General features: G+C 37.2%; 2 protein-coding genes and 2 long non-coding RNA genes across 5 annotated transcripts; all 4 read left to right on the top strand.

The window, feature by feature from the left end:
- Nucleotides 1-22,060: 22,060 nt before the first annotated feature.
- On the top strand, nucleotides 22,061-26,337 carry LOC110801534 (uncharacterized). 2 transcript variants are annotated; one of them, XR_008921195.1, is made up of 5 exons: nucleotides 22,170-22,941; nucleotides 23,882-23,966; nucleotides 24,264-24,434; nucleotides 24,782-24,849; nucleotides 25,919-26,337. It is a non-coding gene; the product is annotated as an uncharacterized lncRNA (long non-coding RNA). The 2 variants fall into 2 exon arrangements; XR_008921194.1 differs by having other exon boundaries at nucleotides 22,061-22,941; nucleotides 24,264-24,849.
- A 2,593-nt stretch (nucleotides 26,338-28,930) lies between these two features.
- LOC130462102 (uncharacterized) lies at nucleotides 28,931-30,989 on the top strand. The gene is made up of 3 exons (XR_008922239.1): nucleotides 28,931-29,539; nucleotides 30,360-30,453; nucleotides 30,673-30,989. It is a non-coding gene; the product is annotated as an uncharacterized lncRNA (long non-coding RNA).
- Nucleotides 30,990-34,485: 3,496 nt separating this feature from the next.
- LOC130461708 (uncharacterized) lies at nucleotides 34,486-35,715 on the top strand. The gene has a single exon (XM_056829885.1). It carries the CDS (start codon nucleotides 34,486-34,488, stop codon nucleotides 35,713-35,715), a length of 1,230 nt encoding a protein of 409 aa, XP_056685863.1.
- A 20,874-nt stretch (nucleotides 35,716-56,589) lies between these two features.
- On the top strand, nucleotides 56,590-61,537 carry LOC130461956 (uncharacterized). The gene is made up of 6 exons (XM_056830271.1): nucleotides 56,590-58,248; nucleotides 58,328-58,507; nucleotides 58,600-58,704; nucleotides 60,850-60,919; nucleotides 61,029-61,127; nucleotides 61,229-61,537. The coding sequence occupies exons 1-6, from the start codon at nucleotides 58,079-58,081 to the stop codon at nucleotides 61,325-61,327; spliced, it is 723 nt and encodes a 240-aa protein (XP_056686249.1). The 5' UTR covers nucleotides 56,590-58,078; the 3' UTR covers nucleotides 61,328-61,537.
- The last annotated feature ends 10,552 nt before the right edge of the window (nucleotides 61,538-72,089 follow it).

The raw sequence follows: 72,089 nt of genomic DNA, 5'->3' as shown, positions 1-72,089 counted from the left end.
AACAAGAATAGCTAATATTTGATTTAACATCTTAAATTTACAAACTTTTGCGTTCGAAAAACTAAAACCTCCGAAAAGTCATAGTTAGGCTTCGAATTTGGGAATTCTGGGTTCGGCAGGGAAAAAAAATTGTCAAAATTTTAGAATGCCTTTTACATGCGGAATTGACACAAAAATCACTCGATTTGGATGAGTAACGAAGAAACTGCCGAAAAACTGCGTACATATAATTAAATAAACGCAATTTGCAATTAATTATCAATTACGAAAATTAATCACCCCTTTTAATTCGTTGCCAATTTGTAATATTTAACCATGTTTATGCTATTTAGATTATGAAAATAATAAGAGGCTCGTGATACCACTGTTAGGTTATGATTCATATGACAAAACATAAATCATGCGGAAAAACCATAAAGCTAGGAAAGCATATTATTTACACATAATCATTTAGCATAGTTTAGATGCATACACTTTGTTGCGTGCCCTCCCTAGCTGCACCCGAACCGAACAAGAACAAGTCTTTAGGACTCCAAGTGTCGTCCTTCCGTAGATAGTCCACAGCACGTCCTGATCCGCCTTAAGCTTGACCAACTAGAATCGCCCTTAAGGTAGCTTAGGAATTTCGGCTATTAGGTGCAAGTGTATGGCTGATTTTTTTTTCTTCAAAATCTTACCTTTAGAATACTTCAATTGTGTCTATAAATTATGACCCTAGGCACCTATTTATAGAGGTATGGAAAAGGAACTGGAATCCTACTAGGATACGAATTAATTAAACTATAATCCTAGTCGAACTCGTATTTAATTAATTTATCCTTTTAGGATTAGGAATTTAATTATATATCGAATCCTGATAGCTTTAGGATTCGTATATGAACACAAACACACTCACGCACGCACAGCAGCCCACGAGGGGCGCCATGCGCGCGCGTGCAGCCCGTGAGCACTCGCAGCCCATTGCCACGAGGCCCACACGCTGCCGTAGCCTTGGCGCGCGCTGGGCCTGCCTTGCGGTGGGCCTGGCGCAGCCTTGGCTGGTGCGTTGTGGCGCGCTGGCTTACTGGGCGATGGCCCGGCTTCGTGCTGGGCCTTCGTCTGGCAGGCCTCGTCCGATGCTAATTCGTACGATACGCTTCCGATTAAATTCCCGATTCCGGAATTTATTTCCGATACGAACAATATTTAATATTTCCGATTCCGGAATTAATTTCCGTTTGGAACAAATATTTAATATTTCCATTTCCGGAATTATTTTCCGATTCCGATAATATTTCCGATTCTGACAATATTTCCGTTTCCGGCAATATTTCCGATTCCGGTAATATTTTCATTTCCGATAATATTTTCCGACACGTACCATGTTTCCGTTTCCGGCAACATCTACGACTTGGATAATATTTATATTTCCGATACGATCCATATTTCCTTTTCCGGCAATATCATCGTTTCCGGAGTATTCATTTCTTGCTTGTGACGATCTCAGCTCCCACTGAAACCAAGATCCGTCGATTCCGAATATCCATAGATGGAGTATTTAATGCCATTAAATACTTGATCCGTTTACGTACTATTTGTGTGACCCTACGGGTTCAGTCAAGAGTAAGCTGTGGATTAATATCATTAATTCCACTTGAACTGAAGCGGCCTCTAGCTAGGCATTCAGCTCACTTGATCTCACTGAATTATTAACTTGTTAATTAATACTGAACCGCATTTATTAGACTTAATATTATATGCATACTTGGACCAAGGGCATTATTTCTTTCACTTGTTTCTAAGGTCGGGGCTGCTATGATTGGTCCGCGTTTAGGAAACTACTTAGGAGGGCTTCAGTTTGTAGTTGGGGTTCCAGGAGGTGGTGAGGCCATTCTCCATGCTGTCAATCGTTTGGTTGAGGCTCGTGGGGCCGATGTTGGCCTCTCTATGTTATTGGTGGATTTTCAGAACGCATTCAGTTTAGTTGATCGATCGGCTTTGTTGCGTGAGGTTCGGCTACATTGTCCTGCTCTTTCGCGTTGGGTTGAATTCTGCTACTCTTCTCCAGCGCGGCTGTATTATGGGGAGCATACCTTGTGGTCTTGTCAAGGTGTTCAGCAAGGGGATCCTCTCGGCCCTTTGCTTTTTTCTTTGGTTCTACATCCATTGGTGTGTCGAATCAGAGACTCTTTTGATCTATCTCTTCAGGCTTGGTACTTGGACGATGGCACTATCGTTGGTGACACTTTGGTGGTTGGAAAGGTCTTGGAGTTGATTTTGGAGGTGGGTCCTCATTTAGGTCTCCATGTTAATGTTGAGAAGACTAAGGTTTTCTGGCCTTCGGAGGACCCACGCAGTCGTCTAGAGGGTGTTTTTCCTACGGATATTGCTCGTCCTGCGCTTGGTGTTAAGTTGCTTGGTGGTCCAGTCAGTACGGATTCCTCTTTTTGTAAGGAGTTGGTTTCGCGACGTGTGTCGAAGACTGTTGTGTTGATGGATGATGTAGCTAAGCTTAATGATCCCCAGTGTGAGTTGTTGCTTCTACGTGCGTGCACTGGAGTTTCTAAACTCTACTTTGCTATGCGCACTTGTCCGCCTCATCTTTTTGAAGCGGCACAATTATCTTTTGATGTGGCTCTTCGGGCTTCTTTAGAGCGTATCGTGACTGCTTCGGGACTTGGGTTCGGTGACTGGCAATGGCGTCTTGCTACCTTGCCTTATTCTTATGGAGGATTGGGTGTTCATTCAGCTGGTGATGTTCGGAATTATGCTTTTCTTGCATTCCGTTTGCAGTCTTCTGGTTTGCAGGATTCGCTTCTTCGGCTTTCAGGTGTTGATGATCCGGGGTCGGCCTTTGATGATGCTCTTGGTCTTTTCAATAAGACCGTGGAGACCGACCTTATGAGTAGCCCTAGTGAGATCGCTGCCCCCACTCTCATGAAGAAATTGGCAGACATATATTTCACGAAAGTTACTGCTAATGCGGAATCCGCCTTCTCCTTATCTTCCCGTCATGTTGCCCTATGGAAATCACAGTAGGGGGATCACGCCTCAGCTTGGTTGCGGGCAGTCCCCATCTCGGGTTTAGGCCAGACTATGAACGGTAAGACTTATCGTTCGGTTCTTTGCTATCGGTTGGGTATTCCGTTGTTATCTGATTCGACGCCGTGTTCTGCTTGCTCTCGGCTTTTCGATGGGGACATTTATGGGGATCATGCCGTGTCTTGTGCTGGGATTGTGGGTATTAAACATCGACATAATGTTGTTCGTGATACCCTTTTGGATATTTGCTATCGGTCGGGGATTTCTGCTCGCAAGGAGGTTGATGTTGGGCTGACTAGTGAGAGTGATGGAGCTCTTCGTCCTGCAGATATATTGCTTTATTCTTGGGATGGAGGTGTAGATGTGTGTGTTGACTTGACTGGGTCTTCCCCTATGACGCAATCTGGGTTGTCATACTTCGTTCCTGGTCGGGTTGTGGCGGTTGTAGCGCAGAGGAAGCAGGATAAGTATGCGGCACGTTATAGGGCTTTGGGTTACAGTTTCTTTCCTTTTTCCTTCTCTTCTTTTGGGGAATTAGAGAAAGGGGCTGTTTCGTTGCTGAAGCGGGTCCAGATGTACTCCAGGGCTCAAGACATTGGGGCACGGGCAGCTGCCCACATTTTCAGCAGGAACGGGTTCGCCATAGCTAGAGGAGTGGGGGCCCAGATTGTATCTCGGCTCTCCTCCAACTTCTTGTAGTTTACTTGATCTTTGTAGCTTGTTAAGCTTGTAACGTTTTGGTGGTTTCCCATAATAATAATAGTAATAATAATAAAAAAATAAAAATAATAATAATAATAATAATAATAATAATAATATTATAATCTGATCTGATCTAAACTTATTTTTTCTGATCTGGTCTGATCTAAATTTATTTTTTCTGATCTGATGTGAACTTACTTTTTCTGATATGATTAAATCTGAAATAAGGTGAACAAAACAGGGCATAGTATATGATAATTGAGCTGATCGAGGGAGTCTTGTTTAAATTTTGAATAATATAATAATGAACGGATCGAGTATCATTAACATATACTACCCCATTTTAAAATGATCTTTATCGTTACTATTTGTACAAATATAAAGATAAAATATGAAAATTGTGTAAAATTAAATTAAAGGTGTGTGAATATAATAAAAAAAAAGGATAAAGTAAAACTCAATTTCACAAGACTAGCTAAAATAGACATGAAACTGATAAGTTAACTGAATTGGTAAGATAACAACTGAAACTAATAAATAGTAGCACTGATAAGGTAACTAATTATACATTGTTTGGGAAAAACTTATTTTTTAAGTGACTGGAAAATTAAAAATAACTATTGAGAATATATTATCAAACTGATATAAATATTTAATCTATAAATCAGGTCCATTTTACTTGTTGCATTACAAAAGAAGAGTAAAGTGTGTAGTAAAAAAATAGGGTGATGATAAAAGGTCGCAATCCTATCTATCGGATTCTAAATGATACATATGGTTGTCCCATAGACCATGCGTCATCAAAATATTTATACTATCAATGCAATAGTTTTACTATGAAAATATGTAAATAAGGTAGTCGATATAAATTAAGAAGGAAACTAATATTTCCCATAAAAATCATAAATATTTTTTTTTAAATAAAAAATTACATTATTCAATTTATAAAATTAATATTAAGATTTTCCTACATTTTCTGTAACATTTATAATAGATTATATGAGTTAAATATTTCATTTTTTCAATTTATATAATGACACATAAACATGTCATGTCATCATTGTGACACGGCTTAAAGATAGCAAATTACGACCTTTATTTTGAAAAAATTAAAAAAAAAAAAAAGAGTAAAGTGTTTATGAAACAATGTTATAATCCCTATGTTCTCGAATATTAGTCTCTTTTGAAATCTTTACACTATTCATAATTGAAGAGAATCTTCTAATTTCTTCACAATACGTATTTCAAAACATATTCATGTGAGATCTTGTTTTGTTCGTCTAAATGTGTAGTTTAACAATATCAAATTTTTATATTTGTCTAACATACGAATTTAGAGATATTTATATTTAAATATTAAATTGAAACGAGTTGAAAAGGTCAAAATAAAACTAATATAATTGATTAGATGAAAATTTTAATCTAGTTTCATGAGAGTTGAATTTTCAATGGATTTCTGTTCAATATTAAAATTATTATTTCTGTCCTTCTCCAATGGGTTATTGTTGTGGACAAAAAGAGACATCTGCATAAGGGAAAAATCCCACAACAACAGTTATGATTTCCGACTGTTCAGTTTTTGCCATCTCGTACACTACACCGCCGTTATATTCCTAACAGCCGACCGCAACGCGTAGTTCGTCGATCTTGCATTCCCATACAGTACATCTGCCTACTTGACCGCCTCATATTTTTGTGGCACTACCGTCCACCGGGGGGTTAGCTTTTTTGCATAAATTCATGAACAAGAAAATAACGAAATTTTTGAAAGGAATAAGTAAAAAAGATAAACACAGACATTTCACGTCATGCTTTTTAAACGCTATTTTGATTAATGTTCCAATTTCAGCTATTTTTTGCATTTTAAATTTAAATTGAGGTAGTTACCAAACATAACTAATTTTTTTTTTTGCCACCATTCAAGGATGAAGGATTACGTTACTAAATCTGTAAGTAGAGTTTACACCTTTGTTTAACCTCCTTTTTCTCCACAGAATTTCCTTTTTTCACCCCTCTTTAACTGCCCTTATTGCCATATGGTTTTAAGGTGGAACCTCCTACGATCTTGTTAAGCGGACTCTCTCTTGATAACGGGTGCGACCTAGACCTGTATTTAACATAGTATCAGAGCCAGACTGTTAAGATATTAGATATTATTCTGTGAATATTCTGTAGAGTCCTAACTATGGTATGTTACCTAATGTGTAACCTAGGGTTTATGTAACTGAGTTGTACTATATATACGTTTGTGATTAATGAGAATGATACGAGATTACACAATATTTGACATGATATCAAGAGCCTAGGTTAAAAACCCTAGATTTTTTTCCGCACGAGTTTGAGAGAGTTTTGAGAACAGCGAATTCCTTCGCTAGTTGAGTACTGAGATATTAGGAGTTACAAATTCCTCGAGTATAACAATGGGTACCTAAGAGGAGCCATCACAAAAGACAGTTGCCGCCGGCGTCGACCTAGACTATTATCTCGGGTCAGGCGACGGCCCCGATATTGTTATCACCCCTGTGAAAACTGAGAGGAGCGTCGAACTACGATGAGTGGGTCAAAGCCGTTCGTCGCTCGATGATTTCAAAATTCAAATTTGGTTTTCTTCATGGTTCTGTGAAGGAACCCATTACGGACGAGACGAAGATGAAACATTGGATTGCGGTCAATTCGATGGTGGTGTCTTGGATCACAAAAACCATAGACGAGAGTGCGTTCGAATCGGGAAGACTTTGATATTGCTCATGAGTTGTGGAGTCATTTGAGGACGCGGTACTGCGTCGTGTCGGGCATTAGGGTTTGTCATATTAAGATGGCTCTGAGTGGCTGCAAATAGGGCACGTCTGAAGGCGTCATGGAGTACTATGGCCGCTTGTCGAAGGTATGGAAGGAGTACGTACAGTATGCATGAGTACCAAGGTGTATATGTGCGGGTTGTACGTGCAACATAGCGAAGCAGGTGGGGGACATTCATGATGAAGATTGTCTGCACTATTTCTTAATTGATCTAGCTTGATGACCACTATGAAGCCATTCGTGCACAACTGTTAGCAAGATCGCCGTTGCCAGGCCTCGACGAGGCGTACTAGACGGTTATGATACCGAGACCATGCGCGCCAAGGCAACGAGAGGTCCGGAGAGTGTCATGGCTTTCAAGGTCGAGACTAAGGCTCGGTCGAGGTCGGGAGATACGAGTGACAGATTTTGTGGTCATTGCAACCGTGAGGGTCATGAGGAAGAAACTTGTTATCAGCTGATTGGATTTCCCGAATGGTAGGATGAAAAGAAACGAGGTGGAAGAGGGCCTGGTCGAGGAGGCAGGTCGTCGGTTAGAGGAGGCAGAGGAGCTCGTGGGGCAGCGTCGTCGACTAGTGGTGTCGCTCGTGCCAATGCTGTGAGCAATGCCACAGGAGGGGCTACAACCACTGTGACGAGTGAAGGCGGATCGCAGGGAGCAGTGACGACAACCAATCATGAGCTTGTTGGTGTGACGAAGGAGCAAGTCCAACAAATTGTTGACATCTTGTCACGACCACCAAACAAGTTGCAAGGTAATCTTGATTTACGATGGATTGTTGACAGTGGGGCCTCACGTCATGTGACGGGTGATATTTCAATTCTGAGAAATATCAAAACATCAAGAAATCAATAGGTTGTGTTACCAGACGGTCAACCTGCAAATTCAAATCAATATGGTTCGGTGGTCTTGGAGGATGGTTTCGTGCTCGATAACGTTCTATTTGTGCCTAAATTGAACTGCAATTTAATTTCTGTAACTCAATTAAGTGACGAATTACATTGTGCTGCTCAATTTACTAACAAAATGTGTGTTCTTCAGGACCGCTCGACGAGGATGGTGATTGGCGTGGGTGATCGACAGGAAGGACTATGTTTTTTCCGTGGGGCACCAAGGGTTCGTGTTCTAGCAGTGGAGTGTGTGGTCGACTTGTGGCATCAACGTATGGGGCATCCGTCGGAAAAAGTGTTGCAGTTACTTCCTCCTGTGAGTCATGAGATTAGGAAGAATAAAAACATTTGTGATGTATGCCCGCGGGCAAAGCAATGTAGGGAGAGTTTTCCAAATAGTGATAGTCGTGCACGTCGCCCATTCGACCTTGTTCATCTTGATTTATGGGGGCCTTACAAAACACCCTCGTCGAGTGGGGCGAAGTATTTTCTTACCATTGTGGATGATTATTCTAGGGGTGTGTGGATTTATATATTGTGCAATAAAATGGAAGTTGAATCGTCGTTTCTTAATTTTGTTGCCATGATTAAATGTCAGTTTAATCGATCCCTGAGAGTTGTTCGCAGTGACAATGGTACTGAGTTTAATTGTTTGCAAGGTTATTTCCTTAAAAATGAGATTCTGTTTGAGTCGTCGTGTGTTGGGACACCTCAACAGAATGGGAGAGTCGAGAGGAAGCACCAACATATTTTGAATGTTGGGAGAGCGTTACGGTTTCAAGGGAATCTTCCTATAAAATTTTGGGGGGAATGTATTCTGGCTGCTTGTCACTTGATCAATCGTACACCTACACCGGTCCTTGACAATAAAACCCCTTATGAGATGTTATTTGGAAAACGACCATCGTATGTGCCTATCCGAGTGTTTGGGTGTCTGTGTTATGCGTATAATCTCCGGAGTAAAGGGGATAAGTTTGGGTCTCGTGGTCGCAAATGTGTGTTTCTGGGTTACCCGTTTGGCAGGAAGGGATGGCAACTGTACGACCTAGAGACACACGAGTTCTTTGTCTCAAGGGATGTCAAATTTCATGAACGGACGTTTCCATTCGCAGACACGTCGACTATATTGCCTGCAATGCATGATGGTGATGGGGTGCTTGACCAGTGGGGTTTGGATGACAGTGGGACTGGATGTACTCAGGAGGTGTCGCATGCAGGTGACAATGAGGAAGTGTCGTCACCTGCAGGTGCCACGGAGGAGGTGTCGTCGCCTGCGGGTGACACGGAGGAGGTCTTGTCGACTGTGAGGGAGGAACAACAACATGATAAACCTAGTCGAGTGGAATCAGATGTCGTCTCAGGTGTAGATGAGACGACGGGTAGTGATGAGTGAGACAAGGTAGTGTGTGGAGGATACGGAGTTAGGAAGGGAGAAGCGTGCGAAGTTTCCGTCGACAAAGCTGAAAGATTGTGTGATACATACAATACGGGAAAAATATAGTACTTCCGACAAAACACCTACAGCGTCACCACCCCCAGGTACTCCTTATCCTATCACATATTTTGTTAATTATGAGCGTTTTCCGTCAAAGCACGTGCATTATATAGCAGCATTGCAAGAAGGGCAAGTTCCTAAGAGTTTTAAATAAGCGATGTAGCATGAGGGGTGGCGTCAAGCAATGGCTGCTGAAATCGACGCGTTGGAGGAACAGGGGACATGGAAGTTGGAAAATTTGCCGGAAGGGAAGAAAGCACTGGGGAGTAAATGGGTGTATACTGAGAAGCGTGATGAGGATGGGAGTTTGTTGAGACTGAAGGCCCGATTGGTATGTCTAGGGAATCATTAGGAGGAAGGGTTGGACTATAATGAGACATTTGCTCCCGTCGCGAAGATGGCGACAGTTCGAACCTTCCTAGCTGTCGCAGCTGTCAATCAGTGGGACGTGCATCAGATGGACGTACACAATGCTTTCTTGCATGGTGACTTGGAGGAAGAGATCTATATGAAGATTCCTCCTAGATTCCAGAAGAATAACTCTGACAAGGTGTGTCGAATGAGAAAGTCGTTGTATGGGTTGAAACAAGCACCTAGATGTTGGTTCCAGAAGTTGTCGACGGAACTGACGCACTATGGCTTTCGACAGTCGTTGTCGGATTATTCGCTCTTTACTCTGTCTAAAGGTACGTTGCAGCTGAGTGTGCTCATTTATGTGGACGATATGATTGTCGTGGGCAATAACAAGTTTGCGCTTGAGAGTTTTAAGGAATACTTGAGGGAGTGCTTTAAAATGAAAGACCTCGGGGCTCTGAAGTACTTTCTTGGGTTAGAGGTGGCACGAAGTAGTCAAGGGTTCTATGTGTGTCAGAGAAAATATTCCCTCGACATCATCTCACAGGCTGGATTGTTGGGAGCAAAGCCTGTGGACTTTCCTATGGAACAAAATCATAAGTTGGCATTGGCAGACGGGCCAGACCTGTCGGATGGTGAGACGTCTGGTTTATTTGGCTGTCACGCGACCAGACGTCGCTTACTCCGTACATGTCCTATCTCAATTCATGCAAGCACCAAAGGAGGCACATTCGGAAGCAGCTTTGCGAGTAGTGAGATACTTGAAGAAGTGTTCGGGTCAAGGTATATTACTCCGGTCGGATAGTGCGTTGTAGTTGGAGGGGTGGTGCGATTCGGATTGGGAGGGGTGTCCAATGACGCATCGGTCGGTGACTGGATGGTTTGTGTCACTTGGTATGTCGCCAGTTTCTTGGAAGACCAAGAAACAACATACTATTTCTCGGTCGTCTGCTGAGGCAGAATATCGGTCGGTGGCAGCTCTGACGTGTGAATTGAAGTGGTTGAAACAACTACTACGCGATTTGGGGGTGACACACGACCAAGGTATGAGGATGTACTGCGACAGTTAGTCTGCGTTGCATATCGCACATAATCCGGTGTTTCATGAAAGGACAAAACACATCAAGTCAGATTGTTATTTCATTCGAGATGCAATCAAGGAAGGGATCATCAGTCCGTCGTACGTGTCGACGAAGGTTCAGTTAGCAGATATCTTCACCAAAGCGTTGGGGAAGGCGCAATTTGAGTTTTTTTTTAACAAGATGGGCATTCGAGATCTTCATGCTCCACCTTGAGGGGGGTTGTTAAGATATTAGATATTATTCTGTGAATATTCTGTAGAGTCCTAACTATGGTATGTTACCTAATGTGTAACCTAGGGTTTAGGTAACTGAGTTGTACTATATATACGTTTGTGATTAATGAGAATGATACAAGATTACACAATATTTGACACAGACCCACAGCTGGGACATTGGACAGTTTACTCTGGGCCAAATTAAAACGGCACGTGTGAGGGGGAGTGTCGAGAAACGCGCTCTGACCCATGAAACATCACACGTGACCGAACTAAAAAAAATCTCACACGTGAGGGGAAGTGTTAAGATCTGAACCATGAAACAACACGTGTGAGAGTCCCACATTGATAAAAGAGTGGAGAGTTAATCACTTAATAAGGTCAAGGGGCTACTCCCCTTATTGCCATATGGTTTTAAGGTGAAACCTCCTACGGTCTTGTTAAGTGGACTCTCTTTCTTGGTAACGGGCATGGCCCAGAACCGTATTTAACATGGTATCAAAGTCGGGCCTAACTTTTATTTTTGCAACACCTATAAGAGCAGGGTAAAATGCCACAAATTTTAAACTTTCCAAATTAATTGTTCAAAGAAATTATCAACCGAGGTTTTGGAATCTTTTTTCAAATAAAACCTCCATTGTTTTAAGCCACGAGTGAGAAGATATACAAAAGGAAAGTAGGGATTAGGGATATTGGTTTTTGCGTATGAATTGAGGTTAAAGTTAATGAAAGATGCATGAACTGAGAAAATCCACAATGCAAAGAATATGTTCTTCTTCTTTTGTAACAATATCGATGACCGGGATAATCTACTATCAATTGGAACTGCTTCCTTCAAAGGAGCGCTCACCATTTTTAAGGGATGGCACCGTGGAGCATCTACTGATAATCTTGAATTTGGGGAAGCTTAATTTTGGGTGAAAATTGAAGGAATACCGACTCCGGAAAACAACCCTCACGTGGCTTATAGAGCTTTGGAAAAAATTGGTAGAGTACTGAAATTTGATGCAGAGTCATGCAAAGAAGGACCAAAGGCATTTCTAAGAGCTAAGATCATAGCTCCAACTGAAAGAGCTCTTGTTCCGGGGTACTACTATGAGTTCAGTCCTGGCAACATCAAATGGATCCACATCAGATACGAGAGCATCTTCAATTTCTGTCACAATTGTGGGAAAATTGGACATCGTCGGCCACTCTGTAGAGTACCAGTGGAATCGGCGAAGAACGAAATCAACCATAGATTAAGAAGAGCTTGTGGTGCCAATTTTGATTTCATGCAATCAAGGCCAGCGCCACCTCTTTACTCTAAAAGGCTAATGGGCCTTGAGGATATAGAGAGGTTCAGGACCTCAAGAATTGACCTACGCAGAATCCCGAATGCAGGTAATGGTAGTGACTCCCCTCACTCTTCTGACAGTGAATCATCAAACTCGTCAAACCCCCCACCGCCTCCGGAAATTAGAAGTCACCACACACCACCAAATCAACCGAGCAAGCCACCGGAGCATGGAAGTAGAAGCAACAGTGGAAGCAAGAGAAAAGGGCCGGAACATAATCACTGCGACCAGCCCAACTCTAAGAAAGTTTGCCTATTTCAACCAGAACACTCAATTCCGGCGACGGGGACCATCCGGTCCAGAAGAGGGCTATCAGTTCTGAACCACATCAAAATACCTACCAAACCAACCGAATTGTGGCTTTCCCAAAGTGAGGTGAACTCGCCGGCGATTCACCGGAGCTCAGTATATGAGAAACCAGCTAGAAGTCTGTTAGCTCCGTCAACTCCTGGTCAACGATCGACTCCTGGTAAAGTACTTCCACCTCACTGGATCAATTACTCCCAACCCCCTAATTCAAAGTTGAGCAGTAAGCTCCCTCGAGAACCAAAATGTGCATGCTCTTCCATTAATTGCATCTGTAAGCTAGAAAAGTCTATCCGTTTGACTGTGGATCCCTTTGCTGACTTATCCTTTATGCATGCTTCCGAGTATTTTCCCTGTGTTATGCATATTTTTTCTATTAATTGGAAAATAACCCATCCTCTCATAAATGTATTAACTCCAACCACATTTCCCCCCTAATTTTGGAGACAGACTTGCCTGCACAAGCCCAGTATGTGTACTCCACTTCAACCTCACCCATTTTGGAAGTCCTATGGAAATTAACTCCACTCTCATCAATGACCTCACCTACCTGTACTATCTTTGGACCACTCTCATCTCATGGAGACTTCTATTTATATGCAAAATCCTGGTTCCATCACTATCCCACACCCCACCATAACAACATCCACCAATTATTCCCTGATTATCCCAACAAGATAGTTATGAAAACTCCAGTTACCCTTGCCCTACCACAAATGGAAACACTTGACTCTGTGTCAGACACAATGGTCCTCACCTCTTCCAAAACCGTCCATCTCAAGGACACAGATAGAATTTTCAGCCAAAAAAATCCTCTTCTTGATCCCTTCATGCCAAAAATAACAAACACCTGCCACTGGGAACATTTCATGAATCTTCAATTTGGAACTATTCCCAAACACCTAGTGTCTGAGGAATTTCTCAAAAACCCTTACAATTGTGTAGCCCAATCATCCTCAGCAACCACTCTTGGCAATCCTGTAACCCCACATCTCGCTATGGAAAACACAGAAATAGACAACCCACCATCTCCAGTCTCGGCCAGTTCTTTTGCCACGGCTCCATCTTCCCTAGACTCGGAGGAACTCGACCATATGATGAACTTTGACAGTCTAGCTCTTGACTCTATTTCTTCATCTGTCAACTCTTCGGAAATAGAAACTGAATTTTACTCTCATGAGGTGAAAAAGTCAATTTATAAGAAAAGAGCAGCAATGCGTATGCATGATGAAGGCCCCAGGAGGAAGAAATGGTGCTCTACAGTAGAAAGGGAGCTGCAAGTTGCAAGGGAAGAGGAACATGGGGCAACCAAGAGGGTAATGCTTGGTCAGGGTATGGTGGACACTCGCCTAATGGGCTCGAACTTAGCTCAATCTCCATGGAAGAAACTAAAATTTCAGCTGAAGTATGAAGGCAAGGGAAAACTCAGATATGGTCTTAGCACTACTAGAAATAAACACATTAACGACAACCAAATAACGACAATGTGGAAAATATTGCCGCAATAACTAATATATAGAGGCGCGGTTAATCTAATTTTAAATTTTATGAAAAATAAAAAAAGCGGAATTTCATTTGTTTTCCCTGTTCGTCGTCTTTGCTTAGATAACAAAGGCTTTAAAGTTTATTATAACCCATTTCTAATCCTTCTAGAGCTGAACCCTAGCCACCGTATCCATCTCTCCTCTTTTGCACAACTTCGTTGATTTTTTCAATCTCAATCTTCTTCCCCAAAATCGAGGATTTGAGGATCTAATATTAAAATTGAGAAGGAAACAGTAATCGAATTCCATAGTCACCTGATCCAGGTAAATCAATGGTTGTCTTGATTTCTTTCATTACTTAACTCTTTCGAATTCAGATTGTTGTTGATTCCGTTAATAATTTCCTGTTTTATAGCATTTGGGTTTTGTGTGTTTATTTAACCTGATTTGTTATCTTTTTCCTGTTTTGTTGGTGGGTTCTCCTTTGAAGTTTCTTGTAAGGTACTGTTTTGAGTTCTGGTAGTCTCTAATTCCTGGGATTTAATTTGAATTTCTTTTACTGGTTTACGAAACCGTATTCGGCATCTCAAGTTATGAGAGTTGTTAATCTGGAGTAATTTTTCCCCAAATTTTGTGGGTACTGTTCAATCGAATTTCTAGAAATTTCGATTGAGCCTCTTTTCTTCATTTGCGACTGATTAGTCGTTCTCTTTGTTCGTTACTACAAATTCAGATCAATTTGCAGCTTGATTCTGAAGGAAATAATGCCCTTGGTCCAAGTATGCATTCTATGATAAGTCTAATAAATGCGGTTCAGTATTAATTAACAAGTTAATAATTCAGTGAGATCAAGTGAGCTGAATGCCTAGCTAGAGGCCGCTTCAGTTCAAGTGGAATTAATGATATTAATCCACAACTTACTCTTGACTGAACCCGTAGGGTCACACAAATAGTACGTAAACGGATCAAGTATTTAATGGCATTAAATACTCCATCTATGAATATTCGGAATCGACGGATCTTGGTTTCAGTGGGAGCTGAGATCGTCACAGGCAAGAAATGAATACTCCGGAAACGATGATATTACCGAAAACGGAAATATGGATCGTATCGGAAATATAAATATTATCCAAGTCGTAGATGTTGCCGGAAACGGAAACATGGTACGTATCGGAAAATATTATCGGAAATGGAAATATTACTAGAATCGAAAATATTGCCGGAAACGGAAATATGGTCAGAATCGGAAATATTATCGGAATCGGAAAATAATTCCGGAAACGGAAATATTAAATATTTGTTCGAAACGGAAATTAATTCCGGAATCGGAAATGTTAAATATTGTTCGTATCGGAAATGAATTCCGGAATCGGAAATTTAATCGGAAGCGTATCGTACGAATAAGCATCGGACGAGGCCTGCCGGACGAGGGCCCAGCACGAAGCCAGGCCATCGCCCAGCAAGCCAAGCGCGCCACACGAACAGCCAAGGCCACGCCAGGCCCATCGCAAGGCCAGGCCCAGCAGGCCGTGGCAGCGCGCACAGCGCGCGCAGCGCGCGCAGGAGCTACGTGGGCTTGTAGCTCGCGTAGGCCTCGCTGCGTGGGCTGCTCGCACGCACGCGCATGGGCGGCCCATCGTGGCTGCCGTGTGTGTGTGCGTAAGTGTTTGTGTTCATGCACGATTCCTAAAACGTGCAGAGTTCGGTTAATGATTAAATTCCTAATTCTATTTGATAAATTAATTAATTAGAGTTCTTGTAGGATTCTAGGTTTAATTAATTTGTATCTGAATAGGATTCCAATTCCCTTTCCATACCCCTATAAATATGTGGCTTGGGCTCACAATTTATAATGAGTTTTCAAAGTATTCAAAGTGAGTTTTTGAGAGAATAATTCAGTCCCACATCTTGCTCAAAAGTGCCGAAAATTCTAGTACCTTAAGGGCGATTCTAGTTGGTCAATCTTAAGGCGGATCCGGACGTGCTGTGGACTATCTACGGAGGGACGACACTTGGAGTCCTAAAGACTTGTTCTTGTTCGGTTCGGGCGCAGCTAGGGAGGGCACGCAACAAAGAGTTTGCATCTAAATTATGCTATATGATTATGTGTAAATAATATGTAATCCTGGGTTAATGGTTGTTTCCGCATGATTTATGTAATATCATATGTATCATAACCTAACAGTGGTATCACGAGCCCCTTATTATTTTCATAATCTAATTTGCATGAACATGGTTAAATATTACAAATTTGCAAGAATTAAAAGGGGTGATTAATTTTCGTAATTGTTAATTAATTGCAAATTGCGTTTATTTAATTATACGTACGCAGTTTTTCGGCAGTTTCTTCGTTACTCATCCAAATCGAGTGATTTTTGTGTCAATTCCGTATGTAAAAGGCATTCTAAAATTTTGACAAAAATAATTTTTTTCTGCCGAACCCAGAATTCTCAAATTCGAAGCCTAACTATGACTTTTCGAAGGTTTTAGTTTTTCGAATGCAAAATTTCGTAAATTTAAGATGTTAAATTAAATATTTGCGATTCTTGTTGATAAATCTTGAATTTTTGATTGACCTACTGTATATGTTTAACAAGTTTGAATGCCTAGCCTTGTTAATTATGCAATCTAATTTGTAATTATGACTAATTTGTTGAAAATTAGTATAATTTAGAATTAATTTGATTTTCATAATTAATTATAATTTAATTAGAAACCTATGATTAAAAACCACCATAAAAATTGTAAATTTATGATAAGTTTTAAATTTTTATGACCTAGACTTGAATCCATAACAATCGGAAATCAATTGAATAATAAATTTTCGATTTTTTCGCCCTAAAATTATGAAATTAATATTATTTATTAATTTGTCATTAATTTTAAATATAAATTTTAAATTTTTATGCGATTCGTTCATATAACTTGCACGCACAAAGCAATGGACGCTTCGTGTTACCCTTAAGGGGTGTTGTATAGTGCGGGCATGCGACGACGAGCAAGGGAGCTCGTCGCCCGTGCGGCACGAATGCAATGAGCAAGGGCGTGGTGCACGAGCACAAGGCAGCAGCCCTGCCTTGTGTCGTGGGCCACGAGCTATGAACAAATGGGCATGGGCGAAAGGCAAGCCAAGGCAGTCGCGTGTGGGCAGCAAGCGAGCTGCGCCACAACGCGCGCTGCCTCGCGCAAGAGCGCGCAGCCTCGCGCGCAGTGAGCGCAAGCTCGCGTGCCACGAGCGCTGCGCCCAGCGTTGCTCGCGCGCCCAGCGAGCGATGTCGCGCGCCCAGCGAGCGATGTCGCGCGCCCAGCGAGCGATGGCTCGCGCGCACAGCGAGCGCTGGCGAGCGCGCACTGCGAGCGATGGCTCGCGTGCGACGAGTGCTGGCGCGCGCACAGCAAGCACCAAAGCGTGCGATGGCTTGCGATTGGTAGAGCAGCAGCTATGCGACGAGCGCATGGGCTGCGCGCATATGGCCAGCAATGGCTGTATGCGTACGGCCCATGGGCGTGCAATGCGTAGGGTGTTTGCGTTACGATTAGATCGTTTTGAATGTTTAATTTGAAAATTTCAGTTCACGTAATTTTAATTAATTTTAAAATTAATAATTTAAATTATTTTCTTAGATTTTAATTTTGAATATTGTAATTATAATAAATGTTATTTATTCTAATTATTTTACTAAAATTAAAATCATGAATTAATTTAAATACGACTGAAATTAAATTAAACTTTTTGGATTCAATTATAAATTCATATGAGCTTTAAATTTTAATTAAATTTGTATGTTTCCGGTTAGACTAGAAATACATTTTTATGTTTAAAATTAGTAAAGCATATAAATTTATTGGTTTAAGTGGGAGCGCTTTTTAGTCATAAACTCTTGATTAGGTCTACAAATCCTTAAGGTTAAAACAACTTGATTAGAATTAATAAGGACTGAATAATTGGTAGATTATTGGTGCCCTTGATTAATTGCTGCAAATGTTTACGTGATGCATAATGTGTTTTACTAACCAGCTATGTGGGCCATTCATGATAATGAATGGGTGAATGGTATATATTATATATGTACTGTTTTGCAGGTTATGAAGTGACTAGAATGGCCCAAATAGGATAGAAAATATGGTCTGCGTACCATTAATTTGAATGTAATTGGTCTAAAGTACCAAAGTTATTTTTCAATTCAAATATGGTCTGCGAACCATCAAATAGTTGTAATTAGTTATAGCTTATCCTATTTGAAGAAAATGGTGCCTCCCACGGAGATTTTCAAGACAGACTTTGAAGTCAAAGCTTCAAGATGAAGTCGGGCCATACTAGATCACATTTATCTTATGCATGTTTTAAGTTATTTATTGCTTTTAAATATGTCTTAAGATGCATGAGATCAAAAGCTTGATTATGTTGCATGATTAAGGATTTTAGTTCACTTAAAATCTAACCAACATAGTAAGAGCCTTAAGTTCCAAACTTAAAAATTGAGTTAAAAGGTGCCATGCCAAAATATACACTTGCTTGGATATCCTTTACATCAATCTAGTAATAGTTTTCGCTCAGCGAGGTGTTACTTATTGGTCCTAAAGGGGCAAGGTACACAAATAATTGTGAGTACATGTTAGTTTTGGTGAAACTCAACGATATAAGTAAGGAGTCCTTTTATGTCGTGGCAAAATCGATAGGTTTACCTAATAAGTTCTTAGACGTACCTATCAACCAAGAATAGTTTCTAGACTATTAGCAAAAGGCTTTTGCTTACCTAAGATGTTCTAGGATTAAGTCGACAAACTGTGCTTAGTTCTTCAATGATTTTAGGATCTTGGAATCATTTTATTCACACCTGCCGGAACAATAAAATCGAATAAAATGCTAATAACTTGTTTGAATTGCATGGTTGCTTTAATTTCAAGTTATTATTCATGATAAATGTTTAGATTTTGCATGCTTCAATGTATGTTTTAATTATTGTTTATAATTAAATATCTTGCACTGCAATAAATCCTTTTAGAAAGGTAACAGTAAATTTCCTCGATTGGTAGTGAATCCAAGAACGATTCACGGAAAAGAGAGAAAGTGAGCAATTTAAAATGTACGTTTCTTATATCGACTTTTATGGTTGTTTTCGAATATCAAAATCGAATGGCAAACCAATTGGTGCTTGTGAATTAAAAATACACTGTAGTTTTGAGATCATAAAGCATTGAGCTTAAACGCTCAGCTTTACCAATGGTTAACAACCTAATATCTTTGTCCATTTAATTCTCGAATGAGTCTAGTCCCTAGACATTCGAATAGATCAATGCTTAGAGAACTTTAGAAGCTTCTGGTAAGATCATCTAGTTGAAACAAAATATTCAACATGAATTAAAATGGTAAAGAACCTTGTTGGTGACATTGGACATGTCTAACAAAGTATAAAAGTCAACACTAAAGAATTCAATTCTTAAGACTATAAGAAAGGGTACAAGAAATAGGAAAACGAGGAACAAATGAAAGGAATTTACGATTCCGTTTCTACCTATAAATTTATGTTTAAAGAGAAGTAACCTAGCAATCAAACTTCCTTGGTATCATATACCGCTTGAGGTTCTTACTTCGGTAATAACTCAAACAATGGAAGCTAGGATACACTAATGACCTACAAGTGGGAAATGAAGCATGGCAATGCTACATTAGTTGTAGGGTCATCTAGTTTGTTTTAAGTCCTTTCAAAGGCTGGAACTTAATGGCTATTTTGTTCCATAATCAGCATACCTAAATTTCTGTTTTTCAAACACAGAAAGACTCACATTCAAGAAAAACAAAAACAATGTTTGTTTGTTTATTTGAATGAAATGGTCAATTACAGATTGAGTCAATATGCTTGATTAAAACAAACAACTCTTTAAAGAACTTTACTAAGTTCAAATCAACTTCTTGATTTGAGTTCCACTAATCTTTGGAATTGTTGCTTAGACCATATCAACAAGTTAACATTCAAAAGCTCTATTTTGATGGACTTTTGAAAGTTGGTTGATTTCTAGATCAACTTAAGACAAGCTAGTCTTACTTGTTGAAAGTAACAAAGAATATGAACTATTGTTAGAACGCCTAGACGATAGAGTTCAAAGCTAAAGAAAGGTTTTATGACTTTATTATTTCACATGGATTTGAGTGAATATAGGTTTATTTACTCAAATGTGATATAAGTTGAATCTGTTTGGCTAGTTCAAAGATTCAGAAGTATAAAATCCACTTGGCAAGAAATCATAAAGATCTAGGTTAGATCATGTTGATGATTACTTGAGACCAAATATGATCATCAATGATTGTGTGTTGTAATTTCACAATCTAGGTCCATAAGATATGGCATATCTTAGTTGGAATAATCGAAGTCAATTAGTACTTGATTCGATCAATGATGGATCATAAAGACTTTTCCTATAATTTCTAAAACAAAATGCTCAACTACCACCAAACTAAACCAAATTCGTCAAAGCTATTGAAAAGTAATTTCAGAATATCTTTTCATAATATATCTAAAGAGTTCCTAAAGTCAGTGGGAGCTTAGTGTTTGTTATTCAACAAACTAAGGCCCAAGTATAGATATATGTATCATTGTGATTTATTCAAATGAGACACAAGGGTATTGTTTCTACCACGAATTTTTGAGAACATAGTGTTTGTTTGCTCGAAATAATGTCCTTTTGGAGATTCGTTTCCAAAATGAAAAGTGGGAGAAAATAGACCTCGAAAGTCTTCGAGGCGAACAACAAACATAAACGGACATTCCGGAGGCTTTTCGAAGTGCTTCAGAAAATCCGAACTTATTCTTTAAGGACTTTAGAAGTAGCTTTAAAGAATAGACATCTCTTAGAAGACTTTACAAGTGCTTCAAGGAGAACAGAATATTCAAAGGACTTTCAAGTGGCTATTGATATTCTATTATTTGATGTTCTATACCCTAGTAGGCATAGAGTTCAAGTCACTGGAACTATGAGATTCTTCTATTAGATAGTGAAGAAACATGGAGTTCAGGTCACTGAAACTATGCAATTCTTCTATTAGATAGTAAAGAAACCTACAACTTGCAGTCAAACTATTAGAAGTGACTTGTAAGAAAGCTATGACGAAACCCAGATTCCCTAAAATGGTTAGAGGCCATATATAGACTCAAATGTTTTAAATGGTTAGAGGCCATAAAACATACTCAATGTTTTGATGACAAAATTGAAATTTTGTTGATTTGCAAGAATAGTTTCACACCTATTGGTTGCAAGTTTGTTTTAAGGATAAAAACCATCAAACATGGAATTGTGTTCACACACAAAGCTACATTAGTTGCTAAAGGTTACAAGCAAATTCATGGTATGGATTGTGTTGAAACCTCATGCAAAATCGTAATGCTTAAGTCTATAATTCAAGCAATGATTGCATATTGGTACATATGGCAATTGGATGACAAAACGTATTCCTCAATCAAATGTTGGAATATAATATGTACATGGTATGTCATAGAATTTGTGGATCCAAATAAATGCTTAAAAAGGAAAGCTAGCTTATAAAATCTAAGTACAGATTTAAGCAAGCAATTGGGAATTGGAACTGTATTTTAAGTGAAGCTAATAAGCATTTTAGTTTCGTAAAATATACATGATTCTTATAGATATATAAGAAGTTTAGTGGGAGTACATAAAAACTTAATTGGTCCTATGTGTATCACACACATATCTCTCTATTGTAAAATAACATTCAAATGCTAATGACTTAGATTTGAGATTATTCATCAATGATGGACCATGGTGAAACTTAGTACATACTGGGTATTAAGATCTATTTACAAAGATCTTATGATATTGTTTTGGATTAAGTAATGGCATTTACTAAATCAAACACGAAAGTCTCCATTGGAGATATTCGACCCATGTGAATAAATCTAAGTAAAGGATGTTTGAACTATGTATAAGCATTTACTAAGTTAAACATCAAAGAGTCTAAATGAGATTCTTAACCTATATTATATGTCAAAGAATTTCGCTGAATTTAGTATCTACTGAAACTAGATAAGCTAAAGTTACATGAATAGAATTCAATTGGGAATTATTCTGCAAAAGAATTTATCATGTATGATATAATATGAGGATCGCCAAAAACGTATCGTATGACTTTAGGCATGACGAACATATACCAATCTCTATTGATCTAAGTAAAGATCAACTAGATTGAGATCAAGAATACTTATGGTACTTGAAAAGGTACATAGGAATAGTTCTTGATTCAAGGAAACAAAGATATGCTAAATATTGATGCTACACGCATAAACACTGGCAAAGGATCAAGCAAGACCCTTTGGAGTTAACCATTGATAAGGACGAGCTATAGAGCATCGTGTTTTGAAAATAGCAACATGGGTTGGAGACCATGAGTTGTTGCGTGGGAAATTAAAATAATAATTTCTATGTTCCAAGATATAGTTGGAGAATCTTCCACATATCTATGAACTGCCTGGATAGGTAAATCCAAACAAAGCATCACTAGCAACCTATACAGTTGAAGTAAAAGTAATTATTGCCTAAGAAGCAATAAAACAGGGTTGTTTAAAGTTCTTCACTGAACTTGGGTAGATCACCTATCTGCTGGCTTGATGGTTCTTCATTGAAAAAATGCGTAGAACCACTCTTGAAGCAAGAAAAACGTCTGCTAACTCACTACTACAAAAGTTAGAATAAGAAACACTGAATAGAGAACGGTTAAGTTTGCTAAGCGTTATCTAGAGTTATAGAGTACGCATTTCTATTATAACAGTTGCGTGAAGAAAAGAATAGAGTACGCTACCTTACCTAACCGTCTTGTATTCTTTATCATAATAAAAAAAATTAATTAAATTAAAAATACTTAATAAAATATAAAGCAGTGTTTATGATAACCGTTGTGTATTTTGGCTTAAACATATTTTAATAAAAAAAAGCCGTAATTACTTTCATTGTTAGCGGCATTATTACTTAAACCTAATAATGTTAAAAAAATATAAAAAAAATTTGAAACCTATGTCAGGTGACGATATATCCCCAAAAGCACAAAAAATTATATTAAATAAAAAAACTAAGAGCATGGTGGCTGGGTGGGTAACTGGAGATCGAGAACTCCGCAAAAGCAAAGAGCACTTCATTTCCACCGTCTTTCATCTGCCTCCTATATTTACCTTCGGCTTTAACGCGCCGCCTTTCCCACCGCCTCCCAACCTCCGATGAACGCCGATTGCTTCCATCATTTCCGAGGTATAATATTTTTGGGTTTTAGGTGTTGAATTTTGTCAAAAGTTATAATTTTATTTGAATTTTGGTTTTTGGCGATTGAATTTTTATGTGGGTTATAACATGATTAATTTTTTTTTTAACTGATTGAATTTGGATAATTAAAGTTAATTTCAACTTAATTAGCTCATGGTTTGATATTTTGTACTACCTCCGTTCCTAAATGATCTTTACGGTTACTATTTGCACGGTAATTAAGGAATTTTGGTGAACATGTGATGGTGGGGGTAACAAATGGAAAATGAGTGGCTATAAATTGTCCAACAATGTGAGTGGGTGGAAACTAATATTAAAGTATTGTGAGTGGGTAAGTTATGATGGGCCAAATAAGAGTAAAAATGGAATAAAGTAGGAGTGTAAAGAACTTTCAGGAACGGACTAAAACGGAAAGCGTAAAGAACTTTTAGGAACGGAGGTATTATGTGGTTGATTGAAATTTGAATTGGTAATTGTATAATTATAATCTTGATTGATGTAAACTTGATTTTGGCAAATTGTTCTAACCTACAAAAAATTGGGAACTGAGATTTCTTTTAGTTTGCTTGTGTTTCAAAATTTTCTGTATGAGTATTGACAACAAAGTTACTATATTTATATTCATGTTCAATGTGGAAAACCTAAATGGGAATTAGATTTAATAAGTGAAATTTAAATCTGGAAATCGGTCTGAATATGCCATTGAATCTAGCGATGATGAGGTTAATGTGGCAAACCTAATTGGGAATTGGATTCCGTAAGATATTTCTGTTGAGCATGTGATTGTGTTCTGTTTTTTGTTGTGCTAATTAAGCATATGGTGAGTATAGATTAATAGTGTTATTATGTTAAATGGTCTACATATAGTTTATGCATTGGTTTTTGTTGTATCAAATGAGAGGGAAATTGATTGTTTTCTGTATGATAGGAATTCCACCAGACTAACAGAGGCTGATCTTTGCTGGAAAGAAGTTTGAAGGTGATCACTCTTGCTGACAACACCATTCATAAGGGTTAGTTGAATCACTAATCTGTTGTTGTTTTACCCCTTTTTTTTGACAGACACTAAACCACTACTTAGTAGCTTTGCTGGACACCATTATTCCTTGCCTGGATTGCAAGTTTATGGGCGTATAGAGTAGCTTGTCTACTAGTAAACTTAATTTTACAATAATTAAAATTACTATCTAGATTACAAATGTCGTCGATGATGTTTCTGAGGTCACTTGGCATTTCTTGATTTTCCCTAATGAAACCAATTTCATGGTTAATTTGGTTAGATATTAAAATATTGCGTTGTTGGTTTGCAGTTAAGACCAAAGAAGAAGATTAAGTAGAGAAATTGGTGTTCGGGCAACGGTTTCCATGAAATTGATGTTCTAAAGTAGTTGTTTTACTAAGGTATCTATTAGCCTTCTGATAGTGTGCATATGCTATCAGGGGTCACCTGTATCTTCGAGCTTGTGAGCTCCAGAAAGAAGGTTTTGTACTCAATTCACTTTTTTATTGAGACTTGAGATCCTACTTGAAGTATGATTCTTCTGTTGAGATTTTAGATCAGATTTATCATGGCATGCATTTGATTCTGTCATATATATTGTATACTAACTATGAAGAAATATTCACAATCCATCTATTTTGGCTTGGGCGTAATCGCAATAGCGAGTTATGTGTTTCTCTTACAGTCTTACTACTTAATGGTACATGCAATTTGATTATTTACACATTCAGCTCTTAATTTCAGCATGTCAAAACAAAAGAGTATGATGTTGTGGAAGTGTATTGCTGTTTTCAGATGACTGAAACTCACTATTCAACCCATGTCCAGATTGTGTGTGCAAAAGTTCGAGAAGGTGATCAATGCATTTGAATCGACAAATGTTCATTCCTGAAAAGGTATTGCTTTCTTCTGATGCATTGAAACTCATGCTTATTTTTTATTCTAGAATCTATTGCATCGAAACTCTCTTCCTATTTCTACTTCTAATATGCCCAAGGCATTCCTCAGAACACTTACATTAATTAGAGATTCTTATTCTGCTGTTGCCAACGGCTAGCGCCACCCGCTACTGGTTGCTTTTACCTCCTTGTCTGTCTGTCTGCACCTCCCTGCTATAAACTGAAGTATTTATGGGGTCTTTGGACTGTTTGCTGGATTTTGTTTTATTCTGGAATAAAGCATTGTGTACATATTTGTTATTCTTGAACTTGGGCCGCAAGTTACTGTTGTTTGGTTGTGGACAATGTGCTTGGCTTTTAATGTCTGACCTCTTTTCTGAAATAACAAACTGATCTTCTGATAATATAGTAGGGGCCATTCTTTTCAGCTTATGTGAAATCAGTTCCAGTAAAATTAGTTTTGACAAGTAAAATTAGTTTTACTCAGTTGATCATGTGATAAATTAGCAATAGTCAATATTGATGTATAATCTATAAAAACAAGTTTCATCAGTAAAACAATTCTCACTAATCAGCTTAGGTCAGTACAAAATATTGTGAAGTGATAAGCGCCTAACTGATTGCGGTGAAGCCTCATGGTGCACTTGCGTAGATTTTTCTATTCTGCTGGTAGAAAAGAGAAGTGGAAAATAAAGGTTAGGAGTGTTTGTGAAGGTCCTACTTTCTGTGTTAATGTTTCAAGATTTTTACATGTAGCTTAGCTAGTGGGCTCTTTATAAGTCTCATCTTGCTTTGGTGTAGGTCATTAATTCAAACAATTTGTGGTTGATATCAATTTATAACTCTGATTATATTTCATGACTACAGTATGTAGCAGTCAATAGTCATGTTTCGAACTGGTGTTGGATAATATAGTTGCAATACACCACTCTAACTAATACTGCATTAGTGTTCTTCTACCCTACCATTTGAATTGTGGCTTGATATATATACTCATCACTTACTGGTTCTGTTGCTTACTGCATGTTCTTTATTTCTTACTCGTACATTTTAACTTGTCTTGTAGTATTTTACCAAAACTCCCACGTATTCTCAAACTACGATTGACGAGCTAAGGGAGAGGTGAATCTCATACGTTATCGAATATCACCAACCAAATAACGATTAAGATGAAGATGATGATGACGATGATCTAGTGTGACTTAAGCTAGCTGAGATGGTTGTTGCAGAGTCTGTTCCTGCTGCAGACGATGTTGTTCCTGCTGCAGACACTGCTGTTACGCTGTTGTTCCTGTTGCAGACGTTCTTGTACCTGCTGCAGACGTTGTTGTACCTGCTGCAGGCGCTGCTGTTGCTGGAGAATTTGTTCCTGCTGTTGTTGTTGAGTTTTTTATTTTTACAGTGATATTGGATTTTTATTTTTGCCGTACCTTGTGTAGATCATTTATTTTGTTATTGAATGAAAAATATTATTTTGTTATTGAATGAATAATATTATTTTGCTATTGAATGAAAGGATTTTTTGAAAGATCGCGTCGATATCATTTATATTTTATCGTTTTAGATTTGGTTTACATACTAGAATCGTAATATTCTATTTTAAAATAATATTCAAAAAAAATTGCTCGTATTTTTAAATAATATTAAAAAAAGGGGGTAGAATATAGTACGCCTATGTACGAAAGATGTTCTGTATCTCAATATTTAATAGGAAGAATAGAGGACGGTTATGTACGGAAGGCGCGCTTTATTGTAGTGTATAGGAGACGGTTATGTACGTTAACCGTTCTATATTCCTTCTTCGTTTTCTGCTTTTAGGAAGGGAATAGAGGACGCTTATCTCTTATCACTGTACTTTATAACTAGGTATATAAAACGCTTCTTTTACTCGTTTTATAAACTTTATAGTGCGCTGAGTTGGAGAACGCCTCTAAGGCGTCCTATAAAGTGTATTTCAACAGTACTCTATACCCTTTTTTGTAGTAGTGACTTGATGGTTCTTCATTGAAAAATGAGTAAAACCACCATCGAAGTAAGAAAGACTAGATCACATAATAAACAAACTCGAAAAGATCTTATCATCATATCTCGAAGAACATTCGATGAAAAGGATATTAAGATTGGCAAAGCATGATAACTAAACCTATGCAACAAGTGAGAAGCAACACTCACGTTGTAGCACTGGAAATCAAGCATAGCTTTGAATTCCATGAATTGTTTTAGAAGATGGGTTAAAGGCCCATGGTTATAAAACATTGGGGTTGAACATTTATCATATATGAAATGTATTTTCATATTCCATTTAATCTTGGTTTAGTATTAAATGATGAGTCCCTTCAATTTGACGATATATTCAAGATAGACTGTCAGGACCAGTCCTGTGACTAAGAAATGTCTATCAAGTGAACTTGAATGTCAAAGGTTGAAAATGGTCCCTAGTCGGAGTTTTCTATAAAATTGGACGCATAGAAAACGTTAGACGATTAGAATGCAAGATGACTAGTAGTTCTGTTTCTTGAACTATGTGGACATGGCAATGTCATAATCATTTGCATAGATACTTACTTTGGGAAGACTAGTATCGGATAGACCTATGAAACTTTACTGTAAGAGATGAAAATCTGTCATAAGTAAATTTCATTAAATTATTAGACACTAAATCCTCAATACCTGAGTGATTTGAGATTACTTGTTTGAGAACTGGTTGCTTTGACGTTGACCAACCGTCGCACCGTAAAAGGAGGCTATAAAGGCAACGCTCAGGTAATCACCTATCAAACGAAGTCTAATCTCAAGATCGCAAGATTGGGATTGTCCTCCCATAAATCGGGATGAGATGCTTAAAAGTTGTACAAGGCCACTCGGAGAGCTAGAAACTGTGAAATGCATGGCCGTGCTTGGATGAATCATAGGCTATGATTATCTGTTTATTTGATCAGTTGAACTCTGAAACCGAGGAACACCTCTGGACATAATAAGGATGACAACTCTTACCTTATGTTCAAGAGCAAGCATCGAGCGACAAAGGAATTAGGAAATGCACACTTGTCCCTAAGGACAAGTGGGAGACTGAAGGAAATAATGCCCTTGGTCCAAGTATGCATTCTATGATAAGTCTAATAAATGCGGTTCAGTATTAATTAACAAGTTAATAATTCAGTGAGATCAAGTGAGCTGAATGCCTAGCTAGAGGCCGCTTCAGTTCAAGTGGAATTAATGATATTAATCCACAGCTTACTCTTGACTGAACCCGTAGGGTCACACAAATAGTACGTAAACGGATCAAGTATTTAATGGCATTAAATACTCCATCTATGAATATTCGGAATCGACGGATCTTGGTTTCAGTGGGAGCTGAGATCGTCACAGGCAAGAAATGAATACTCCGGAAACGATGATATTTCCGGAAACGGAAATATGGATCGTATCGGAAATATAAATATTATCCAAGTCGTAGATGTTGCCGGAAACGGAAACATGGTACGTATCGGAAAATATTATCGGAAATGGAAATATTACCAGAATCGGAAATATTGCCGGAAACGGAAATATGGTCAGAATCGGAAATATTATCGGAATCGGAAAATAATTCCGGAAACGGAAATATTAAATATTTGTTCGAAACGGAAATTCATTCCGGAATCGGAAATGTTAAATATTGTTCGTATCGGAAATGAATTCCGGAATCGGAAATTTAATCGGAAGCGTATCGTACGAATAAGCATCGGACGAGGCCTGCCGGACGAGGGCCCAGCACGAAGCCAGGCCATCGCCCAGCAAGCCAAGCGCGCCACACGAACAGCCAAGGCCACGCCAGGCCCAGCGCAAGGCCAGGCCCAGCAGGCCGTGGCAGCGCGCACAGCGCGCGCAGCGCGCGCAGGAGCTACGTGGGCTTGTAGCTCGCGTAGGCCTCGCTGCGTGGGCTGCTCGCACGCACGCGCATGGGCGGCCCATCGTGGCTGCCGTGTGTGTGTGCGTAAGTGTTTGTGTTCATGCACGATTCCTAAAACGTGCAGAGTTCGGTTAATGATTAAATTTCTAATTCTATTTGATAAATTAATTAATTAGAGTTCTTGTAGGATTCTAGGTTTAATTAATTTGTATCTGAATAGGATTCCAATTCCCTTTCCATACCCCTATAAATATGTGGCTTGGGCTCACAATTTATAATGAGTTTTCAAAGTATTCAAAGTGAGTTTTTGAGAGAATAATTCAGTCCCACATCTTGCTCAAAAGTGCCGAAAATTCTAGTACCTTAAGGGCGATTCTAGTTGGTCAATCTTAAGGCGGATCCGGACGTGCTGTGGACTATCTACGGAGGGACGACACTTGGAGTCCTTAAGACTTGTTCTTGTTCGGTTCGGGCGCAGCTAGGGAGGGCACGCAACAAAGAGTTTGCATCTAAATTATGCTATATGATTATGTGTAAATAATATGTAATCCTGGGTTAATGGTTGTTTCCGCATGATTTATGTAATATCATATGTATCATAACCTAACAGATTCTTGTTCCATATTTTTGAGGGTTTTCTTTTGGATTCTTGATCGATTTGTAGAATTTTATTGAAGAAATTGGTGAGCTCTTTAATGGCGACTTCGTCTTCTGAAGAACAAAGTGTTCCGCAACATCATGTGCAGATTACGGGTAGTGGTGGAGTTCATGTTGCTGCATTTGTTAATAGTGCAGGTATCAATTCTAATTGTCCTACTTCTTGCAATTTGGCTTATGGTGATAGTTAGATTGTTGAATAAGAATTGTTGATCTTCTTCACAAGTTATTGCTGTAAACTTGGAATTGTTGTGAAATTGAAATTAGTATATGAATATGATGATCAGTAGCTCATGTTAGAGTCATGATTGTAAAAACCTATTGGTATTTTCAAGGAGAAGCCATTAAAGTAGCAGACATGAGAAAACTGGTATGTCATATATTGAATTTCGTTTGAGTATAATTCCCATAATTCTGTTTATAAATTCAAACAATGTTGTTCCTTAAAACATGTTTATTTGAATTTTCCAATGTAGAAATTTATTATTTAATTCTGCTAATTGTTAAGAAAGTCTGGCAAAGTGTTCATTACATATCCAATTCGGGCGAATTCCACCAATATTCCCCCCAAATTAATGTGTCGTATATTCAAAAAAATAATACTTAGTACACAATTGATAATAAAGTTTGAATGACATTTAAAGTTCTATATATCTAATTAATCCTTATCAAGAATTTTTAATTTTGTTAGATTCTAATACACTCCGTAGAAATCGAGTTTACCAAAACCTATAACTTAACTCAGGAAATAAATAATTTTGATATCATTATTTTCATGTTCTAGTCATAACTAAATATGCTGCTATTTATGTTCTGTCCCATAAGTTAAAATATTTTTATTATTCGATAATCAGAATGGTGGTGAATAAGTTTTATGATTCTAGATATAATAACCATTATGATTCTAGGGAGGTTCTTTTGTAATCAATAGGGAGGTAAGTAACTTGCTTTGTTGCAGGTTGGAGATGTCAATGTGAAGTCCGGATTTCTAGAATGACAATGACAATAATTCTATTGGGCTACTGATAATCTGCTCAAGTATTTCTCCTCAGGTCTAATGCTCACCATTCAGAACCTTTTCTTCCATTTTTTAACTTCCAAGTGTGGAAAAATTGTAGACTTTTGGGCATCATTGGTTAATTTTGAAGTCTAAAACAGAGGAATACATGATGTATTACTTATGCTATGGTTTATATACAGAGTATATGATCTTATATTTTATTTCTATTAACATTACTACTTACAATTTCCGATTTCTTTTACATTTGTAGGTATTTTACATTTTAACAAGGGAGCTGACATCAAGCCGTCAACAACTCGCTTTTTTACCACCAAATCATTTGATGTACTTATTATGTATTTTCGGGCTAATGTAGGAGAAAGAAGTCTATGTCAAAAGTGTCTTGTGTGCAAAATAGAAGCAAGTGCCAATACTAGTCATTTGTGGTATTAGTATTGACATACTCTATATAGGTACTAAAAATAATTGTATTGGGTGATTTGTCCAATTTGATCACAAGACGGTGGAGCTAACAGTAGAACTAAGACTGGGTGTTAGATCTTTTTTTTTCTTTCTTCGATTAGTGAAATGGAGCGAGATCTTTAATTTTTATTTCCATATTTTGGCTATTAATAAAAATATTATTTTTTCTATTGGTTTTATACGAATCGTTTAAATTTGTTACTTTTGATTTGAATGAGTAATGAAATATTTTATGCGGTCTTATTGTTTTTAGATGCTAATTAAATTTCGCTTACTATTTGAACTTCTTTTTACGTCAACTTAGTTGGTCATTATTTTCTATTTGTTCGACGTTATTTCATGATTAATAACGGCAAGAAATTGAGTCGTCGTAATAAGTTAGCGACGGACGAAGTATATTGTCGTTAATAAGTAACGACGAACACATGATTTCGTCGTTTAAAATTCGCGACGAACATCGTCGTTATAACTAATAACGTCGGAAGCTGTTACGACAAAACCAACGACGAACTTGGTTCGTCGTTAAAGGTTTTAACGACGACTTTTTGGCCTTATAACGACGAAAAAGTTCGTCGTTATAAACCCTTTTTCTAGTAGTGTAGTAAAGAGGATGACTTATGGGAGAAATTTTGGGCTGAAGAAGAGGAAGTGGAAAGCAAGTTATCACCAATCACCATCAACATCATGAAACCTGGTGGCGCGGCTGGCCCAGGACAGCCTCCAGTTGTCAAATGAGTATAATCAGTTGGAACTGCAGGGGAGCTCTCAAAGCAGAAACCCCAATCTTCCCTTTCTTGGGTAACTTAGCGGCTAAGTGTAATGTAGATTTCATATTCCTCTCGGAAACTAAAACTGTAGTAAGTAGTATAGAGCCCTATTTTCAAAAGATGGGCTTTCCTAATTGTACGGGTAGGGATGCAGTAGGTAGCAGCGGGGGTTTATTTCTAGGTTGGTCTAGCAGGGTTAAAATCAGTATTATTAATGTATCCTCGAATGTAATAGTTTGTAATGTTTTATCGGAACAAAGTTTAGCCTACTATATTGTGTTTGTTTATGGTTGCCCTTATCAACAAGGTCGATCGCAAGTATGGGACGAAATAAGCCTAATTACTTCAGCAAGCTGTGATAAAGTGGTAATTATAGGGGACTTTAACCAACTAGAATATGCTCACCAAAAACTCGGGGGAAGGAGGTACATCCAAGGTGCAAAGGACTTCTCAGAATGGAGAATTGAGAATGACTTTTCGGAATTGCCCTTCCATGGGGTGACTTATACTTGGACCAACAATCGGGAAGGCAAAAAAGCTGTTTATGAGCATCTGGACAGGTCTTATGCCAACTCAAGCTGGAGGGATACTTTCCCAAATGCCTTTGCCTGGAATTTACCGATTATGCTGTCAGACCATATTCCTGTTATTCTTGATATATCTCCTAATAACAGCAAAAGGAGGACTCCATACAAGATGGAAGCATGGTGCTTACACAAACCAGAAATTGAAAAAATGATCACTGAAACCTGGAAGGAGTCATCACAAGGCTCAAGGCTCTTCAAAATTCAAAGAAAGCTCCAGAAAATTGTAAATCAAACTCGAATTTGGTGCCTTGATCACAAGAAGAGGACGGGCATTATGTGGGACAAGTTTGAGGAAGAACTCACTGCCTTGCAGTCCAACATCCAGGACGAGAACACAGCATCAGAAGAGTTGGAATCTCGCAAGTTGATTAAAGAAAAGGCAGAACACCAATGGCACTACTGGAAACAAAGGTCAAAATCAAAGTGGGATGCATTTGGAGACCAATCTACTTCTTTCTTCTACAAGAGTGTGAAATCCAGGAGTTGTAGAAACGACATTCGAGCAATCAAGAAGGAAAATGGGACATGGATTACCCAAGGTGATGAGATAAAAACAGAATTTTATAATTTTTATAACCAACTTTTTGCAGGTACACCAAGCTCGTGTGAGCAAGAGGATCTGACCTCTTATCTGGAGGGCATGCCCACCCTTTCGCCAGACCACATTGCACTCCTATCACGCCCATTCACAGATGAAGACATCAAAACAGCAGCGTTTGGGTCTAAGCCACTTAAGTCTCCCGGGCCGGACGGAGTACCTCCTGCTTTCTTTCAAAAGTACTGGTCTAAGGTGGGCAAGGAAACTTGTGAGGCGGTGCACTCTTTCTTCAACAATGGTAGAATGCTCCGGGAGACAAACAAGACTTTCATCACCCTCATACCCAAAGAACCGAGACCATCATCAGTAGGGGGGTACAGACCAATTAGCCTATGCAACTCAACCTATAAGATTATCTCGAAATGTATGGTAAACCGCATCAAACTCATCCTCCCGGATATGGTAGGAGAGACGCAAAATGCATTTGTACCTGGTCGAATGATGATAGACAACTGTTATATAGCTCATGAAACTATCAACAGTGTGAAAAAACGAAAGAAAGGGGGCAGATTTGAGGCGGTGTTAAAGGTGGATCTTAGCAAAGCGTATGATCGAGTAAGATGGGATTTTATTATTGGTATTCTGACCAAACTGGAGTTCCCGCAACTATGGATACAATGGATTACAGAGTGTATTTCTACGGTTTCGTATGCAATCCTCGTAAATGGTGAACCAACAGCTCAAATCAAGCCGGGAACAGGCCTTCGACAGGGCGACCCCCTCTCCCCTTATCTTTTCATTCTCTTAATGGAGGTTCTCTCGAAGAAAATTATGAAACTGGAAAGTCAGGGTATTTTACAGGGAATTAAGGTTTCAAGGAATGCTCCCACGATAAGCCACCTCTTTTTTGCGGACGACGCAATTTTTTGCTTCAAAGCCACACCTCCTTCGTGCCACGCAATAAGAGGTTGTATTGAGGATTTTTGCTCTATTTCGGGGGAGATGATAAATTTTGACAAGTCCACAGTACTTTTTAGTCCTAACACCCCAAGGAGATTTATCCGTATTCTTCGCAGCCCCCTTGGAGTAAGAGTGAAAGATGAGGTTGGAAACTACCTTGGTTGCCCAATGGACGTCGACGGCCGATCCTCTGCTAAATTCCAGAGTATTGTGGACAGGATAAATGAGAAAATTGGATCCTGGAAATTTGCAAGAACCAGCCAACCAGGAAAACTACTTCTCATTAATAGTATACTGGTGGCAATGGCCTCCCACATATTATCCATCTACTCTTGTCCGAGTCTAATAGCGAAGAAGATCAACTCTAACCTTCTTAAATTTTGGTGGGCTACTTCCAGTTCAAGGAAACCGATTTACTGGAGAAAGAAGGAGCTTCTGTACCACCACAAAGGGGAAGGAGGAGTGGGAATAAAGGAAATTGGCACCCTCAACTTGGCCCTCCTAGCCCGTCAAAGCTGGCGAATGTATTCCAACCCACGACTGCTAGCAAGCAAGCTCTTCAAAGGCAAATATGGAGGGGACCCAATCTCTCTGGGATACAAAGACACTACTCCAAGATCATGTTCGTGGGCTGCAAGAAGCTTAATCAAGGCATCCAACTCGCTGAAGGACGGTGTTCGAACTCGATTGGAAACGGGGAGACAACCAGAATCACTCAAGATACATGGATTGGCAACTCTAAGTTGAAAATGAAGAATACAAGTTCAAATGATGTCAGACAATTAACCACAGTTGCACACTTGATGACAACAGAGAGAAGGTGGAATGCACCGCTTATATGGAGATGCTTCCAGGAGCAAGAAGCAAAGTTAATCATGGCTACGCATATACCAAGTGACTGTGTCCAGGATACCTATCAGTGGGAGTACACAAAGAATGGTAAATATACTTTTAAATCAGGTTACTGGCACATCCAGAGCAAGACCAACGCCCCCCCTTTAGGCACTGATAAATTCTGGGCGAACATGTGGCGTTCGAGCCTTCTCCCTAGATGGAAGCACTTTGTTTGGAAGCTCATCCACAGAGCCCTCCCTACAAAAACAAACTTATGCAAAAGGGGGATCGATATCGAAGTGACATGCCCCTTCTGTAAGGGTCAAACGGAAACGGACTTACATATTTTTCGACTTTGCCCAACTGCGCAAATGGTTTGGCGAGCAAGCCCATTGGGCATTGTTTCCGAGTCTCAGGCTATGGTCCCTATGCAAACTTGGTTGAGAAACTTCCTCAATCTTTTCTTCAACCAAGACGGGAAAGACGATTCAAGAGCAGTTCAGTTAACAGCCACCCTTTGGGCCATCTGGCTACACCGAAACGACATCATTTTTCGTGGCGTGAGTGTAAACCCAAACAGAATTTTGGAGGTAGCACAGTCACACGTCCATTCTTGGAAGGAAGCACAGGAAGCAAAACTGATGCAGCAACAACATTTAAATTGGAAACAACCTGGAGAAATCAACTTGACTAAGATTTCAATGTGGAAAGTAGGGAAGTGCAGCAACCTGGGTTTCTTCTCTATTTTAGTGGATGCAGCGTGGTACAGAAAGAAGAACTCAAAACAGAAACAATGGGAAGCAGCTGTAGCATGGGCAGAAGATGACAACCAGACCATTAGCTGTTCAGGCGCCAAGAGGATCTTTCCACAAGATGCCTTACAAGCGGAATGCTACGCAATCTTGGAGGGAATCAGAGTTGCTAGTGGGCTTGCGCGCAACGTAATTCTCAAAACAGACTGCAAGGTAGCTGTGGAGGCAATACGAAATGAAAATCAAGCCCACTCACACATAGCAACTATCATCAGTGACATTCGCAAGGAAGCAACCATGCTAGACTTCTTTGTATGTTTAAAAGTTAGTAGGAATGCTGTAGTTAAGGCCCATAATCGTGCCCAGCAAGAGAGAAAAGGTCTTGGGTTATAGTTTGTGATTGTTTAGCTGTCAAAAAAAAAAAAAAGGGTAAACTGTGGAGAAGTATGAAGGTAAATGAAGATGTGGGCCCTATGAAATCAGTTAAGTGGTTTTAAAATAAAATATTCAATTTTTCAAAATCTTTTGTCTAAGAACGTCTGAAGTGAGTTAAGGAAACGATCGGGGTCCAAGTTTTTAGTTTTTTAATCTTTTGGGGTCTAAGTTTTTTTCTTTTACCTTTTGGGATATAACTAGTGTGTAGCTCGGGCGATGCCCCGGTTGCTACTTTGAATAATTAAAATTTGATTTTTTTTTTCAACTCAATATTTGACTAAGATACATGTAGACCATAAAAGTGAAAAGATTCATTAAGTTCATCAATTACACATGTACATTACCTTCATCATGCAAAGTAATTTTTCTAATATTTTAATTGTTTAATTAACGGCTTTCCTAATATTGTAACTGTTCTTTTTATTCTAATATAGTCCATACGAAATAAGAAGTAACATAAAAATTTAGTTATTTTAGACTTCATGTTAACATGTATTATAAATTAACGTGCATGGATAAATAAAAAATAATTAGTGGTTGGTTAAGATGGTAATGAAACTTAACTTCTACACATGAGGTCTTGTGTTCGAATCTCATTGCTTAGTTTTGGTTGTCTATGACATGGCATAACACTTGGTGAGTGGATGATGTGGCGTAAAGGGGAGAGTACTATGTGGCACATATACATTTTTCACAACGCCTTTTAATATATTATATAGATATAGATTTCAGTTTTCAAGTAATTTAACTCACCCTTAATTCATCATTAAACATAATTCAAATAAAATTATTTAAATTTTGTTTTAATTGCCAAAAAAATTTCAAATACTAAGAAGTATAATATTTAGGACACCATTTAACACTCAAGTCCTTTTAAAAGGAAATAAAAATATAAAGAAAATTATCTCTATAAAATAATTGCTCTTCTCTCACTCCATTGCCTACCTCTTCCTTTGTCGACATTTAGGAGCTCACCTCATCAAAGTTTTCGCGTCACGGATTTTTTTCCCGGTGAATACTTTTTTTTTCATGATTTTCCTTGATCGAATTAGCTTATTTTTTTCATATTTTCTATCATATGATGTGCATTAACTCTAACGTTGTTATTGCTAATAACAAAAGATTTTCCACATAATGCATTAACATTATTCATACAAATTTAGTGAAGAATGTATTTAGTTTGGAGGTATAACTCATATATCAATAAAAAAATTGGAAAAAAGTGAAATAGTTTTTAATCAAAATTTTAGAAGTATATTTTTAACTTTTTACATATTTTAGTCAAACATATAAATGAACAATCCACAAAAATAAAGGGATTATAAATAACGGATCTGTTTTTCTTAACTAATGGGTCTAAATGTTTAGCCAATGATGTATATTTTTAATTGTCAATTAGCTAAATTTGGCTTTGGTTGGAAAATACATAATATACGTACCTCAGACGGTGGAAAAAAATTAAGCTGGACCCCAAACGATGAAAACCTTAATAGCTTAGATTTCACGTGTTTCCTTAAATCCGATAACAGAGAGTACCCGACGGAAAAAATAAAAAATAAAAAAAGTTTCACGACGCGTAAACTTTGATGAAGTGAGTTACGTTCCTAAATTTTCGACAAGGGAAACAATGGAGTGAGAGAAGATAATTTTTTTGAGAGAATTTTTCTTTATATTTTTCTTTATTTTTTTTAAGGGAAATCGACTGTTAAATAGTGTTTTAAATATTATATTTAGTATTTTTTCACATATTTTCACAGTTTTAATTATTTATACATTTGCTCTCTAATCGAATTCCTAAACAAATTTTGAGAATTTACTCTAAAGTGATCATTATTTTGAAACAAATTGATTATAAGGACTAGAAGTCTGGAAATGACAAAGGTTAATGGAAACATGCAACTCGTACAGTTGTATACATGTCTATATGAATTATGACTAGTGTTCAAGGGGTTAGGATTTTGAATTTTTTTTGGCAATTAAAATAAGTTTTTATAATTTTATAGTGTGGTTAAGGATGAGTTAAGGGTGTGTTAAATAACTTGAAAATTAAACCTAGACCCCAAAAGGTGAAAGAAAAAAACATAGATCCCCTAAAGGTGAAAAAACTAAAAACTTAGACCCCAAAGGTTTACTTAACTCCGGCTAAGGTTAGACCACCTTTTTTTGGTACTAACTAAACTAGTGTAAAACATAACTAAAAGTAATAAAATCATAACTAATTGATTAACAAAATAGTTAAGGTATAAAGACAAATAGTTAAATTTTTGAGTCGAATAGTTATTATTTTTTAACAAACTTATTATTAACTAAAACTCATAAAATCTTAACTAATTGTTTACATTGCTTAACTAATCAGCTTCTTTGTTTAACTAATTGGTTCAGTGCTTAACTAATTGGTTCGGTTGCATAACTAATTGGTTTCGTTGCATCTATTATCTATTACTATATACTAAAAGAGACACCACGAATGACACGTGTCATTTCCTGGTGCGATTTTTTCCCGCCAAAATGTTTATTTTTATTTTTTTACTTTAAAATAAATAACTTAAATTACGTTTTTTTAAGAAACTAAGATAAAAATATATTTTAATTATCATAGATATGTACTGCATAATATATTATTGGAGGAAAGCTAAATCAATATTATTTTTTCTTTTATGATATAATTTTATTTATGTATTATTATAACTTTTTAATCTGATAAGAAATATAAAAAATATTGATAAATGAACTTCTAATGTTAGTCTACTATTAATAATATATACATGGTAACTGGTAAGTAAGAATGTTAATTAAAATAATAATACATGGTAAGTATACTAACATATAAGTTTATTTATCAAGATTTTACTCAATTCAAAATATGTTGTATTTGACTAACTCGGTTATGCTCGGGTCTTTTCGAAAATTAGTCTTGAGTCATTCAGGTTTAGTTAACGTTAGTAAATCGTTCTACATACAAGTAAACGCCTATAATTTTTAACTTTGTATAGTAATATGCAAATTTAGTTCATTTGAATATTTTTTTTACACAATTTTGAATTTATACTTTTTCATATATCCTTTTTACTTTCATGTTTTTCTAATATCACAAGTCTATTAGTTACTATTAAAATAATAATTTTTTTTAGTAGTAGTCGTGCGTTGCACGGGCCCTAAACTAGATATATACTAAAAGACACACAAGGAATGACACGTGTCACGTCCTAGTGAGTCTTTAGTATTTTTTTTTTAATTTTTTTTAATTTAAGAATCTTTTAAAAATATCAGATTTTTGAATATTTTTTTTCCTTATTTTTTCCTTCTATTTAATATAATAGAAGTATATATGAAAAAATAAATTATTATTTCATGTATTACGACAAGGATTAAAAAAATATATATTATAACTCATTTGAAGAACACTAATCTATTACTATATACTAAAATACACCATGAATGACACGTATCACGTCCTGATGAGTCTTTAGTATTTTTTTAATTTTTTTTTAATTTTTTTTAATTTAAGAATCTTTTAAAATATCATATTTTTGATTTTTTTTCTTATTTTTTCCTTTTATTTAATATAATAGAATTATTTATGAAAAAATAAATTATAATTTCATGTATTACGACAAGGATTAAAAAAATATATATTATTACTCATTTGAAGAACATTAATGTTAGTTAATAAATAATACATTGGAATGTGTTATTATACGACCATACTCAAGCAAAAAATAATTTTTTATTTTTTATTTTATGTAAAACAAGTGTTAAAAAGTGGGGCCAATAAAATTACTTATAAACCTGAAAGCCTGTTATATACAAAATCTAGAAAATAGGGTATTATAACTGATATGGTTGTCAAATCAATACCATATGCAAAAATTTGGATAGTTCGAGGCTACGGGTATGGTTATGATTACGGATATTATTCAATTCCAAAAGAAAATAATATCTAATAATTGTCTGATAAGTTTTTTTCTTATATTTTCCCAACTTAAGTATTTTTGTCGAAACGCTAAATTAATAAGATCACACTAATAACTTTACACTCCAAATAAATAATAATTTTCTCTGATTTTCCCAACCGTTGATAAAAATTGATTTTAGTTTATTTAAATCTTCGTTTAGATAAATTATTCAGAACATAAAAAAAAATTAGTCTTATCTGTGCGTTGCACGGGACCTAACTTAGTAACTAATTGAATTTTAGACTTAATTAATTGGTTTTAGTGGTTAACTAATTAGTTAAAGTGCACAAAAATGCAAAAGGAAAACGCCGCTCCTCTCTCTCCGTCTTGTTTTTCTCTCTTCTCTCTCATCTTTTAGGGTTTTAATTTTCTTGGCCGTTTAGGCCGGAAGTAGTCTAATTTCTTCGCAAATTAGACTATTTCCGACCCTTCTTCTAGTTTTCTTTGTTTTCTTTTCATGTTTTGTCTTGTTTTGGTTTCTTTTTCGTTGATTTGTACCCAATTTATTCTTGGGTTGTTCCCAATTTATTTGGGTTTTTCCTTGTGTTTTCTAGGTTCTTGATTGTCATTCATTGATGAGAATTTTTTTAGGGTTTCAATAATTGGGAAGAAGATTTGGATTCATACAGGTTTACGGTTTATCATCAACTCGTCGATCAGAATAATTCGTGCGCAGATTGCGAATGGCTCTACTTGGAAAGATGTGAAATCATCAAAAATCACTGCTCGCTTCAAGCTAGAAGCGGTGGAGTACGAGATGTGCTTTAGGATGCAGAATAGTAATTGTTTTGATTGTAACACTTACGTATTTTCTTTGAATCTGTGGTATGCAGATCTATTTTTATCAATGTAGATGTCGTATAGGTTATTTTAATGATATTGTTCTTTCCCGTCAAAAAAAAAAACCCATAACTAATTGGTTTCAGTGAATAAAAGTGGTCTAACTGTTAAACCATCTTTCCTAAAAATTTATAAAAGTCAAAAAATCTTAAAATAAAAAAGTAGCAAAAAAAATTGTGACGTTTGTAACACATATCTTGATTTCGTCGATTGGAGATAATCTCTTTATTACCATAGAGATAAGGTCGTGTAGATCCAACATCATATTCATATTGTAGAATTCTTTGTCGTGACACTCGGTGAGGGTGATCTAAACTAGTTGATAAACTGGTTAAAACCCCACTAATAATAAATCAACTTTGTCAAATTGCAAAAGCTTATTTGAAATTTGCCAAGATTGTTGATTACTTGAAGGATTATTAACTACGTCAAAATCACAATTAGAATAATGCACAAAATAATTAGACTAATGAGGAAGGCTGCTTAATTACTTAGAACATAGATTAGAAAAATAATGAGATGATAAGAAATACAATGCCACCTGGATGATGCATATTGAGTAGTGAGGAAGGTTGCACAAAATTAAAGGAAAAGAAAAGGAACTTTCTTGAGTAATGCTTGTACGCATCACGTACTCAATTCAATTTCATACTACATACGAGTATTGCCCTAATGGAAGTCGCATTCACGCACCCGACCAAAAGTTTTCATTTTATGGTCGGGTCATTAACTAGGTTAAGTTTTAACTTTTAACTTTTAACTTTTAACTTTTAACTTTTAACCGATATATTACCAATTTTCACGTTTTACAGATTTACAGTGAGTCTGGAAGTACATTCGTATGACTTCAGTTAAGATCGAGATCTTATCCTTCAATGTGTGATGAATCAAATTATCGCTTTCAATCACTCAATTTCATTTCCTACTACAACTAGGAGTACTATGTATTAATGTATATCCCTAATGTGAGTCGAATTCATGCAACCTGACCAAAAATTCTTTAGCTTTCCGGCCCTTAAATCTCTTTTTTTTTTTTTGGAATGTTGCTAAAATTTTACGTTTATTAGCCGTTTATCAAATAATACTTGAGGTCTTGTAGAGTACTATATCAAGAATGTGTCACAATGGTCATCTGCAACAAAAAATAAAATAAAATAAAATAGGTGTATTCGTATGGTACGGGCTTGTTGGAATTATTCATCCATAAGTTAGTTTTGCTTCAAAAGAATAAAATTGTACTTGTCCCACATTGACAAAAAAAACAAGAGTATTACCCACTTTATATATCCACACTCCACTACTATGTTTGTTAGAAGACTAGGGAGGACGCTCTAGCCCACCGCACACGCGCAGGCCGGCCTCGGGTGAGTGTCGCGGCGCTTTCGCGTGTGGGGCCCTTTTTGCTGCTGATTAGTCTCGCGTAACGGCTAGTTTTTGTCATATTTTGGTAACTGAATATTTTCTATAACGGTTACAGATTTCATTCCATATGTTGAGTCATTGATTGATTCTAATTGATTACCGAATTTATTTTCTTCCGAAATAATTCCTTCAGCCTTTCCATTATTTATTTTGGCTTTCTTCTTCACAAAAATACAAAAAAAAATAATTGCTCTCGGAATTTTCCTCTCTAACAACTCTGGTTCGTTTTTGGGCAACGTCCAATCTCATTTTCAATCTATGTTTTTGTACTACACCAAAGAGATAGATGTCGTGTAACCCTGGAGGTTGATTGTCAAGAGGCCGTGTGTACGTAACGGGGCAAATTTAACTTTAGGGCAGTGTTCATATACCCCACGACTTGGTTGAGATAAGTTTATTCGTTAATTACTAGTCATTGTTCCTACAATCTAAAGTTGAATTTTTTCTTCCGTTTTGTATTTATACAATGGTTGCTGATATCCCTACTGCTATCCCTTTTACGTCTTCCATGCTTCCCAACCCTTTTATCCATGATATGTCTAAGTTAGATCATTTTGATGGGAAGAATTATAAGACGTGGTCTGATAAGATGGAGTTTTTCTTGGGTCAAGTTGGGGTAGATTATTACCTAAATGTTCTTGCTGCCCCTGCTAATTCCACTAGGGATTTTGAGAAAGATAACAAAACTTGTCGTGGGATGTTGTTGCATTACATGACTGCTTCTCTTTATATGATTTATAGTAAGTCTAAGAATGCTATGGAAATTTGGGATTCTTTAAAATCTAAGTACAAGACTGATGATTTTGGGACTAAGAAATATGCTTGTAGTCATTGGTTAAATTTTCGAATGACTGATGATAAGCCTGTCCTTGATCAAGTTCATGAGTATGAACATTTATGTGCTGATATTGTTGCTGAGGGTATGATAATATGTGAGATTTTCCAAACCAACTGTCTCATTGAGAAATTACCCCTTCTTGGCAAACCTATGTCCATTCCATGAAACACAAACAAAAAGACTTTACCCTTCAAGAACTCGTTTCCCACATTAAGATTGAAGAGTAGAACCGTATCCAAACCAAGGGGCCGAAAAATCTAGTGACCATTCTTCCTCTACTGCTAATCTTGTTGAAACTAAAAGGAATGCAGGTTGTAATAAGGGTTCGAAAGGAAAGGGTCCAATCAGTTCCATGGCACAAGGCAGGACATCAACAACAAAGAGAAAAGGCAGTTTAAAGGAAATTGTTATACTTGCAGTAAGTATGGTCATTCAGCTAGGGAATGCAGGCAAGGACATGGATCTGGGAACAATCCAAAGGAGAACAAGCCTCAAGCTAATCTCACTGAAGACATCATTGATGTTGTTGTGTTTGAGGTGAATCTGGTGAGCAACGTGACTGAATGGGTTGTTGATTCTGGAGCAACTCGCCACATTTGTTCGAGCAAGGAAATGTTTCAAGACTATGAGAAAGTTTCTGAAGGAGAATGTGTCTTCATGGGCAACTCAAGCTCTGTGAGTGTACTTGGCAAAGGAAAAGTTTTTCTACAGCTTACTTCTAGAAAAAATATTTCTTTGCAAAATATTTTGCATGTATCCGATATCCGAAGGAACCTCATTTCTGGTGCTTTACTTAACAAAGCAAGCATCAAGTTAACTTTTGAATCTGATAAACTTGTACTTACCAGAAATGGTGAATTTATGGGTAAGGGATTTTGCAATGGGGGTTCATTTGTGCTTGATGTTGTGACTGATAATAATAATTCTTCTGCTTCTGTTTATATTGCTGAGTCAATTTCTTTATGGCATTCTAGACTAGGTCATGTGAATGGTGCATCTGTCAAGAGACTCAAACAACCTAGTCTTATTCCAGACTTTAGTAGTATCTCTTTTGATAAATCTGAAGTTTGTGGAGAAGCTAAGCACCCAAAAAAAGATTTTAATAAGAATGTATGTCGGCCTTCTACCTTACTTGAATTAATTCATAGTGACTTAGGCGACTTTAAGAATTCCATGAGTAGAGGAGGAAAACGTTATTGTATTACCTTTGTGGATGATTTTTCTCGTTATTGTAAGGTCTATTTATTGATGAGGTTATAACTTTTTATACCCCAGAAAAATATGGAATAACTGAACGCAAAAATAGAACACTTAAGGATATGATGAATGCTATGCTGATAAGTTCTGGTATGCCTACTAAGATGTGGGGTGAGGTAATTCTTTCTGCTTGCTATGTCCTTAACCGTGTTCCCCATAAGAAATTAGATAAAACCCCATATGAATTGTGGAAAGGCTTCAAGCCTAATTTTTCTTACCTTAAAGTATGGGGGTGTTTGGGAAAAATATGACTTCCTGATTTTCAAATGAGTAAGATTGGAACTAAAACCGTGGATGGTATTTTTACAGGTTATGCGTCCTACCGTGCTGCATACAGATTCATGCTTAAGGATGCATCTGGTTTTGGACCAATTAGTGAGTCAAGGGATGTAGAGTTTTTGAGCATATTTTTCTTTTGAAAGTTAGTGTTCAAGAATGCTTACCTGTTGCATCTCCATCTTCTATTGTGCTTCATGATATTGCATCATCTAGTGAGACTCTAGAACCTAGAAGAAGTAAAAGAACTAGAACTGAGTTTAGCTTTGGACCCAATTTTATTACTGCTTTCCTAATTGAGAAAGAGTTATTAGATGAGCAAGAAGTTGATGCATTTCTCTTAGAAGAAAACCCCATATCTTATGGAGAAGCTATGAGGTCAATTGACTCAAGTTTTTGGTTAGAGGCCATAAATAGTGAAATAGAGTCTATCATGAGTAATAACACTTGAATTTTGTCTGATCTTCCTAGAGGTTGCAAGCCCTTATGCATTAAGTGGATTTTGACTAAGAAACATACTTCAAAAGAATATTTTTTTTTTGCTAAGTAAGAAAGGATAATATTAATCACCAAAACAGATTACAAGCTAGGCTAACTCCAAAGGAAACGAACCAACTAGGTTGGACCCTTTCACAAAGGAGAAAGCAAAACAACTAAACAACTCTTAAAGAGTTAAAAACCATAAGCTATCCTTTCGACTTACTTTTCTAGGCATTACACTCCTAATTCGATCTCTCACAATCTGCTTGATTCTAGTAACAGTGCTATGCACAGTTGGGATACACTTATCCCATAAACTGCCATTCCTACTCCTCCATACAGAATACACAGTTGCTGCTAAAGCAGCATACCAGACTTGCCTTCGAAATTTGGTTTGATGACTATTACCAATTCTGCTAATGAGAATCTGAAGCCCACTGTGAGTAGTGTGAAAGCCAACCCAACTCTTGGTCTCCTCAATACACCTCTTGCTATAGGGGCAAGCAAAAAACAGATGGTCATGGACCTCTTCTTGCTGATCACACAACAGACAGTTTGGGGAGGAGCAAACACCAATTCTGGCTAATCCTGCAGCTGTCTGTAACCTATCCTGAACAGCCATCCAACAAATGAACTTATGCTTGGGTGTATTCAATCTATTCCAAACCATATGATCCCAGTGCACCAAGGGTTTTGGACCTGTAAGTTTTTGATACACATCTTTCACAGAATAACAGGACATACTACTAAATTCAGCAACAGTGTAGTATTGCTTCAGAACTTCTTTTGTTTCACAAATCTTTCTCCAGTACCAGCTTGCAGAATTGTTAGGCTGGTACTCCCACCATTCCCCATCCTTGACATATACAGAGCTTACCCATTTGATCCATATACTGTCTTGCTTTGTGGCCACAGCCCACACATACTTACCAATAGCTGCAGTATTCCATGTTAGAATATCTCTGAAGCCAAGACCACCCTCTTTCTTCTCACAACAAGAACTTTTCCAGGAAATGTTACTTGGCTTGCTACTATAAGCTTGCCCACTCCACAGAAATGACCTACACACCATGGTGATCTCTTTCAGAACCTTCTTAGGCAAGACATAAATCTGAGCCCAATAACTATGCAAACTCAGCAAAACAGAATTAATCAGAAGAACTCTTGCTGTGTAGGAAAGGTTTCTAGAACTCCACACTTTGATTCTGAGAATCATCTTATCCACTAACATTTCACATTGTGCAGCAGTAATCTTTTTAGCACAGATAGGTACACCCAGATACTTGAAAGGTAAGGTACTCCTAGTAAAACCAGAAGCTGACACTACTCTCTTCACATCATCTTCAGCCATGCCATAACAATAAATAGATGATTTTTGCTTATTTGCCATTAAACCAGATGAATCAGAGAACAACTTGAAAGCTTGAAGTAGGAAATATATTGAAGAAAATTCACCTTTGTAGCACAGAATAAGATCATCAGCAAAACACAAGTGTGTCAGCTTTAACTCTCTGCATCTTGGATGAAACTGGAACATAGGAAGCTCACTCATTTGATGAAATATTCTGGAAAGATACTCCATACAGATTACAAACAGCAGAGGGGACATGGGATCCCCTTGTCTCAGCCACGTTTAGATTTGAAAAAACCATGAAGAGAGCCATTGATAACCAGAGAAAACATGGGGGTAGTCACACATTCCATAATTAGATCAACAAACTTCTTAGGAAAACCTAACTGCTCCAACATTTGAAGCAGAAAGTTCCAATCCACTGTATCATATGCCTTCTGCAGATCAATCTTCATTAAGCAGCTAGGCTTCACATCTTTCCTACCATAATGTTTCACCAAATCTTGAACCACCATAATATTGTGTACAATATACCTCCCATGTACAAATCCCCCTTGATTCTCAAGAATTAAATCAGGAAGGATTTGTCTGAGTCTCCCACACAAGACTTTAGTTACACACTTGTAAAGTGTATTACAGCAAGAAATTGGCCTGAATTCACTCACATTCCTAGGGCACTTGGTCTTTGGAATAAGAGTAATGGCAGTATGATTGATTTCTTTTAACAGTTTCCCATGCTGCAACACATCTAGCACAGCAGCAATTACATCCTCTCCCACAATGTTCCATGTGTCTCTATAGAAGAAGGTCCCAAAGCCATCAGGTCCTGGAGCCTTAATACCAGGAATTGAAAACAAAGCTTTCTTAACTTCATCATAAGTGTAAGGAGCATTCAAAATCTGCTTGTGTTGATCTGTAACCATTGGACCTGCTTGAACAATCTGACTTAGAACATCAGTTCTATTAGAATGAGTGCTACCCAACAAAGTGGAATAAAAATCCAAGAAGGCTTTAGAAACACCATCTGCAGTGTCAGTCCGAACCCCATTCATGTCATGTATGTTGTAAATCTGGTTATGAGTGTTTCTACTTCTGATACTCTGATGAAACAATGCTGTGTTTTCATCACCTGCTTTGATCCATTCTAATTTTGCTTTCTGCCTCAGAAATTCCAAATAAGCTTTGTGTTTTGTTCTGTACTCCTGCACAGCTTGTAATTCTGCATCAGCTAAAGCTTGATCAGTTGGATTTAAATGCATTGCATTTTGAGCTGCAATCATTTCATGGTGAGCTTTAAGATTAGCAGCATGAACATCATTAAATCCAGCTCTATTCAGCTCCTTCAAAGCTGCTTTTACTTTTTTCAGTTTTGTTACAACAGTGAACATCTTACTTCCTTGAATCTGAGTGTTCCATTGTTCTTGGACAATTGTATTAAAATCCAGAGCATTTCTCCACATTGTAAAATATTTGAAGGGTTTCTTCCCTCCTGAATTCCTAGGATACACTGTAAGGAGACCTGGAGACTGATCAAAAGAACCTTCATTCATGAAACAAGCTTCTGCAGACCCATACTCATTCTGCCAACCAGTATTAGCCATGATTCTGTCAATTTTTGAAAATACTCTAGCCATTCCTTGTTGCTTGTTGTTCCAAGTGTACAAATTGCCTACACTCTTAACATCTTCCATGCCACAATACTGCATACAATCACACATAGAAGTGATCTCACTAGTCCTCACTGGAGCACCAATTCTTTCATCCAAAGCCATGACACAGTTGAAATCCCCACATATCACCCATGGATCATGAGTATTCAGGTGCCTTAAATCTCTCCACAACTCCTCTCTAGCATTCTTTTCATTGAATGCATATATGAAAGTACATAAAAATTTAGTTGTACTTCCCACTGGAGTAACAGAACAGTGAACAAATTGACTAGTTACAGCAATAATGTTCACTATGAAACTATTAGGATTCCATGCCACAATGATCCTCCCTCCATCATGGTAGCTAGCATTGCTTGTAAAACACCAAGTACTAAACATTCTCTGGTAAAGCTTACCTAGATTGGCAGTCTTTACCTTGTGCTCCAGAAGCCCAACCAATCCAACATGATACTTGTGAATGAGTTGCCTCACAATATCTTGTTTCTGGATTAGATTGAGACCTCTGACATTCCAAGAGAGGACTCTATCCATAAGAGGATGGAGGGTTCCCCCTCCCTACACTCCCCCCTATCTTTTCTCCAGAACCACCCACAACTACTACATTTTGCTCATTAGCATCATCTCCCCCTTGCTCAGTGTTCAAGAGTTGAAAAGTATTATTAAGCTGAGTAGGTTTAGGGTCATTAGACCTCACTCTAATTGGCCTAAGTGCTCTTTGAAAGCCTTCCTGATCCACCTCAATTGGGGCTTCCACAGATGGCACCACCACCTGTTTCTGTACCCAAACTCTCTTGGAACCTGACCTACATTCATCAGTTCGATGTCCCATCTTCTTACATTTGCCACAAGTGGTAGGGTTCCACTCAAAAGTGAGTGCCACTTTGGTCAAAACTCCATGTTCATCCATGAAGTCAGTATGAGAAGGCAAGTCCTGTGTAAGAGGCATATCCACCAATACTCTAGCAAATTGCAATTTATCCCTATTTACTGTTGCAGTATCCCTCTTAATAGGCTTCCCAAACTGATGCACAATCTTGAACAAAGATTTCTCACCCCAATATTTAAAGTTCAACTGCATTTGAACCCATATTGGAACAGATTTGACTTCCTCTTTCTCAATATCCATCTCTACACTCCAAGGTTTAACAATAACTGGTTTGCTATCAAAAAAATGATGGCCAAGCAGAACCTTATCCCTCATGTCCATGGTGAGAAAACGAACTAGATAAATCCCTTTTTTCACCATAATCACCTTGTCCACATTAAATTTTCTCCAAATACGCCTAACAAAACCATCCATGACATGAGTAGGTGGATTTGCCCCTATAATATAGCAAATCACAGATGAATTCCAGAATTCCACCTCCTCCTGAATATCATCCAATTCAATCTGAACAGGACTATCAGTTTGAACATTCAAATCCTTCGATTCATTATCAGAACTATCATGATCACTAGATTCATCATTATCCAAACTATCATGAACACTAGATTCATTGAATTGCTGTAAAATGGAAAAAGAGACCATACCAATGTCTACATTTGCTCTGGTTTGAGGATTACGAACAACTGAGGCCGATTTGTGAATTTCCTGCATCCATTCATTGAATGAGTGCCTTACTTCCGATCGTAACTGCAGGTGTTTTAATCCAGATTTCGGCGTCAAAATTTCATTCTCCAATCCAAAATCCAATGCCTCCACTCCCAAAACTTCATCAATGGGACGAGTTCTGAGTGCTTGAGAATCGGACGAAGGGCCACGAGGTTTCTTCTTCAAATTTTCATGATTATTGCTTCGCGATTTACCTCCAGTTTTCTTCGCCATGGCTTCGGTGCACGATAGACCTCATGCGCCGAGAGAAAACTTGAGGAAAAAGAAAGCTCTCTCCAAAAGAATATTTGATCAAGTATAAAGCTAGGCTTGTGGTAGGAGGTCATCATCAAAAGCATGGTGTAAACTATTTTGATACATATTCTCCTGTCCCTAAAGTTGCCACCATTAGAGTCTTAATTGCACTTGAATCCATTCATGATCTTTTTGTGCATCAAATGGATGTAAAAACTGCATTTTTGAATGGTGATTTGAATGAAGAAATTTATATGAAGCAACTAGAGGGATGTGTTGTTCCTGGACAGGAAGACAAGGTGTGCAAGCTGATTAGATCATTGTATGGTCTAAAACAAGCACCTAACAATGGTATGACAAGTTCCATCAAACCATTATTAATCTAATGGCTTTCAGAATTGGCAGGACAGGAAGCTGAATGGATAAGGAGTTTGCTTGCTGATATTCCATTGTGGGGGAAACCAACTCCATCAGTTTCAATGCATTGTGACTCACAAGCTGCAATTGGGTAGCAAAAAATCAAGCCTATAATGGAAAGAGAAGGCATATTCCCTTAAGGCATGCTATAATAAGAGATTTGATCAGAAAAAATGTAATATCACTCGAGTATGTAAAGTCCGAGAGGAATATTGCAGATCCTCTCACCAAAGGCCTTTGTAGAAAAATGGTGCTTGAGTCAGCACAAAGAATGGGATTAAAGCCTGTTGTGGAGTAAATTGTGGTGGACACTCATCTTAGGAATACCTAAGTTCAATGGGTCAAACGAAATCACAAAAGAATTCATATTTGTTACTACTACCATTCCTAATAATAAAAGTGATGTAGTATTTTTCTAACTGTCATATGCGTAAGGTTGAGCTAAGGCTCTTAATAAGTTCATAGCCTTGTGAAGGTGGTTTGTGACAGTACAAACTTGATGAACTTACCTATGTGAATGTGGGGTTTACGCCCAATCCCCTATGAGAGCCCCTAAGGTTTAGGATCACTAGAGCATTCATGAAAATCTGGATAAATTGTGGGGCACTAAAAATTACATATTGCTAAAACGAGTCTTGATTTGAGAAAAGTTGAAATGCGCAAAAGTAGTTTACTAATTTCGTGATAGGTTCAAAGAGAAATATACCTAAAAAGACTGTAAGATATTCTAACAAATAAATTAAAACTAGTTAGTGACTCGATCGAGCGATGCCCCGAATAGTAGAAAAATAGATCAATTAGATTATACAAACTTTTATATAAGGCGGTCTTACACAAAAGACCACCTTGGTGTCATATAAGATAAGCAATGGAACCAATTATAGTTAATCACTGGAACCAATTAGTTAGGCAATGAAATGAATTAGTTAAGCACTAAAACTAATTAGTTAAACAATGAAACCAATTAGTTAAGCAATCAAAGTGGTCTTTTCGGTAAGACGGTCTTACACAAAAGTTGTCGGATTAGATTATCATATAACTCGTTTCGAGTCTAATTTAATTTGTTTCATTACAATATATATTGCTTTGATTATTCTTTAATAAATTTTATCATGTAATGATTACTAACTCATAAAAGTAATACTAATTAGTGATGTGAGACTATTAAAAAATTATTCAGATTATTTTTCTAATTATATTAACTTAATACAATTTTGAACGTATAAGAAATAACAAAATCAGTTGTGCCATATTGGTTAAAATATGTGACTAACAAATGAGAGGTCACAAGGTTTGAAACCTATGACTAACATTTTTTAATAAAATATTTGACTGAAATATTTCTCCAACAAAGTTATTCCATACAGAGTATATAATTAATTTTGAACATACTTATTTAATCATCTAATATTCAATTTTCGTCATGCGATGTATATTACATACGGAGTATTTCATATTTTTAATTAATATGTTGGTTTGACCTAAATATTGAATATGCAATATGTTAATTTGACCAAAATATTGAGTAAATTATTATAAAATATTACTCTTATCTATTTCCAGCTTTAGCATATTAGTGTCTTTAATCTAATTGATCAATTTTAATGAAAGGTAAACATGACTCTTTGAGCTTCCTTCATCCACCAGAGATCATGCAGTTTATCCACCAGGTTTCTATAGAGCCATTATTGCTGATACGAGTATAGAAGGTGCAATGGATATGATTGTAGTTGATGGTTCTTTGCATTCTCTTACCCGCAATGCAAGAATGAGATGCTATTGGGAAGGAAAACAACATAACTATCTCGGGATCATGGGTGGAGCTTGCTTAGGAACGACATTTTCTGTTTTGCATTTGGAAGCGTTAGCTTGTTTATACGGGTTACGTTGGGCTGTACATACAAGTTTTGAAAGGGTCACAATACTTACTGATTCCCATTCGCTAGTGGAGATAGTGATGAACCAAGAGTTAGTTAACGTCCACTTGATTTGGACTATTGCAGAGATTAAACTTCTTGGTAAAAGGTTTCAGTGATGCAGTATACACAAGGTGGATCGCTTAAGAGTGTAGAGAGCGCACGACCTCGCCAGGGAAGCCACTTCATCTTTAATGTCTTTTAATAATTTCGCTTAGTGTTTCTTTTTGTTTTTCTTTAAGTTCATGTAAAAAAAAAAAAAAAAAATTATTCCATGTTTTTTTGTAAACATACTTGAGTTGTTAGTTTGAGAGTATATATTTTTTTATTTAGTTATTCCTCTTCTATTCCCACTAATTTTTCAAACATATAACTTGAAGACTTGGTTGAAAACCTTTTTCTCTCCTCTTTTCTTCTCAACAAAGAAACCTCCGCCCCCTAACCCTAACCACCGCTGCAGGCTCGCTGACGGCCTCTTACCTAAGGTCGCCGGCGAGCCTACCTCCTCCGTCGTTATCCTTTCTGCAGTAGTTTGGTGGTTTTTTAGTTGTCTTCCGGTTAGAGATTAAGGAAGGTACCAAGCTTCCTCTTAAGGGAAACTTCAATCACCTCTTTGTAGCCATCTCTCTTCACCGGAGTTGTCATAGTCTAAGCAAAGATCATCATTTTGTGCCGGGAGATTAATTGATCCAGGTTCACAATTTAGAGCTTCTTTTCTAAATCTTCCCCAAACGCCGCCATCTTTAATAGCCCGTAAACGTAAAGTTTAGGGTTAGGGTTTTATATTTGAGATTGAAATCGCTAGTTTTTGGGTTGTTATCTGTTTATTGGGGGTTTTTTGCTTTTAATTTTGAAGCTTTACTAATCGCCACCATCTTTTAGTGTCGAGCCATCCCGATCTTGACGGTAAAGGAAAATATTAGTGGAGGGTTTCTGTTTTGGAATTATTTGTCCAATTTTGTTTCCCTTTTTTGATCTTGTAATCAGTTCATTGGGGTTTTTAGCTTTTAATCCTGAAGCTTTGCTAATCGTCGCCGTCTTGTAGTGTCAAACCATCCCAATCTTGAGAGTAAAGGTAAAGATGTAGATGGTTTATGTTTTTTGATTATTGAGCCAATTTCGTTTCCCTTTGATTTGATCCGCACCTCCCTGTTTTGGCTTAGTTTTTGGTGTTTGCTTGGTTTGTTCGATATGTTTAGTTTTCACATGGTGTTTTGGGTAGTAGTGTTTTGGTTTCTTCTTGACTTTGTACGTAGTTGTCCGTATGAGATTGTGGGTTATGGGTTTACAATTATGGTTTATGGTTGTATGTGTTTTGATTGGATGTATCTTGTGGGTATGTCTCGTTTGGAGGTGGTTTGAGGTAGTAAAATTGTTGGGTTTCATTGATAGGTTTGGAGACGTAATGGTTGTTGAAGTTCTCAGTTCTCTCCTTCACTAAAGTAGGTAGTGGAGGCAGTATAGTTGCGTGGGTAACAGAGGATTTCATCTCCTTTGGATGTGTGCTTGGGGTTTGTTGTTTCAGTTGTTCGATGAGGAAAGAAGTAGGTATTAGGAAGAATCGGTGTCCTCGATTTAGGTTGTTCGTTGGTCTTGGAGGTTAACTTTTGTTAATTCTCAAATTAGGTTAGCGTTAATAGTTGTTCTTGACGCTTTCAAAACTCAATATTTGAATGCAGCTCCCCATTGTTTGGGGGTTTTTAGCATGCTAATCGAGTCATGTTTAGTGACTCAAGACTCTTGTGTGAAATTCACAAGGTCTATTAACCTATCCCATGTCATCGTTGTTCTTTTGTTCCTTTCCTTGTCTTCCAAGTACTACAAGTTTTGTAAGGAGACTTCTACCGGTAATCAGCCCAACTTCTACCCCATCTTTTATAAAGAACACAGGGCTACAAATAGCCTTGGCACGATAACACCTCGTTGGTGGTGCAAACGAGACAATGTCGACAATCACGGATTGCCACAAGAGGAACCAACTATCCTCTCATCTATGTATTTTGTTAGCTTTGTAATATGTGTAGTGGTCTTTAAAGACCTTAGTGGTTTATTAGTTTGTAGTATGTACTTTGTAAGACTTTATTATTATGCAAATTTAAGCCTATTTCAAAACAAAAGTAATTCCTATTCCCCGCATAACTAGTACTTTTACTTGAATTTATTTATTCCATGATCGACCTTCATGATTACTTATTGTTACTAGAATGTTAATGGAGTTTGGGGTTTTTTTTTTTGTATAGCAATTATTATTCGATTAAGACGAGCGATCCAGTTTTTTATGCCTAAAATTTTGATTGCATATCATGTGTTGATATATATATATATATATATATATATATATATATATATATATATATATATATATATATATATATATATATATATATATATATATATATATATATATATATATATATATATATATGTTAATGGAGTTGCCTAAGTTTATATGTTTTGATTTATGCATGTCTATGATACATAAGTTTTGTGTGATAGTTATAATCACTAGTGGAAAAAGGCTTATTTGCATCCCCGCATTTGCCACGCCATTTTGAACATGTGACGCAAATGACAAATTTTAGCATAAAATTTAGTCATTTGCGTCGCAGCTTTGTTAAACTGCGACGCAAATGACTCTAGGATGCCCCCCAGAGTCATTTGCGTCGCAGATTAGTAAAACTGCGACGCAATTAACTCAATCAAGTGCGTCGCAGATTTACTAATCTGCGACGCAAATGACTCAAGGATGCCCCCCAGAGTCATTTGCGTCGCAGATTAGTAATTCTGCGACGCAAATGATGTTTTGAATTTTTCTAAAATTTAATTTTGTTGGCGCTAGCTCTCCAATGCGATATTCCACAGCGACCTAAATTGAAACCCAATTGCAAAAGCTTCACCCCTTCACTGCTTCAATTCCTTCCTCCAACTTCCTCGGCCTTCCTCGTCCTCCGCCGTCAACCTCGTCCTCCGCCGTCAACCTCCGTCTTCCTCGACCTGTTGTTCGTCCTCCTGCCGCGTCAACCTCCTCTTCGCACAGCTCATTGTCCTCCAACTTCCTGCTCGTCGCCGCCCCCTGATCGTCGTTCAACCCCCGGCCTCTTCACAGGTCACCGTCGCCGCTTCCTCCTATACTGTCGCCGCTGCTTGCTAACGCCGTCGGCTGCCACGCCGCTGGCCCTCCTCTCTTCAATTGCTCCATCGATTAATTCGGTACATTTAAATTTTATTTTGTGGATATTATTTAATTGAATTTTAATTGTGCATTTTAATTATAATTGTGGATATTATGTTTGAATTTTAATGGTACATTTTAGTTGAATTTTAAGATTGAATTTTAATTGTGGATATTATTTAATTGAATTTTAATTGTGCACATTTAAGATTTAGGTTTTGTTGAATTTTAATTGTAGTTTTTGATGAATTGTAATAGTTGGTTTTGTTGAAATTATTTGTTTATTACAATTAGGTTTTGTTGAATTAAGGTTATGAAATGAATTTTTGGGTTTGTGTAGGTTTATGAGATGGTTTGTGTAGGTTATGAAATGATGTTTTGGGTTTGCTACAAAATTCGGGTTTGTGAATTTGTGATGTGAAATGAATTGTACTATGGGAACTTGTTATTAGTTATGGTAGGTTTTGTTGGAAGCCATGGATTTATAATGATATGAATAGCCTAGTTTATATTCTAACCTTTGACAAAATTTGGTCATATTGTTTTATCTTTAGTGGTTGAAAATGGATCGGAGTTGGATGTATGGTAGTAAACGATTTTCTACAAGGTTCTTACAAGGGATTCAAGAGTTCATTAAGGTTGCCTTGAAACATCAATCAGAACATGAATCAAGTTTAATTCTGTGTCCTTGTTGTGATTGCAATAATTCAAGGGGGTATCGGGATATTGATGATATTGTTGATCACATAGTTCGTCGCGGTTTTAAGGGTAACTACACGACGTGGACATGGCATGGTGAGAGCATAGATCCTGGGGCAAGTTCTAGTATGCCGAGCTCGAGTCAGCATAATCATTGTGATAATGGTGATGATAATGAAATTGAGGATGATATTGGTGTTGAAAGTGAGGAAGAAGAGGAGAAAGATAGGATAGATGATATGATGCATGATGTGGAAGACCATCATTTCGTTGAGCGTCCCCATATGTATGATAGTATAATCAAAGCTTCCGCAACACCATTATATCCTGGTTCTACACAAACTGTACTTGGTGCCGTCATCGAATATTTCAACTTAAAGGTGGAAAACGGTTGGACCAACAAGAGTTTTTCACAGTTTTTGGAGGCCACGTCTGGTAATCTTCCTGAAGGAAACAAACTTCCAAGGTCTAACTATGAGGCCCAGAAGCTTATGTGTCCTTTGGGTATGGATTATGAGAAGATACACGCGTGTCCAAATGATTGCGTGTTGTATCGAAAGCAGTATGCAAATCTGCATGAGTGTCCAAGATGCGGATTGTCCCGTTACAAGATCGTGGAGAATGATGCAACATCAACTAAGAAGAAACCTTCTCCGGCTAAGGTGCTTTGGTATCTTCCAATTATACCAAGATTTAAGCGCCTTTTCTCAGAAGAGAAAACTGCAAAACTCTTGAGGTGGCATGCCGAAGGGAGGAAGAAAGATGGGTTAATGAGGCATCCTGCTGATTCTCCACAATGGAGGAACATTGATCGAAAGTACAAGGTCTTTAGGGAAGAAGTTCGGAATCTCAGGCTTGGTCTTTGCACGGATGGAATGAACCCATTTGGAACACTTAGTACCCAATATAGCACTTGGCCGGTTCTTCTCACCATATACAATTTGCCTCCTTGGTTATGCATGAAGCGTAGATACGTCATGTTGTCGCTCTTAATCTCTGGGCCTAAACAACCCGGAAATGACATAGATGTGTATCTAGAGCCACTCATTGAAGATTTGAAATTGTTGTGGGATGAAGGGGTGTTGATGTTTGATGCATACACCAAAACCAATTTCACTTTACGTGCCATGATTTTTTGTACGATAAATGATTTCCCGGCTTATGGAAATTTGTCAGGGTATTCTGTAAAGGGAAAGAAGGCATGTCCAGTTTGTCATGATGATTTGGTCTCGAGGCGCCTAAAATTTTGTGGGAAAGATGTGTACATGGATTACCGGATGTATCTTCCTGAAGATCACCCATTTCGAAAAGAGAAGGAAGCTTTTAATGGAGAATTGGAGATGAGAGAAGCTCCTGCCCCCTTATGTGCGTGTGAGGTTTATGAACGGGTTAAAGACATTGAGACAGAGTTTGGTAAGCCTTATAAAGGTCAGCAAAGTGGTGGTTACAAGAAGAGGTCTATCTTTTGGGATCTCCCATATTGGAGAGATTTGGAAGTTAGGCATTGTTTGGATGTAATGCATATTGAGAAAAATGTTTGTGATGCCATTGTTGGGACATTGTTGAATATGCAAGGGAAAACGAAGGATGGGCCTAAAGTTAGACAAGATATGGCTGCTATGGGTCGCTCCGAGTTGGCACCTCAAGAAAGGGGAAAACGCTGGTACCTTCCCCAGCTTGTTTCACCTTGTCTAAAAAGGAGAAAGTTAGCTTTTGTGAGTCTTTGCATGGCTTAAAGGTCCCTGCCGGTTACTCTTCAAATTTTCGTAGACTTGTGTCCATGTCTGACTTGAAATTAGTTGGAATTAAATCTCATGATTGTCACGTGTTGATGCAACAATTGCTGCCGGTTGCAATTCGAGGGATATTGCCGCCACAAGTGAGGTATACCATTACAAGATTGTGTTTCTTTTTCAACACAATTTGTAGCAAGGTGATCAATCCAACAATACTGGATGATTTGCAGGCTGATGTACTTGAGACCATGTGTCGGTTTGAAAAGTATTTTCCGCCATCATTCTTTGACATGATGCCTCATTTGATTATTCATCTTGTTCGTGAAATTAAGCTTTGTGGGCCAGTTTGTATGAGGTACATGTATCAAAAGCGTCCAACACTAAATCAAAAACCTATTTCCTTGAAAATTATAAAGTGCAAAATTTGAGTGGTAAGTGTAATGTGATGAAAACTATGATGTTGGGATTAAAAGAAGGGGAGCACGTTAAGGTACATTGCACTAAAAGGACATTCAATATGGAAAAGGACTTTGAAATTAGTGTCACCGTTGAAGACACCGATCAACTTCTCTCGGGAGCATGGCTCAATATATCAATAATACAAGTTTTTGTTACGTGAGTTACCTAAATTCATATTTTGCCTCTAAATTTGATTTTTATGATTGTCTTAACGTTCTTACACTCTATATTATAGGGCTTTGAGTGAGTTGTGTTTTCACGATGATTGTCACCCCAATAGTATTGGATTCATGTGCCCGGAGATGATCTCGACCACCATGTTAAAGTCCGATGCAGATCGAATTCTATTGTACATGACGAGGTCCATGAGTGCACTTAGTTCTAAGACATTCATCTTATGTCCATACTACGAAAAGTATGAAAATTACTTTGAACTTCGTTTTTAATTGATTGTTATAAATTTAACTTTTTTTTTTCTAACTACATACGTTTATTGTTTGTATGTAGGAGTCACTGGATGCTTTTAGTTCTTTGCTTGTCTAAACGTGAGGTCTACATATTTGATTCTCAACAGAAGAAGAGAAATTTGATGATTAAGGAGCCACTAAACAAGTAAGTAAAGTATGCATATGAAAATGCCATTTTTGCCTAAGAAAACATCATTTTTGCCTAAAAATGACCTAGAACGACCCAATTAGCCTTAAATGTGAAATAACAGATTGTAAAGGGCCTTAGAAAGTTATAACTATGCATATGAGACGTGTAATAAGTTTGAAAACATTCCTTAGGTTCTTTGGTTCAAAGTTGGGTTCGAAAACATTATTTTTGCCTAAAAATGACCTAGGACGACCCAAATAGCCTTAAATGTGAAATAATAGATTGTAAAGGGCCTTAGAAAGTTATAACTATGCATATGAGACGTGTAATAAGTTTGAAAACATTCCTTAGGTTCTTTGGTTCAAAGTTGGGTTCGAAAACATCATTTTTGCCTAAAAATGACCTAGAACGACCCAATTAGTCTTAAATGTGAAATAATAGATTGTAAAAGGCCTTAGAAAGTTATAAATATGCATATGAGACGTGTAATAAGTTTGAAAACATTCCTTAGGTTCTTTGGTTCAAAGTTGGGTTCGAAAACATCATTTTTGCCTAAAAATGGCCTAGGACGACCCAAATAGCCTTAAATGTGAAATACTAGATTGTAAAGGGCCTTAGAAAGTTATAACTATGCATATGAGACGTGTAATAAGTTTGAAAACATTCCTTAGGTTCTTTGGTTCAAAGTTGGGTTCGAAAACATCATTTTTGCCTAAAAATGACCTAGGACGACCCAATTAGCCTTAAATGTGAAATAGTAGATTGTAAACAGACTTAGAAAGTTATAACTATGCATATGACACGTGTAATAAGTTTGAAAACATTCCTTAGGTTCTTTGGTTCAAAGTTTGGTTCGAAAACATCATTTTTGCCTAAAAATGACCTAGAACGACCCAATTAGCCTTAAATGTGAAATAATAGATTGTAAAGGGCCTTAGAAAGTTATAACTATGCATATGAGACGTGTAATAAGTTTGAAAACATTCCTTAGGTTCTTTGGTTCAAAGTTGGGTTCGAAAACATCATTTTTGCCTAAAAATGACATAGGACGACCCAATTAGCCTTAAATGTGAAATAATAGATTGTAAAGGGCCTTAGAAAGTTATAACTATGCATATGAGACGTGTAATAAGTTTGAAAACATTCCTTAGGTTCTTTGGTTCAAAGTTGGGTTCGAAAACATCATTTTTGCCTAAAAATGACCTAGAACGACCCAATTAGCCTTAAATGTGAAATAATAGATTGTAAAGGGCCTTAGAAATTTATAACTATGCATATGAGACGTGTAATAAGTTTGAAAACATTCCTTAGGTTCTTTGGTTCAAAGTTGGGTTCGAAAACATCATTTTTGCCTAAAAATGACCTAGGACGACCCAAATAGCCTTAAATGTGAAATAATAGATTGTAAAGGGCCTTAGAAAGTTATAACTATGCATATGAGACGTGTAATAAGTTTGAAAACATTCCTTAGGTTCTTTGGTTCAAAGTTGGGTTCGAAAACATCATTTTTGCCTAAAAATGACCTAGAACGACCCAATTAGCCTTAAATGTGAAATAATAGATTGTAAAGGGCCTTAGAAAGTTATAACTATGCATATGAGACGTGTAATAAGTTTGAAAACATTCCTTAGGTTCTATGGTTCAAAGTTGGGTTCGAAAACATCATTTTTGCCTAAAAATGACCTAGGACGACCCAAATAGCCTTAAATGTGAAATAACAGATTGTAAAGGGCCTTAGAAAGTTATAACTATGCATATGAGACGTGTAATAAGTTTGAAAACATTCCTTAGGTTCTTTGGTTCAAAGTTGGGTTCGAAAACATCATTTTTGCCTAAAAATGACCTAGGACGACCCAATTAGCCTTAAATGTGAAATAATAGATTGTAAAGAGACTTAGAAAGTTATAACTATGCATATGAGACGTGTAATAAGTTTGAAAACATTCCTTAGGTTCTTTGGTTCAAAGTTGGGTTCGAAAACATCATTTTTGCCTAAAAATGACCTAGAACGACCCAATTAGCCTTAAATGTGACTACTACGTATATAATTGCATTTACATGTGTAAACAAAGTATATAATTGCACTTACATGTAAAATATTCTTTGCATTTACATGTGTAAACAAAGTATATATAATTGCATATTTTATCGAATGTGTAGTGCTTTTCGGAGTTACAAGAGACTAGGTGGACAATCTAAGGGAACTAAATTAACATGGATTCCAGCACAGGTATATATATATAATTAGTTTATTATTTACCTAAGAAATAAGTTTTTCAAAATTATAACATACAATGTGATAGAAATTTTACTTGTGTTATTTATTTTAATGCATTTAGTGTGCTCAACAACCGGGATCACTAGATTGTGGCTACTACGTCATGCGTTTTATGTACGACATAATAATGAATCATGGTAATAGTCAAGATCTTACTAAGGTATGTTCTCATAAACTACGTATTTTATATAATAAATTGAAGTACACAAAACTATTATATTGATCAATCGTTGATAAATTGAATTATTTACACTTTTTTAGGATTTTTCAAGAACATTGCCCTATTCACCGGAGGAGATTAATGAGGTGAACGATTTTTGGGCAGATTACTTCATGAACAATGTCGAATTTTTAGCTTAATTTGTAATATGAACTTGATCTCTAGCTAGCTACGTACCTTTGTTGTAATAATTTTATGTTTGTTGTAACATGTTGGTTGATCGATCTATGACGAATTTAATTGCCTTTTATTGGGAACGTTAATTACGTTGTAAACTTTAGTGACAGGTATTAATTATAAATGTATTCCCGGTATTGGGAATGAAGCGTCTAATTTCAAAGACGATCATGTCGGAATTTCCAACTAAAATATTAAAAAACGAATATTTTTTTTTAAAAAAATAAGTCATTTGCAACGCACGTTAGCTCAATGTGCGAGGCAAATGACTTAATTTTTTGGCGCTAAAATTGTCATTTGCGTCGCACATTAAGCTATTGTGCGTGGCAAATGACTTTTTTTTTGCGCCTAAAAGTTATTTGCAACGCAGATTTAGCTAATGTGCGACGCAAATAACTTTTCAGGCATGGTGCTGAAAAGTCATTTGCAACGCACATTAGCTAAATGTGCGACGCAAATGAACCTTATTTGCGTCGCACATTTAGCTAATGTGCGTTGCAAATGACTTTTCAGCACCATGCCTTAAATGACTTTTAGTCATTTGCGTCGAGAGCTTTTGCCACGCACGATGTGCGATGCAAATGACCCTTTTTCCACTAGTGAATTTATCACTATTTGGTGTGCATATGTTAATTTTAATTCTATTAAGCCCCAATTAATTATCTTGTATAGTGAATTATGTCGAACCTTGTAAAGCTTGAGATTGTGGCCCTTGATATTACTAGAAAAATTCTTTATCATGGGTGTTAGATGCTGAAATACACCTAGATGTAAAAGGGCTTGGTGACACAATAAAAGAAGGAAAAAAGCAACATGTCAAGATAAAGCTAAGGCTATGATATTTATTTTCCATCACCTCCATTAAGAGCTTAAAACTGAGTATCTGACAGTTAAAGATCCACAAATCATTTGGAGCAATCTAAAGGAAAGGTATGACTACCAGAAAGCTGTGATATTGCTAAACGCTCGTTATGATTGGTTGCATTTAAGATTACAATATTTAAAATCTGTGAGTGAATATAACTCAGCCATGTTTAAAATTACTTCTCAACCGAAATTATGTGGAGAGAAAATTATTGATGCAGATATGTTAGAAAAAAAATACTCCACTTTTCATGCAAACAGTGTTGTCCTGCAGACACGGTATGGAGAAAAAAGTTTTAAGAAATATTCTGAATTGATATCTTGTCTTCTTGTGGATGAGCAAAATAATGAGCTATTAATTAAAATTCATGAAGCACTCCCTGCGGGGTCAACTTCATTCCAAGAAGCGAGTGTGACTTCCCGTAATGGGAAAGAATCAAAGAATAAAGACAATGCCAGCAGCAATGGTCGTGGTCGTGGCCAATGGCGGGGTCGTGGGCGTGGACGTGGTTTTGGTGGCTATGGTAGAGGTCCTGGAGGTTATTACAAGAGCTCACATTCCCACCAGAAGTGGAACCGCAAATATGGTAAAAGTGACAAAGGTAAAAGTGCAATTGTGACTAGTGTGTGCTATCGTTGTGGAGGAAAAGGTCATTGATCACGTGTATGTCGCACACCTAAACATCTTGTTGATCTTTATCAACAATCATTGAAGAAGAAAGGAAAGAATGTTGAAACCAATCTTGTATTTGAAGATGGCGAAGATGATTTTGATTCTGGTGATACAACACACTTAGAAATTGCAGATTTCTTTACTTCCTCCGAAGGGAATAATTAAGCTTTTAATATACTGTGTTGGATTTGATATTTAATTGTAGTAGTGTAACTATGACATCCTGTGTTTATGCTGTGAACTTTGTTATTGTACTATGCCTTTGTGTTTTGTATGCTTTATAAGATATTGTATTATTTTGGGTATTTTTATTAATTTGGGTATTTAATAATGGTTATTTTTGGACATGTTTAATTTTTGTGACACATATTTTTTATTTCCTTGAAGAATATGAATACCTCTCAAGTTCAGTGGGAAATAAATGATGAAGAATTATGTCTTGCAGAGAGTGCAACTACTCATACTATACTTAAGAATAAGAAATATTTTTCCCAACTGATGATGAGAAAGACTAGTGTGAGTTATCGGGTAGTACAAATATTATAGAAGGCTCCGGAAGAGAAAATATATTGGCAGGACCGCCTTAAACATTTCGGAGGCCCTGTTCTAATCTGATACTAATCTTAAAAATGGGGCCCTAATACAAACAAATGTGCGATAATCAAACTATTACTTTATGAGAATTACGATTTTGTTCCTATAAATTGAAGTATTACGATTTTGTTACTAAAAAAACTCCATTTAAATTTCAAATAACATCTTAATATGTACAACTTTAATTAAATTTCAAATAACATCCCAATAAAAACTCAATCAATTCCGCGATTAGCCGGTTAAATTAGAAAAAACAGTAATTAATTAATTAAAAAAATTGCATAACTAATTACAAACAAAACAAAATTTAGAAATCACATTGGCTAATTGAATCAAGTCAGACCTCCCCTAATACTAGTTGAGTAGTATGTTTATTCCAACCAAATCCAAAATTTTTGCTTCAAAATCACAACAATAAAAATCTAAAATCACATCAATAATTCAATATAAAAAACAAAAATAGGAACATAAATTATAATCTCATGAATACAAAATTACCTAGCAAGTTTGTTGATTGATTATTCTTCAACACATCCCCATATTCCACTCCTTTTCAATTCCCATAAATAGAGCACCACAAATTACCAATTAAAAATTACGAATTGCAATTTTGAATCGAAGAAAGAAAATCCCCAATCTGAATTTTTTTTTCTTCTTGAAATGAATTTTATGAATTAGTATAGAATAAGGGTATAAATATCAAAAGGGTAAATGAAACAAACACAACTCAATGAAGAATAGTGTTTAAGATAGGTTTGAATACAAGCTTAAAGAATCACTCTTAAAGCAAAGTATTCTGTTTTTAGTTAAGGAAGTGAATCACTCTCAACCTAAACTAAAAAGAGTTTAATTAACAAAATAAGTGAATCACTCTCAAATCTTGTTAATTGGATTGAATTCTTGTAGTTTTACCTCCCAAGAGATTCGTGCAAGTTAGAATAAAAACACCGAGTTTTTAATCTTTAAACACAACGGGTTATAACAATGTTTTTCAACTTTCAAAATCTTCCTCCTTTGATACCCAAGCTTATATATATATATATATATATATATATATATATATATATATATATATATATATATATATATATATATATATATATATATATATATATATATTACATGAGCTAAAAGACTTAATTCATCAGAAACTAAGCCTTACACACTAAGGAAATAAATAAAGCAAAGAAATTACAAAATATCTCCTAAAACTGACTGAAATCAGCCCACCTTCCACTTGCTTGCTTCCTTCTCTTCATTGGACGAATTTGTAAAGTAGGGAACCTATAAGAACCTTTCCTATACATGAAGACATCTCCAACCAAGAAAAGAAATCATTGATTTGCTGTAAAACGCCTCCTGCCCAAATCAGAATAAAAGGAAGGCTTCTTTTGTGTTAAGCAAATGGGAAGCTTTCCTAGCTAGGAAGGAAAGCTTAGAATTGGCCCAAATTCCGCAACTAGCTTAAGCACCTTTATGAATAAGCTATGAGCTTATTATACCTTGCTTTACACGTCCCAAAATGCTTCCGTACTAAGCTAAATACAAGCAGTTTTACGAAATCGTAAATTACAAAAACTGTTTTAAGAGCTAAGTAATTAATGAGCGTAATTAGTCAAAGCGAAGCATGTTTATGACTTGATTAACAATAATTATCATTAAGAACCTCAATCACACACCTTACCAACACCCATCAGGAGCTCCTTGCTTCACCTACTTAGCTTCATTTCCTTCGTTGCTTAATACGAGCACACTAGTACTAATCTTTAGGCCATGGATCTCTCCTTTATTGTGATTAAGATTAGTACTTAGCAACACTTGTGGATTGGTATCTGATTTTACATCATCCTCCCCTTCTTCAAAAGGAATTGTCCTCAATTCTTGCACATCTTCATCTTCGAAGTAAGGGGATAAGTCACCTATATTGAATGTTGCTGCCACACCATATTCTCCAGGAAGATCTATCTTATAAGCATTATCTCCATACCTCTCAAGGACTTTGAAAGGCCCTTCAGATCTAGGCATGAGTTTGTGCTTCCTTTTGCTTGGAAATCTCTCCTTTCTTAAGTGAATCCACACCAAATCTCCAGGAGAAAACACCCTTGGTTTTCGGTTCTTGTTTGCTTTCTTCTTATACATCTCATTTGCCTTCTCTATGTTGGTGCGTATCTCTTTGTGTACTGTCACCATAGCTTCAGCTTGTTGCCTAGCATCTCCATGAATATAAGAATCTTTAGGCAAAGAAATAAGATCAATGGGTACATAAGGATTTACCCCATATACTACTTCGAATGGTGAATATTTTGTTGCAAAAGTTGGAGTTCTATTGTATGCAAACTCCGCATGGCATAGCTTGACATCCCAATGTTTTCCTGTTTTGCTCACTAAGCCCCTTAGTAAGGTGCCTAGAGTTCGATTTGTCACTTCAGTTTGACCATCTGTTTGAGGGTGATATGAAGTACTAAATAGCAACTTGGTACCCATCATTCTCCATACGGATCTCCAAAAGTGGCTCAAAAACTTACTATCTCTATCCGAGACAATAGTTCTTGGTACTCCATGTAAACGAACAATTTCCCTGAAATATAAACAAGAAACATTAATAGCATCTTCTGTTTTATGACAAGGCACAAAGTGTGCCATTTTAGAGAAACGGTCCACCACCACCATGATTGAATCTTTCCCTCTTTGTGTTCTAGGAAGTGCTACAATGAAATCCATGCTAACATCCTCCCATGGTCTCTCTGGAACTGGTAAAGGAGTGTACAATCCCTTATGAAACGTGCTCCTGGATCTTTGACAAACTCCACAACGAGTTAGAACAGCATGAACTTCTTTGATCATGTGAGGCCATGAAAAATGCTCTTGTAATAGCACCATAGTTTTGCTAATACCAACATGGCCAGCCAAAACACCTCCATGAGCTTCTCTAATTAGCAAATCACGAACTGGACACTTAGGAACACAAAGTTTGTTCCCTTTGAACAAGAACCCCTCCATTTGATGATAATGGTCATTTGGACCATCTTTGGTAGCCACGAACAGGTCACGCATCTCCTCATCAAGAGCATAGAACTCTTTGATCAATTCAAACCCAAGTACCTTGGAATCCACCATATTAAGCAATAAGTGCCTCCGAGATAATGCATCTGCTACAATATTAGCCTTTCCAGCTTTGTATTTAGCAACAAAATTGAAAGACTGTAAGAATTCTACCCATTTAGCATGACGAGCACTAAGCTTGTGTTGCCCATGAATGTATTTTAACGATTCATGATCAGAATGAAGAACAAAAGCTTGTGGCCTCAAATAGTGACTCCAATGATTAAGAGCTCTAACCATAGCATAAAACTCTTTATCATAGGTAGAATAGTTTAATTTGGCGTTGTTAAGCTTCTCACTAAAATAAGCAATAGGCTTGCCACTTTGAATTAAAACAGCTCCAATACCTGTTCCACTAGCATCACACTGCACTTCAAAAGGTTTAGTAAAATCAGCTAAAGCTAGAATAGGTGTGTTACACATCTTTTCTTTTACTAGTTCAAATGTCTTTTGAGCTGCTTCATTCCATTGAAATTTTCATGTTTACTGCATTCAGTTATAGGAGCTAATAAAGTACTGAATTTTTTTATAAACCTCCTATAAAATGAAGCTAAACCATGAAAAGATCTCACCTTAGTGATAGTTTTTGGAACCGGCCAAGAGGAAATCGCCTCCACTTTGGATGGATCCACCTTCACACCTTCATCTGAAATGATGAAGCCAAGAAAGCCAATCTCCCTTTGCATGAACGTGCACTTTTCAAGCTTGCCATAGAGTTTTTTCTCTCTTAAAACTTCGAACATTTGTTGCAAATGATTTAAGTGATCATCCTTGTTAGAACTGTAAACAAGAATATCATCCAAATAAACAACCACGAATTTGTAGGAAATAGTGCCCTTGGTCCAAGTATGCATATAATATTAAAGTCTAATAAATGCGGTTCAGTATTAATTAACAAGTTAATAATTCAGTGAGATCAAGTGAGCTGAATGCCTAGCTAGAGGCCGCTTCAGTTCAAGTGGAATTAATTATATTAATCCACAGCTTACTCTTGACTGAACCCGTAGGGTCACACAAATAGTACGTAAACGGATCAAGTATTTAATGGCATTAAATACTCCATCTATGGATATTCGGAATCGACGGATCTTGGTTTCAGTGGGAGCTGAGATCGTCATAAGCAAGACATGAATACTCCGGAAACGATGATATTGCCGGAAACGGAAATATGGATCGTATCGGAAATATGAATATTATCCAAGTCGTAGATGTTGCCGGAAACGGAAACATGTTACATATCGGAAAATATTATTGGAAATGGAAATATTGCCGGAATCGGAAATATTGCCGGAAACGAAAATATTGTCAGAATCGGAAATATTATCGGAATCGGAAAATAATTCCGGAAACGGAAATATTAAATATTTGTTCGAAACGGAAATTAATTCCGGAATCAGAAATATTAAATATTGGTCGTATCAGAAATGAATTCCGGAACCGGGAATTTAATCGCAAGCGCATCGTACGAATTAACATCGGACGTGGCTTGCCAGACGAAGGCCCATCACGAAGCCAGGTACACGCCCAGCAAGCCAAGCGCCCAACACGAAGGCCACAGCCTCGCCATGCCCAGCGCAAGGCCAGGCCCAGCAAGGCCGTAGGCGTGCGCGCTGGAGCGTGTGCTCGTGGGCTGCGAGGCAGCGCCCACTCGTGTGGGCCGCAAGGCCAGCGCGGGTGCGTGCGTCCCTCGTGGTCGTGCGACACTCGTGTTCGTAACGAATCCTAATCCTATCGGAATTCGTGCAATGATTAAATTCTAGTCCTAATAGATTAAATTTATTATTTAGAGTTCAAATAGGATTTTAATTAATAAATCCATATCCTAGTAGGATTATAATTCCTTTCCATAAACTCTATAAATATAGGCCTATGGTCACATATTTAACAGACGATTATTGAAGTATTCAAGGTAAGATTTTTAAGCAAAAATCTGGCAAACACTTGCACCCAAATAGCCGAAATCTAAGGAATCTTAAGGGCGATTCTAGTTGGTCAAGCTTAAGGCGGATCCGGACGTGCTGTGGACTCTCTACGGAGGGACGACACTTGGAGTCCTAAAGAATTGTTCTTGTTCGGTTCGGGCGAAGCTAGGGAGGGCACGCTACAAAGTGTATGCATCTGAATTATGCTAAATGATTATGTGTTAATAATATGTTTCCTGGCTTTATGGTTTTTCCGCATGATTTATGTTTATTCATATGTATCATAACCTAACAGAATTTTCCCAAAAATGGCCTAAGTACTTCATTCATCAATCTCATGAACGTGCTAGGAGCATTTGTGAGACCAAATGGAATAACCAGCCACTCATACAACCCATACTTCGTTTTGAATGATGTCTTCCACCCATCTCCCTCTCTCATGCATATTTGGTGATACCCACTCCTCAAATCAACCTTCGAAAATACCTTGGAACTGAAGGAAATAGTGCCCTTGGTCCAAGTATGCATTCAATGTTAAGTCTAATAAATGCGGTTCAGTATTAATTAACAAGTTAATAATTCAGTGAGATCAAGTGAGCTGAATGCCTAGCTAGAGGCCGCTTCAGTTCAAGTGGAATTAATGATATTAATCTACAGCTTACTCTTGACTGAACCCGTAGGGTCACACAAATAGTACGTAAACGGATCAAGTATTTAATTGCATTAAATACTCCATCTATGGATATTCGGAATCGACGGATCTTGGTTTAAGTGGGAGCTGAGATCGTCACAAGCAAGAAATGAATACTCCGGAAACGATGATATTGCCGGAAACGGAAATATGGAACGTATCGGAAATATAAATATTATCCAAGTCGTAGATGTTGCCGGAAACGGAAACATGGTATGTATCGGAAAATATTAATGGAAATGGAAATATTGCCGGAATCGGAAATATTGTCGGAAACGGAAATATTGTCAGAATCGGAAATATTATCGGAATTAGAAAATAATTCAGGAAACGGAAATATTAAATATTTGTTCGAAACGGAAATTAATTCCGGAATCGGAAATATTAAATATTGTTCGTATCGGAAATGAATTCCGGAACCGGGAATTTAATCGGAAGCGTATCGTACGAATAAGCATCGGATGAGGCCTGCCGGACGAAGGCCCAGCACGAAGCCGGACCATCGCCCAGCAAGCCAGCGCGCCACAAACGCCCCAAGCCAAGGCAGCGCCCAGGCCCACCGCAAGGCAGGCCCAACGCGCGCCAAGGCCACGGCAGCGTGTGGGCCTCGTGGCGTGGGCTGCGAGCTCACAGGCCGCGCGCGCATAGGCGCCCCTTGTGGGCTGCCGTGCGTGTGTGTGTTTGTGTTCATACACGATTCCTAAAACTATTAGGATTTGATATATGATTAAATTCCTAAACCTAAAAGGATAAATTAATTAATTAGAGTTCTAATAGGATTCTAGTTTAATTCATTCGTATCCTAGTAGGATTCCGGTTCCCTTTCCATACCTCTATAAATAAGTGCCTAGGGTCATTATTTAGAGACACAATTGAAGTATTCAAAAGGTAAGCTTTTGAAAGAAAAATTCAGCCATACCCTTGCACTAACCTAGCCTAAAATCCTAGTACCTTAAGGGCGATTCTAGTTGGTCAATCTTGAGGCGGATCTGGACGTACTGTGGACTATCTACGGAGGGACGACACTTGGAGTCCTAAAGACTTGTTCTTGTTCGGTTCGGGCGCAACTAGGGAGGGCACGCAACAAAGTGTATGCATCTAAACTATGCTAAATGATTATGTGTAAATAATATGCTTTCCTGGCTTTATGGTTTTTCCGCATGATTTATGTTTTGTCATATGAATCATAACTTAACAGTGGTATCACGAGCCTCTTATTATTTTCATAATCTAAATTGCATAAACATGGTTAAATTTCACAAATTTGCAAGGAATTATAAGGGGTGATTAATTTTCGTAATTGTTAATTAATTGCAAATTGCGTTTATTTAATTATATGTACGCAGTTTTTCGGCAGTTTCTTCGTTACTCATCCAAATCGAGTGATTTTTGTGTCAATTCCGCATGTAAAAGGCATTCTAAATTTTTGACAAAAATAGAAATTTTCGGCCGAACCCAGAATTCCCAAATTCGTAGCCTAACTATGACTTTTCGGAGGTTTTAGTTTTTTGAACGCAAAAGTTTGTAAATTTAAGATGTTAAATTAAGTATTTGCGATTCTTGTTGATAAATCTTGAATTTTTGATTGACCTACAGTATATGTTTAACAAGTTTGAATGCCTAGCCTTGTTAATTATACAACCTAATTTGTAATTATGATTAATTTGTTTAAATTCGAATAATTTAGAATTAATTTGATTTTCATAATTAATTAATAGTTTAATTAGGTATCTATGATTAAAATCCACCATAAAATTGTTAATTTATGTTAAATTTTTAATTTTTATGACTTAGATTTGAATCCATGTTAATCGGAAATTAATTGATTAATAAATTTTCGATTTTTCGCCCTAAAATTATGAAATTAAAATATTTTATTAATTTGTCATTAATTTTGAATTAAAAATTTTAAATTTTTATGAAAACGCTCATTAATGTTGCACGCACAAAGCAATGGAAGCTACGTGTTACCCTTAAGGGGTGTTGTATAGTGCGGGCACGCGACGACGAGCAAGGGAGCTCGTCGCCCGTGCAGTACGAATGCAGCAAGCAACATAGCGCATGGCGCGCGCACGAGGCAAGGGAGCCTGTGCGTGTGTGCCGTATGTGCTATACGATGGGCGAGGGCGACGATGCAAGGCACGAGCGACGAGCAAGACGCGTGTGGGCAGCGATGCTACCGCGCCACAGCGCGCCTGGCTCACCCAGCCAGCAAGCAGAACGCGCGAGCAGGGAGCGATCCCTCGCTCGACGCGCGCTGGCCTGCGCAGCAACACGCGACACAGCACAAGGCTGCGCGCAGCGTGGCCAGCTGTAGCGTGTGGCTGTGTGTGCTTTGTGCTACGATCAATCGAGCGGGGCGCGCTGCCTCGTAGCTTGATGGGGCTTGGGCGCAAGCCCAAAGTGCCTCGTCTTGCGACGATTGGTACGTTTTGATTTTAATTTTAATTTTCAGTTCGGAAACGATTTTAATTAATTTTAAAATTCGAAATTTAAATTGTTTTCTTGGATTTAATTTTGAATATTATAATTATTATAAATTTTATTTATACTAATTATTTTACTAAAGTTAAATCTTGAATTAATTTAAATTTGTTTAATTCAACTGAAATAAATTAAATTAATGGATTCGATTATAAATTTATATGAGCTTTAAATTTTAATTAAATTTGTATGTTTCCGGTTAGACTAGAAATACATTTTAATGTTTAAAATTAGTAAAACATATGAATTTATTGGTTTAAGTGGGAGCATTTTTAGTCATAAACTTTTGATTAGGTCTACAAATCCCTTAAGGTTAAACAACTTGATTAGAATTAATAAGGACTGAATAATTGGTAGATTATTGGTGCCCTTGATTAATTGCTGCAAATATTTAT

The sequence above is a fragment of the Spinacia oleracea genome, chromosome 5, assembly GCF_020520425.1.
Source record: "Spinacia oleracea cultivar Varoflay chromosome 5, BTI_SOV_V1, whole genome shotgun sequence".
NCBI lineage: Eukaryota > Viridiplantae > Streptophyta > Magnoliopsida > Caryophyllales > Amaranthaceae > Spinacia > Spinacia oleracea.
Note: the sequence above shows the minus strand (reverse complement) of the source record. Positions and strands in the feature narration are given on the sequence as shown.

Excerpts from the sequence above, each read along its gene's own strand:
- LOC130461708 (XM_056829885.1), top strand. The coding sequence starts at position 34,486 with ATGAAGAATACAAGTTCAAATGATGTCAGACAATTAACCACAGTTGCA.
- LOC130461956 (XM_056830271.1), top strand. The coding sequence starts at position 58,079 with ATGAAAACTATGATGTTGGGATTAAAAGAAGGGGAGCACGTTAAGGTA. Across the intron at positions 58,705-60,849 it reads ATTAAGGAGCCACTAAACAA|TGCTTTTCGGAGTTACAAGA; the intron begins GTAAGTAAAGTA and ends TCGAATGTGTAG. Across the intron at positions 60,920-61,028 it reads TAACATGGATTCCAGCACAG|TGTGCTCAACAACCGGGATC; the intron begins GTATATATATAT and ends TAATGCATTTAG.